General features: G+C 46.9%; 2 protein-coding genes across 2 annotated transcripts in view; both read right to left on the bottom strand.

The window, feature by feature from the left end:
* TIMM44 (translocase of inner mitochondrial membrane 44) overlaps positions 1-9263 on the bottom strand; it is a 16239-nt gene extending 6976 nt beyond the window's left edge. Inside the window, exons 1-7 of the mRNA XM_045850563.1 lie at positions 9111-9263; positions 7381-7482; positions 4772-4942; positions 3701-3781; positions 2824-2952; positions 916-1055; positions 535-620 (exon numbers count right to left, since the gene is read on the bottom strand). Of these exons, the coding sequence (XP_045706519.1) occupies positions 535-620; positions 916-1055; positions 2824-2952; positions 3701-3781; positions 4772-4942; positions 7381-7482; positions 9111-9155 (754 nt within the window). The 5' untranslated portion in view covers positions 9156-9263. The remainder of the gene's footprint in view (positions 1-534; positions 621-915; positions 1056-2823; positions 2953-3700; positions 3782-4771; positions 4943-7380; positions 7483-9110) is intronic.
* A 20431-nt stretch (positions 9264-29694) lies between these two features.
* Positions 29695-63860, bottom strand: ELAVL1 (ELAV like RNA binding protein 1). The gene is made up of 6 exons (XM_045850514.1): positions 63682-63860; positions 50336-50523; positions 41393-41496; positions 39621-39774; positions 34070-34295; positions 29695-31204 (listed from the first exon to the last, which is right to left on the bottom strand). The coding sequence occupies exons 2-6, from the start codon at positions 50505-50507 to the stop codon at positions 30880-30882; spliced, it is 981 nt and encodes a 326-aa protein (XP_045706470.1). The 5' UTR covers positions 50508-50523; positions 63682-63860; the 3' UTR covers positions 29695-30879.
* Positions 63861-71563: the final 7703 nt, after the last annotated feature.

Below are 71563 nucleotides of genomic sequence, written 5' to 3'. Positions count from 1 at the left end.
ACTGCTCCAGACAGAGGCTGGGTGAGTGAGAGGACCTCTCTGAGCCGGCTTCCTCAGCTAGGTACGGAGTCAGAGGCCAACTGGCCTCAGGGGCTGCAGAGGCTGCTCAACTGTGAGCCTCAGGGAATGTGCAAACTAGGAAACTCAGGCCTCTAGGTGGTACAGACCTACCCTCTGTCAGCATTTGGGAGGGTCCCCACCCCAGCAAGAGCAGAGAACTCCAGGGCCCGAGCAGGCTCTAGCTCTACAAGCACCAATTCCTGTCCTCCCGTCCTCCCTGATGAGAGAGCATCTCTTGGAATGCATAGCCACTGCACCTGGCCACCCTGCTGTGGCCACCAGCCCTGAGAGCAATGTGCCCACCCACTGGCCACTCACTGGGTAACCATGCAGAAATGAGTGGTCCTCTCTGATCCCAGTCTCCTCCTCTGTAAAACGGGGGTCTGGCTTGTGCCCAGAGCCCTGGGAGTGCTCAGTAAGTGTCCCCTGTCACGGCCTTGCTGCGAGCCAAGTGTCGGCAATGTTAACACTCACGGTTGAACACCACGTTGTTGTCCCTGAAGTCCTTCCACTGCTGATACCACTTAGAGTCCTTGTGCAACACGACCCCCAGGGCCTCCCTGGGGAAGATGGGGTGGCCAGTGAGCAGCAGCTGGGGAGCCACTGGGTCTAGGCCCACTACTACAGGGAGGGGACAGCAGGATGGCCCAAGCTCAGGGGCTGAGGTGACCCTGCCCTTGTCTCTCAGCTTCCTGCCTTCTCTATTGCCCTTCCCACCACCTATTCTCCCCCAAATTGTCTCAGGAGAGCCAGGGAACCTGAAGCAGGAAACAAACTCGATAACTGACTTGGGTGGGACTTTTGGCAGCCTGAAAGGGAGGCAGTGAAGAGATCCCCACTCGGCCTGGTACCTACTCATTGGGCTCAAACACTTTCTCTTCCTTGAACTTCTCTCCAGCAAACTCCTTCCTTTTCCTGAGCCGTTCAGGCCTGCGGTAGGGTCCAGTCTGGCCCAGCACACTTTCGTCAATCTCCTTTTTCACTGACTCCACCCCCTGGAGGAGAATAAAGCTAAGGGTGGGTACTAGGGACCTTCATGATACCCCCAGACAGTATCAGCTGATGCAACTGTGCCTGGAGTTGGGGGGTGCCTGCTGTGAACCCCAACCTTGGGCCTGATAGTACTCTGAGGCCTTGCCTTCCCCAAGTCTTTTGGTCACCTGTCCCAGAGCACTCACCTGGCCTGGTGCAGGGCAACAGCAGGCCTGGCCCTCTAGGGAGGTCCCAGTCCTGCCTGACTTCCACACCCCACCCCAATCCAGGAGCAGCAGACATACCTCCCCAGCCCCCAAGTGACCCTCAGATTCAAGACCAACACCTCGCTCTCCCTGGAAACCCAAGGTATTCTAAGTTCTACCAATGCCTCACACTCCCATTAGAGTGGACTGAGTCTGTAGGCCGCCCTTCCTAAATCTCTGGAACCCATCCCTGCATCCCCCCAACCCCCCCACCAAGGGCAGCCACATTAGGGCCTCCCAAGACACTCTCAGGCCTCCTCTGTGCCATTGCCAGAGCCCAGACGGATGGCTGTGACTCTCCTACACCCAGTACAGGCACTCCTAATTTTACTGCAGTCACAGACACTGCTTTTTTTTACAACTTCAAGGTGAGACCCTCTGCCAGCAAAAATATTACAACTTGCTGAGGGCTGAGGATGGACAGCATTTTTTGTTAGCAGAAAACTATTTTTGGTTTGTTTAGATTTAGAGAGAAGGGAAGGGAGAAAAAGACAAGGAGAGATATACAGATGGTTGCTTCTCACAAGCCCTCGGCTAAGGCTGGGGACCTGGCCTGCAACCCAGGCAACTGCCCTGACTAGGAATTGAACCAGCAACCTTTAGGTTCACAGGCCAGTGCTTAACCCACTGATCTGCAACCTCCAGGGCTCAAGCATTTTAAATTATGGTATGTACACTGTGTTTTAGACACAATACTATTGCATGCTTACAGACTACAGCACAGTGCAACGTAACTTTTATATGACCTGGGAAACCACAACAGTTCAGTGGCTGGCTTTACTGTGGTTCTCGTTTTAGTGCAATGGTCTGGAGCTGAGCCTGTAGTATCTCTAAGCTCTGCCTGTATCCTTTCTTTGGCTCCTTGTCACTTTTGGAAGGAAACCAGAGGTCCACTGAGCAGCCTGTAGGGCCATGCCAACGGTCCCTCCTTTGCGCCTCAGCCTCCCTCTGACCCCTGCGGTCATCCCAGCTGTGCCAGGCTGGGGGGCGTACCCCAGGCTGATAGTGCTTGCAGGACCTGCTCCCTCTGCCTGTAGCCCCTTCCCTTGTGTGCTCCTGTCACATGTCACTCAGGAACTGCCTGTCCCCTTTCCTGTCCTAAAACCCTTTGAGAGCAGGAACTTGGATTTTTATTCCTGTGGCTCCCACGGACAGTAGAGGGCCTGCCGTGTGCTAAGGTCCAACAAGTGTTACTGGGATGAGTTCAGGACCTTGAGTCACCCTCGGCACGATGGACCTCTGGGCTATGGGCCTAAGATCAGGGTGTTGGCAGCTAAGAGTGGGCAAAAGGCTCTCAGCATATTAACCTGTAGCCCCCTAGGGGCTGTGACTTGCCCAAGGCCACCCAACCAGGAGGGAGCAGGACCTTGCCCCTTGGGTGGACCCTTCTCACAGCCCCACTGCACCCCCTCAGTGCAGCCAGTGCTCTCTAGGATTGAACTCCAAGGGGGGAACTCTGCTCTGAGCTTCAGAGAGGGCCAGAGCCCAGAGTGTCCTCAGCCACAGGCCCCAGCATCTAACTCACCTGGGAGAGGGCTCTGAAGGCCCCACCCTTGGACACGGACTCGGCTGACTGCTTGGCGGTCTTGGCTGCCTCCTCCATACCCTCCTTGATTTTCCGGCCAAGGTCGCTTTTACTGACTTCATCCAGACTCTACTGAGACAGAAAAGGGTGAGGGTGTCAGCACAGGCTCTCTCAGGGACTCACAGGAGCTTCCCCGGAACTAAGGCCAGTCCTTGGCTTCCAAAGGGTGGGTGGGAACCAGCACTCTGAACTCATCTGGCTCCTGAGGCCCCAAGGCTCAGGCACACATGTTCAAGAACACTGCCTACAATTTCTGGGGTGCTGGACCCTGGTCAACTGGCCTTGCCCACAATGGGAAGGAGCTTGGAGTCTTCACAGGATGCCACAGGGGCAGTAGCCCAGGAGCAGGTGTAAGAAAGGTGAGGTGTGCCCAGACTCTGCGAAGACCTGCCCCTCTTCTCCTGCCCACAAGAACAACAGAAGCAACAAGAAGAAAAGCTCTCACACCATCCAGGGGGTCTCACTTCCATATCTGCCCTCTCCTCAGGGAGAGCCGTTCTCACCCCTTCTATTTTTAGGTAAGTGGCAAAAACCTTCATTTTATCCCAGTGTCCTGGCTGGTGGACGCCCACTTCTATCTTAAGGAGTAAACTGCCCTGCAGGTGGGCAAGTCTGACTTCCCCTCCTTTTTCAGGGGTTGAGTATTTGAACTCTGGAAGCTTCCAAGCCAGGCTGGCTCTTCCCTTGTTAGCCACCCTGCCCTGAGCTCATGTCTGCTCATCCAGGGCTGCCAGCACCAATGTCCTCCTCAGAGGTGAGGCACAGATGGGCCCTGGGAGCTATTGCCAGAAAACTGAGGGGACCCAGAGGCCATTACCTCCTTCACAGTGCCGGTGATTGCTCCCAACTTCTTCTTGATTGCTTCACTCGTCCGCACAGTTTCGGATTCAATGGTTTTCTATAGTAAAGGATGTTGGTTCCTTTTGTTACCACACAGTAGTTACCAGACAGCCAAAGGGCCAAAGAAGCATTTTCTCAGCAGCTCCTTCCTCCTCAAACTACCCCCATGCTGCCTCCCTCTTCCCCATCCCAAGAGCCCCTTACTGCCCCACTGCCTGGCCTGTGGGTCTCCGCAGCTAAGGATGACCAAGACTCCTGAGCAAAGGCACCCTGGCCCAGGATTTCTCTGGTCGGCAGGGGGTGGTCTTGCCTACCAGCTTCTCAGCACTCTCCTGCCTCACCCTGCCCTCCACCCGGTCACCAGCTGCTGTGACGTCTCCCACACCCTAGCCACTTCACCCAACCTCAGCATGCTCTATCCCCAAAGGACCCCCAGCCCACCCCCTCCTTAATGAAAATGAAGGGTGATGTTCCATTGGGTGGAATCCCCTCACAAGTGGTTACAGCCATGTGAGAGACTTGGGGACACTCAGAGGGAACAGGGCATGAACTCAGCCCAGGAGGGGAGCCAAGAGAACACCAAAGGACCTGGCCAGTGCGTGTGCCCCCATGCACAGTGGTGGGTGCTTGGCAGCTACTTGATAAGAGGTGGCAGTGGCAGTTAGTAACTATAGTAGTGCCCATTTGGCCCAGGGGACCATGACTAGGAGGCTTTCAGGAGCAGCTCACCTCGAACCCAGTACTCAAGGGGTCACAGGGGCCAGTGGGGACTCAGATTCTGACTGCAGGCAGAGTGGGCTCTGAGGCCCTATGTTTCTCATAGGTTCCCAGAGGCCAGCACAGATGGGGCACAGAGGGTGCCACCCTGTCACACAGCCGAACTGGAGAGCTGGGCCCAGGTAGCTATCTTCCGTGAGTGACCTCACCTCCTCACAAGCCACTGACCCCCTTTGCACCAGCCCTGAGTTCCGTACTGTCTGGGACCAGGAAGATCCCAGCTCTGAAGGCAAGTGTCCCAGCAAGGGAGACTTGAAGCAAAGGGACTCACATATTTCCTTCTGGCTTCCTGGAGCGCATCCGACTCTTCCAACTTCCGGGCCTCGTCTCGGAATTTTTTTATGCTTTCTTTCATTTCTTTGTTTTTGGCTAATTCTTGCTTGATATTATCTAACAAGCCTGAGAGAAAGCCTTTTCTGTTTCCAGAAGAATAGGATTTGGACTGAAAAGATGTAAAAGCAATAAAGAATTTTTAATTTTCTCGTTTCCACAGGTTTAACCATGAAAACAAATTGAAAAGGCAATGGGCAGTAAACTGTGAGGCATCCAGACAACAATGTATATATTATTCAGCAATAAAAAGAAATGAGCTACCAACCCATGGTAAGACATGGAGGAACCTTAAAAACACGTCACTAAGTGAAAGGGGCCAGTCTGATTTCAGACTGAAAAAGGCCAAACTATGAAATTCTGAAAAAGGCCAAACTATGGAGGCAGTAAAATGATCAGTGGTTGCCAGAGGTTGGGATCTGGGAAAAAGAGGCAGACCCACAGGACTACTGGGGCAATGGAACTACTCTGTATAATATTATACTGGTGGATACACATCATTGTATTTGTAAAACTCACAGAATGCACAACTCACAGACTCACAGAGAGTGAGCCTAATGTGTGCTCTATGGACTTTAGTTAATAATGCATCCATACTGGCTCATCAGTTTCAACGAACATCCTACTCTAATGCAAGACATGAGTAATAGGCAAACTGTGTACTGATGGGGAGAGGAGGTATATGGCAACTCTGTACTTTCTGCTCAATTTTTCTGTAAATCTAAAACTTGAAAACGAAGTCTATTAAAAACATAACAAAATGCCAGGCTCCTTTTCCAACAGAGGAAACATGCAACAAGAACCAGGTGTTCTTGGAATCAGCCTGGAATCATCATGAGGATTCCAACATGCTCACCCAAGGCCAAAGTCAACACTAAAGGGGCCCTTGCCCCAGGACTGGAGTTGAAAGGACTCTGTGGCCCCTCATCCCAAAGAAGCTGTCACAGGGTCCTGCTCCCCAGGCTTTTGGGGCCAGGTAACTTCTTCTTTGGGAGCCATTACCAAGTCTCCAATTGGGACTTACATGTCACTCAGGGGCCTGGGGACTGGTCCAAACCTCCCTGTCTCAGTCCACAGGATCACAATCACCAAGAGCTCAAGCTCAGAGTTCCCCTCCACCAGAAAACCCAACACACCCAGGGGCCAGAGACCAGAGGCCAGGGAGGCCAGAAGAGACCCTGCTCCAGGCACAAGTACCAGTGCCATACACTGCTCAAGACATGGGCTTCAGCCAGGTAGCTCAGTTAGTTAGAGCATCGCCCCAATATACCAAGGCTGCAGAGGTTGCAGGTTTCATTCCCCAGTTAGTACACATCATAAATAAGTTGAACAACGAATCAGTATTTCTTTCTCTTTATCTCTCTCGCTCCCCTTTCTTTCTCTAAAATCAATTAAAAAAAAAAAAAATAAACAAACCAAAAGAAAACCAGACACAGGCTTCGGGGTCAGCCAGGGCCTATTTTAGATCCCTGCTTTGGCACCTATGTAACTAAGAGCAAGAGAGTACGTCAAGAGTGACCATGAGAGTCAAGTCACAGTGAAGTAGCTGTGTGCGTTCGGCTGTTCCCGTCACTCCCCACACTGTGCTGGGCATGCTGCCATGATTGCGGGCCCACTTTACCAGTTACAAGAGCTGCTGCCTCCCCACCCATCAAGCCCCAAGGAAAGTTTCAACAGGCCCAGGGTCTACTCCACAAGAGGGGCATCCAGGCCTGCTGCTAGCAGGCTGCCCTCTTTTCTAGATGCACCCTGGCCAGACTTTCTCTCCAGGGGACTCCGAGCTCTAAGACTATTAGAGATCATGCCACCTTGCAACAGGCCTGCCACTCATTCAGGTGCTACAAACTATAGGTGGGTGAGTGGTACTGGACACTGGATAATTAAGGGGATGGGCCACAGAGCCTATCCCATGCATGGGTAAGCCCCAGGAGAGGATCTGGAAGATGAAGCCTGAATGAGACAGGCAGGCCCAAGTCCTAGCTGCCTGCACAGACACAGCTGAGATGAGGCTGGAAAGGGAGCGTGGGCCCCCAGCTGCAGACTGGGGAAGGGTAGCAGGTGGTGGGCTTTCCTCTTGTGGTGGTGAGGCACCCACAGAAGCGTGGTTAAAGACAGATAATGGAGAGGGCAAAAGCTCTAGAAAAATGCTACCTGTCTGAAACAACATAAAGGCTGGGAAGAGGCAGCCTGGGAAGCTGAACCCCAGGCTATGTTGGGTCACTCTGCTTAAGCACTTACAGGGCAGTCACCTAGAAAAGGGAACAGCCTTGTTCCGTGAAGGACCCACTGGTGGAAGACACAGGGGATGCCTGACAACGTGCTACTCTATGAGGTAAGGTTCCTACCCTGAACCATGCCCAGTACTTCTGGGGATACAGAGAAGACCAGGCACACCAGGCTCTGTAAGTGCAAAGGCCTTGGACATGGAATGCCTGCCAATCAGATGCTATTTGCAGCATGGGCAACATCCTGGAGCCCTCTCCTGTCAGCTGGTTCTAATTTTTCAGGCTTCCCCCTTCTGTCTGTTTGCTCATGTCCTGAGTTACTCACCAGGGGCAGCTCTCCATCTGGCCGGCGTATCTGATAGGTACCACGGGGTAGTGGCACAAGGTTGTGGCTGGATAGAAACTGGACTCCACTGACAAGGCATCTCTAATTGGGGGAGAAATGAGAAAGATCCATTCAAATAAGAGGGTGACTAGGCAGTAAGTAGACCACACTAAAAAACAGGAGTCACCTGATACTCATTTGCCAATTTTTACCATATGCCTATAGCTTGCTGAATACTCTACAATTTTCCCAAATTCTGAGAAGCCAGTGAAATCTGGTGGAAAGAGAAAACAATGGATCCCCACCTCCAGGGCCCATATCTTCCCTCCTGCCTCTGAACAGGGGGCAACAGATGGGTCCCAGGAAATGCAACCTATGGTGGAACAAGGATAAATCCCCAATTTAATTCCTTAGTCTGAAAACTATTGAGGCAGGCTGAGCCTCAATACAGGTGGCAAGCAGTCTTTTTTCACAAGCCCACCCCAGTTCTGCTGGCCTTGTAAGACCAGAGACCTGAGCAATGAGAGGCAAACACTGGTAACTCATTGTACCAGGCACAACCCTGGAATAAACCTACCATGTCCTCGTCCAGGGTCAGGATGCAAGCAGGGCAACTTGGGCAAAGATGCTGCTAACTTCATGTGTAAGGCATTTCTTCCCTTACCAAATAATTAAGCTCCGTGACAGAGGGCCTGTGCTGGTCCTGTTCAATGCTGCATGTTAGCACCCAGCACGGAGCCAGGCACGTGGATGGTCAATGACCTGATAGAACCAGCCTTCCAATTCCACATTCCTTGGGCCTTTCTTCTCCCTGTTTCACACCCTAGGCAACATCCCAAACTTAAACAGATGCCACGATCTTCTATATCTGTTCTAGAGTCATTGCTTGGGAGTTTAAATAACTTGTATGACTTCTCTATGCGCCTACACTCATGGATCCTAGAGCCACTGACTTCGGCAGTCTGAAACAGAAGATGATGGCTCTCTAACTTGGGACAAAAATCCCCTAACAGACTAAACCTGAAGATGGTTCCTTCAAACACATGCAAATTCAATCTCTCAACGCTGACTAAAGGCAACAGTCAAGAAAAAAATCAGCCCAGGGTCAAAGACAACTTCTTTCTCAGCACTCAGATGCCAATGAATTATTTTCCTTCCTCCAGACTTCCTCTGGAGCCACAAAGACCTCGGCTTTGGATGGGGGGTCTGCCACCCCACTAGCTCCGAGACTGTGGGCTGGTTGATTAACCTGGCTGATAAGCAACAACATAAAGTACTATTTTTAAGTGAATTTTACACACCTAACCCCCATCGCAAATCTGAGACAGTTCTTAACTAAGGCAAGAGTTACCTCCCACGGGCGGATAGGAGAGGCAATACAGGAAATGCTCTCGGTAGAAGACCTGGCATATAAACGTAAGCCATAACTGTCACGGATTTTGTCTTCTCCTTGCTACTTTTTCTCCACAAGGCGTCAACCCCGTGAGATCTGACCAGGAGGCGAGGGGTAGCGATCCGCTCCAGCCCAGCCGCGCGCAAAGCCACCCCAGCCGGTCACGCTCGGAGCCCACGTTCAGGCCTCACTCTGAGCCCCCTGTCCCAGATCGCCGAGACCAGGGAAGGGCCGACAGGGCCAAAGACCTGAGAAGAAAGAGAGCCTAGAGGTTGTGGGCCACGAGCTCCCTAAGGCGAGCCTCCTTCCCCACCTCCGCCCCCACGGATCCGCTCACCGTCGGGCAGCAGCACCAGCCTCTCCTCAGCGCCGCCACCGCCATATTGGAGGATCCCTTGTGACCTTCCTCCCGCGCGGCTTGATGGCGTCATCCATTCCGTCTGCCAGGAACGCTAGAGGCCTGAGAAGAGCTGGAGGCCCTGGGGGGCAGGGTTGAGAGGAGAAAAGCTCTCAGATTGGGTAGAACTCCCAATGAAGGCGGGCCTGGAGAGAGATCTCCAATAGGGCTACGCTTAATGGAAGCGAAGAATTCCTGGAGAGCTAGGCGTCTGATAGTACAGGATTTGGAGAGAGCTGGGCCTGTAACTGGATGTGATCCGAAGGGCGGGAACTCCTGTGAGGCAGAGATCTATGATTGGATAAGACTACTAAGGGGCGGAGCCTGAGGGCTCATAGTTTGTAAGAGCGGTGATTTCCCCACAGAACAGGCAGGGTTCCCGCAGCGGGGAGAGCTGGTAGACCGAACGACCCACCCACCACAAGAACGGATTCAGTCGGCTGACAGTGATTGCCAGACGGGTAATTCACTCATGAATCACTCCTCCAAGAACATGAGTGAATGAGCCCACTTTAGTATACAGTACTTTGGGAAAGCTCCTGATGGTTTTGGTCCAAACAAGAAGGGGAAGGTGAGACCAGGCTGGTGTGGGTCATTCCTCCCTCCATCGGTTCAGTGTGAAGTGACAAACCTTGCACTAAAGAAGTTTGGGCCTGTGTCCCATCAGCACCCAGCTACTACTTGGAGGAGTTAATGTATGTTGCGTTTGCCCTACTGAAGCCTTTTGCATTATTAAATTGTGGTAAGGGACTTGAAAGTAAGTGAACAGACAGACACTCCTCTGCGTTCGCTGTCCCTCCGGAGCTCCTCCCGTGGTGGGAGCAAGGGGTGCAAACTCCACTCTGGCTTTGAAATGTCTTCATTCCAAGAGGAGCAAACTAGCTGACAAGGTCTGGGCTTCTTAGTTGTAGTTGGGACCATGGAGCTGGACAAGGGCACCCACGGAGAATGTGTCAAACTGGGTCAAAGGTATCAAAGGGTCAAAGGTAAGGTGGAGGAAGAAGAGCCCTTAAAGGAGACAGGGCAGGACTTGTCAACAGGTAGGAAGAAAACCTAGAGGGCCTTGGAGAAGGTAGGTGGGATAAACAGTGCTGAATGCTGAGATAACTCAGGCAAGGCAGGCCAGGCAGAGCTGTATCCACCATCCTTATATTTTACAATATGGAGGTCCTTGGTGGGGTGAGCAAGAGGGTTTTGTTGAAAAGTGCTGTGGAAGCCAGGTTTCAGTGGTTGAGTTTTTTGTTTTTGTTTTTGTTTTTACAGGGATATGCTGTACTGGTTGGTGAGAAACAACTGTCAATTTTTTAGAAATTTTGAAGCCAGTTGCTAAACACAGCCATTATTTAAAAATTGATTGTATAAACTTATGATCAAATGAATTATATTAAAACAAAGGTAATAAATACTCAAAACTCAACACTTCCTAATTATCTTACTACATGTTACTATATATACTGCTGAGGTTGTTTACATATATCACATCTGTAGGCTGGAAACACTGTATGATGTTACGCTGCTGCATGCACTGCTTACCAATTCTGTGTCTAATGGTGCCACATTAGTAGTTTGAAATTGGCCATGGTGGGAGTATTTACACCACAGAAGTTGACAGAGCTTTTTGGTTTGTTTTGAGGGCCAGTTATTAAACATTTAATCAGCACATGGAATGTGCATACACTCATTCCAGGGATCTTTGCTGTGAGTAGTATGTAAAATGGTAACAGCTTGAGAAACATATGTGGAGTGAGAGTGGTTTGTTTTTCCCACCTCTTTATTTTGAAAAATTTAAAAGCTAAAAAGTTGCAAGAATAGTATAATAAACATTCATATACCTTTCACCTAGCCACACGTGTTTTTAGCATTCTGTATTGTACATCTATATATATACAAATATATTTATACAAATATACACGGACAACTTCCAATTTTGATAGTTCAACTTACGATTTTTGACTTTATAATGGTACAAATGGGATACACATATTTCAAATTTTGAATTTGGATCTTGTCCTGGGCTAGCAATATGCAGTCAGATACTCTCCCATGCTAGCCAGCAGCAGGAATAGGATTTTGCCCAACCAGAGGCTAATGTAAGTGTCCTGAGCATGGTCACCGTGGGCTGGGCTGAGCTGTGACATTAGGTAGGTGTGGTGTATTAAGTGCATTTTCGACCTAAGACATTTTTAATTTATTATGGATTTATCAGGACATAACCCCACTGTAAATTGAGGAACAAAAAACATTTGTTTGTTTTGCTAAACCATTGGAAAAGAATTGCAGACTTCCAGCCAAGATGGAGGCATAGGTAAACACACTGTGCCTTCTGGCACAACCAAAAGAAGGACAACAACAAATTTAAAAACCAAAAACAACCAGAACCGACAGAAAATCAAACTGTATGGAAGTCCAACAACAAAGGAGTTAAAGGCCAAGCACTCGCCCAGACGGGTAGAAGGGGCGGAGACTGGCAGTCGGGCGGAGAGGACTTGAGGCAAGGTGGCAGCTGGCAGAGTGGGCAGTCCCACACTCTTGTGCGGATAAACTGGGAAGAGCAACTGGGGAGCAAGATAGACCACGCAACCCAGGGCTCCAGCACTGGGAAATAAAGCCTCAAAAAGCCTCTGACTGAAAACACTTGCGGGGGGTACAGCAGTGGGAGAAACTCCCAGCCTCACAGGAGAGTTTGCAGGAGTCCTAGAATATACACAAACCCACCTACCTAGGAATCATCACCAGAAGGACCCAATTTGACTGTGAGTAGCGGGGAAAGTGACTGAAAACTGGTAGAGAGCAGAGCAAGTGGCATTGTTCCCTCTCAGACCCCTCCCCCACCCACAGTGTCACAGCACAGCCACACAGGTTGCTCCACCCTGGTGAACACCTAAGGCTCCGCCCCTAACTATGTGATAGTTGCACGGAGACAAAAAAAAAAAAATGGCCCAAATGAAAGAAAAGATCCAAGCCCCAGAAAAAATACAACTAAGCAATGAAGTGATAGCCAACCTATCAGATGCACAGTTCAAAACACTAGCACTCAGGATGCTCACAGAATAGTTTGAATATGGTCTCAAATTAGAGGAAAAAATGAAGGCTGAAGGCTATGAAAAGTGAAATAAGGGAAAATGTACAAGGAACCAACAGTGATGGGAAGGAAACTAGGATTCAAATCAGCGGTGTGGACTGGAAGAAAGAAAGAAACATCCAACTAGAAAGAATGAAGAAACTAGAATTTAAAAAAATATGAGGAGAGGCTTAGGACTTCTTTAAATGTTCCCAAATCCAGATCATAGGGGTATCAGAAGGAGAAGAGGAAGAGCAAGAAATTGAAGACTTACTTGAAAAGATAATGGAGAACTTCCCCAATCTGGCAAAGAAAATAGACTTCCAGGAAGTCCAGGAAGCTCAGAGAATTCCAAAGAAGTTGGATCCAAGGAAGAACACACCAAGGCACATCATAATTACATTAGCCAAAATCAAAGATAAGGAGAGAACCTTAAAAGCAGCAAGAGGAAAGGAGAGTTACCTACAAAGGAGTTCCCTTTAGACTATCAGCTGATTTCTCACAAGAAACCTTGCAGGCAAGAAGGGGCTGGAAAGAAGTATTCCAAGTCATGAAAGGCAAGGACCTACATCCGAGATTACTTTATCCAGCAAAGCTATCATTTAGAATGAAAGGGCAGATAAAGTGCTTCTCAGATAAGGTCAAGTTAAAGGAGTTCATCATCACCCAGCCCTTATTATATGAAATGTTAAAGGGACTTATCTAAGAAATTGAAGAAGATAAAAACTATACAGTAAAATGACAACAAATTCGCAGCTATTAACAACCAAACTTCAAAAAAAAAAAAAAAAGCAAACAACTAGAACAGGAACAGAATCACAGGAATGAAGATTACATGGATTATCAGTGGAGAGGGGGTCAGGGAGATGGGGGGAAGATACAGGGAATATGTAGCATAAATGGTAGGTAGAAAATAGACAGGGGGAGGTTAAGAATTGTATAGGAAATGTAGAAGCCAAAGAACTTGTATGTACAAACCATGGACATGAACTAAAGGGGGATAATGCAGGTGGGAGGGGGTATGCAGGGTGGAGGGGAATAAAAGGGGGGAATGGGACAACTGTAATAGCATAATGAGTGAAATATATTAAAAGAAAAAAATCACGTTTCCGAGAAAAAAAATTGCAGACATCATGATGCTTCCCCTTCAATATTTAAGCATGTATCCCCTAAAGGCATCCTCTACAAGACCACGATGCCAGTCTCACCCCAAGGCAGTTATTATCGTGGAGTAAATCATTCAAATTAAATCAGATAAAACTATGCTATCCTTTCCCCAATTTTCTCTTTACAGCTTTGTAAACCAAAATCTATAGAGTTCAATCAAATTTCATTTATATACATTTGGTTGCCACGTCTCTTTCAGTGTCCTTTAATCTAGAAAAATCTCCTTAATTTGGGAGGGAGGATGGGGAGGGAATCTTGCATGACTGATGATTTTGAAATCCTGTTGTCTTATAAAAATGTCCCACATTGTGAAGCTGACTGATTTGGACAGCATGATTAGTTTCACATTTTGCCAGAGTGATATTCACAATGTTCCACAAGTGATATTCAACAGGTATAAAGTTTCAGGCATTAAAGATGAATCAGTTCTAGAACTCTGTTGTGTAACATAATGCCTGTAGTTGACAACACTATTATACACTTAAAATTTTGTTAAGAGGGTAGATCTTATGTTAGGCGTTCTTTACTCTCCCCCCACCCAAGGTCCCCCTAAAACTCCCAAGAAACAAAGGAATGGGAAGAAACTTTGGAGGTGATAGATATGTTTATTACTTTGATTATGGCATATGTCCAAACTCATCAAACTGTATACATTAAAATGTATTCATTAAATACATTATGCATACATACGTATTAAATGCATGTTTTGTGTATCAATTATACCTCAAAAAACCTCACATAGTGGAAGAGGCTAGGGATCTCTGTGGGGTACTTTTTTAAAAAAGCTTTTATTCATTTACTTTTAGAGAGAGGGGGAGGGAGAGAGAAAGAGAGGGAGAGAAACATCGATGTGCAAGGGAAACATCCATCAGTTGCCTCTCATGCCTCCAACTGGGGACCTGGCCCCCAACCCAGGAATGTGCCCTAACTGGGAATTGAACAGGCGACCTTTAGGTTTGCAGGAGGGCACCCAACCCAATGAGCCACACCAGCCAGGGCTTTGAGGCGCTTTTATAAGAAGCATCCAGAAATGGTTTGTAATGGTTTAAAATGAGTATGTATGTTCCCATCCTTTCTGTATGTCAGGAATCTGGGTGCCATGCAAGCTGGTCCTCTGGTTCAGGGTGTCCTACAAGTTTGCAGTTATGGTGTCGGGTGGGGCCATAATTTTCTCAAGTCCCAGCTGGGGGAAGTTCTGCTCCAAGATCAGTCACATAGCTATTGGCAGATTCAGTTCCTTGTCAGCTGCTTGCTGAAGGGCCTCAGTTTCTCACTGACTGTTGTGGTCATCCTTAGTTCTTTGCCACATGAGCATACAGCAGCTTCCAACATGGCAGCTGGCTTCCATCGAGTGTGCAAGAGGGGGCCAGCAAGACAGAGTCAGAGTCTTCTGTGACCTAATCTTGGATGTGACAACCCTTCACGATTGTCATATTTTGTTAGTTAAAATGGGCTCACTAGGTCCTGCCTACTCTCAGGGAGACAGGATCAGACAAGAGCATGAATATAGGAGGGCTGTCCCCCAACCCACACTATTCATATACCCTGGGGCTTGCGAGACTTGGGACCCAGGGATAACTCCAACTTTTCTCGTTATACTTGTGCCATAAAGAATGTGGGACCTGGACAACTTTTTGTGCTAGAAGTTTCTTTCTTGGCCTATATGTGTTATCATTTTTTTGTTATTGCTCCTTAAAAATTTAAGGAGGAGCCTCACATTGCCCATGATTAGTCACATCAGCAGCATGTAATCCTGACAAAGTGTGATGTGATGAGAAGGGCCCTTCACCTGTGGCATCTTCCTCCCCAAACCCATCACCCCTTCTAAATGTGAAGAAAGCCTCAGGCAGGTCCCAGCTGCCAGGGACTCTGTATAATTCCTGACCAGTCCTCCTCCTGGGTGTCAGGGTCATCAAAAACAAAGAATGCCTGAGAGGTTGTCTCAGCCAAGAGGAGCCAAAGGAGACATGATGTCAATGTGTCGTGGGAAGTTCTGGGGCAAAGAAAGGACACTAGGGAAATTTTTAGGAAATCTAAATAAATTACAGACTTCAGTTCATGATAATGTAACTGTATTGGTTTGTTGATTGTAACAAAATCCCATACTAATCTGTTACAATTAGGGTATATGTAAACTCTGTACCACCTTTGCAATTTTTCTGTAAATCTAACTTCTAAAATAAAATGCTCATTTTTTAAAGAGGTCTACTTATTATTTGTAAGGTGTAAATTTTAGCATATAAATTATCTTACTAATTATAACATTTACATCCTCTGTCATGACTTTTTATGAATAGATGGATACGTTTAATGTATTCATCTTACTAAACAGTAGTGGAGACTCAATATAGGCATTAATGTAAAAAAATTTAGTGACCACTCTTTTTTTAATATAAAAATTTATTTTTAGGACAATTTTAGGTTCACAGCAAAATTGAATATAAAGAGACTTCCAACATGCCCCCTGCCCCCTCAGTCTGCCGCACTGTCAACATGGCCCCAGAGTGGTGCATTTGTTATAATGGGTGAACCTACATTGACATGTCATCACCCAAGTCCAAGCCTACATAAGGGTCACCCTTGGTGTTGCACTATTCTATGGGGTTCAACTACTGTTTAATGACATAACAATTATATAGAGTAGTTTCACCGCTTTAAAAATCCTGTGTTCTGCCTATTCATCCCTCTCTACCACCCAATCCCTGGCGACCAGTGATCTTTTCACTGTCTCCAGTTTTGCCTTTTCCAGAATGTCATAGAATTGGAATCCTAAAGTATGCAGCCTTTTCAGATTGGCTTCTTTCACTTAGTTACATGCATTTAAGTTTCTTGTATATCTTTTCATGGCTGATAGCTCATTTACTTTTAGTGCTAAATAGTATTCCATTGTTTGGATGTTTCAAAGTTTATTCCCATTGACTTGTTGGGGAACATCTTGGTTGCTTTCAAATTTTGGTAACTATGAATAAAGTTGCTATAAGCATCCACATGTAGGTTTTTGTATAAGTTTTCATTTCACTTGGGTAAGTACCATGGAGCACACTTGCTGGATCAATTATTTCTTTTTTATACAATCAGAGTGCCATAGGATAATATTCGATTCTCACTGTTTATGTTTCTGTCAATTTCATCTATTTCTAACATTTTTTTATTTGTTTCTTAAATTTTATGAAGCCTGTGGGGTTTAATAAGGCCAGGTGTCTAATTCTATTGTAATATTTATCATTATATAAACAGATTCTTCTTTTTGACCAAAATATTTTTTTAAGATTTTATTTATTTATTTTTAGAGAGGGAAGGGAGAGAGAAAGAGAGAGAGAGAGAGAGAGAAACATCAATGTGTGGTTGCTGGGGGTCATGGCCTGCAACCCAGGCATATGCCCTCACTGGGAATCAAACCTGCGACACTTTGGTTCGCAGCCCACGCTCAATCCACTGAGCTACGCCAGCCAGGGCCAAAATATTTTTCTAGTATTAATATTTCTAACCAAATAATCTTAACAATAATGTTACCATAAAACCATCAGTTGGAGCACCAGGGAGTCTCCCCCATTGGCCAAGATGGTGTCAGAGGGAGGTTCTTACACTGAGTGCACAAAAAACGAGCGAGATAACTGGATAGGAAAAAGCCCATCGCCCACTCCAAGTACCAGACTGGAGGTGGGACCAGGGGAAGGCAGGCGCATGTGCCATAGAAGTCAGAATGGTACAGGGGGAGGTGCTGGACCAGAAAGGCCTGTCAGTCTGCTTGGGAGGTGGACCCACCTAAAGCATGTGAAAGTTTGAGAAGTTGACTGGTCATTTTGAGAAAGCACCTGGTACTTTGCACACCCAAGCTAACATAACCCCAAGGGAATAAAGCAGCTCTCTTGCTTGTGACCTGCACTCACTTGGTGCACTTTCCTGTTCTCTCCATGCCATGTGGCCTTAGCATCCATGTGGCCCATGGCTTCCAGGAGGGAAGCTCACTCTCTCGCCCACCTGGTGATGCTTTCACCCATGTGTTCATGTGCTTTCTTGCCTGGGAGCACACGACCATGTGGCTCCAGTAGCCATATGGCTCATGGCTGTGCAGGTTCCACACACAGGCTCCAGGGGGAGCCTGAAGTGAACGACAGCTGGGAACAAGCTAAGCCACCTGGATGGGGACTAAGACCACTTAGTAGCCACCTGTGGGCTCCAAAGGACTGTACTTTAAAATAGAGCAGGAGCTCTGGACACGGGCTTCTGTCTTGGTCTTGCTGAGGATGGATGGACTCTTTTTCATGACAGAAAGAGGAGATGGTCTCTGAGAGTCCACCATTCTCCCAGCTCACTCAGCACCTGAATAAAACCTCATTCCTTTTGCACCAACATCTGCCTCACAAGATTGGCTTTTGTGGTGGCAGGCAGCTGAACCTCCATTTTTGTTGAGTTACAATAATAGCTACAACTTATTGAGCTTTTACTAGGCCAGGCAGTGTACCAAGTGCCTGTTTAGCTAGGCCCCTTGTGGCTAAAGAGGACCTGAATGAAGGAAATGGGCATCTAACCATGTAGCTAGGCCTCATGGGCAGAGCTGGATGGTCCCTCTGGCCTCATGGAGACTGATCAGGACACAGCCACATCCTTAGCAGAAGTCTGTTGACTCCAGCCTAAGGCTGTTCCTGCTCCTCTTCTCTCAAGTTCTGTGTGGAAGCCCTAACCCCCAGCACCTCAGAATGTGACTGTATTTGGAGATAGGATGTTTAAAGAGATAATCAAGCTAAAATGAGTTCATTAGGGTGGGCCCTAATCCAATATGACTGGTGTCTTTATAAGAAGAGGAGATGAGGACACAGACATGCACAGAGGGCAGACCATGTGAGGACATGGGGAAGATGGCCATCCAAAGCCAAGGAGAGAGGCCTCGGGAGAAACCAACCCTGCCAACACCTTGATCTTGGACTCTCAGCCTTCAGACCTGTGAAAGAATCCATGTCCATAGTGTAAGCTGCCCCATCTTTGGGAGTTTGTTAGGGCAGCCCCTGCACACTCACAGAACAGGCCCTCTGCAGCTCCACTTGGGTTGAGAGGCCCTGCCCAATCCTAGCTTTTGTTGCCCACAGGCCTTGCCATCTGTCTGCCTTCTGTGTGGCTTCCTTCCCACTCTGGTCCCTCTTCCCCCAGGCTGTCTCTCCTCTGTCTCCTGCTCTCCTTCTGGAGGTATAATAATAGTGCTGCACCTCCTCTGTTCTGGAAGCAGTGTCTCATTTAGTTCCATCCCACAGCCCTTCGAGGTGGGTGCTATTATTAGTCTGCTCATACAGACAGGCACCCAAAGATGGCAGAGGGGAAGGAAGTTGCTCACAGCCATACCACTAGTGTCAGAGAGCCTTGGCCAGGTCACAGCACAGGCTCTGGTTGCAGGCTGTGTGCAGGCAGGGTGGCATGGAAGCTGAGGCCGTGCATATGGCAGCCACTGAATCCTGCTTAAATCTGAGAAGTCAGCAGCATTAGTCCCCATTTCCTATGCAAGGTGGTGAGGGCCTCCAGGGGCTAAGCCACTCAAGTGCTACAATAGGGGAAATCAAAGGCATCTGAGAAGCTTTAAGGGCAGCTGGACTCTGCAAGGCTTTGTTCACAAAGGGAGTGCTTCAGTAGGGCCTTAGGGAAAATGTTCCAGGGCTAAGCTGCTCACAAGTCTCTTTGGACAATCTGCCCCTTCAAGGAGCCAGGCTGCAACAGAATGAAATGCCTCTTCCCTCTGATGCCTGTGGGCCCAGTGCTCTTGCTGCAGACACACTCCTCAAACAAAAGGAATGCTGCTGGAGGCTCTGCAGCCCCCTTGTCAGCACAGAGGTGGAGAAATACGTGCAGAGTAATAATTATTTCTCGAAGATTCACAGGACTCTGTAACTAGACGCAAATCACAGTGAGGGGCGGGGGTGGGGGGGGTCAATAGACCAACCCAACTGGGAACAATGGGGTTGAGAAATTTCATACTCTCCCTTGTATCCCTTTTGAAACCTAAGCACCCCCCCTTGCCTCATCCCTTCTCCCTTCCCTCAACAATGAAGATGCTTAGACTCCAGACTCTCTTAATATCAATTTGACAATTAGTCCTCCCGTCTTCTTGAGCTAGGCCTTCTTGATCAACAAAACTTCCCTTGTCCCAGACTTTGTTCTCTTGTGTATTGACCATTCTATTAAAGCATCAGGCACACATACCCTGGGCCCATAACAAGACCTAACCTCCTAGCAGCTCTGAATTATCTACCTAACCACAATACTTTGAGAACCCTTGTAAATGTTTCAATTTCTTTTAAAATTAGAAAGAAAAACATATAATTTAGCCTAAACTATATTCATCTCTAGGCCAACTCAGCTGTAAAATATAATTTTTATTTTTTTTAAATGGAGAAGGGGACTCATGAAGGCAGAAGTGCCTGGCGCCCATGGAAGTCACCGTGGGGTGTGCTTTTAACATGTTTCTTGGGCCTTTTCATGCTAGGGTCTGTCTCCTCAGCCTTGGGTATCATTATCAACTCCTCTTCTGTTACCATGTCCTGGGAAGGGAAGCTGGGGTTGAGAAAAAGAGAAAAAAAAACCACAGTGGGACCAAAAGATATTTGCACACCTTTGTTCACAGTAGCATTATTCATAATAGCCAAATGGTGGCAACAACATGAGTCATCAACAAATGATGGATAAGCAAAATGTGGCCTGTCCTTACAATGGAACATTATTAATCTACAATAAGGAATGAAGCTGTTATACATGCTACATCATGGATGAACCCTAAAATATTTTCTAAGTGAAATAAACCAACAATATTTTCCCCTATCTTTTAAAAATTGGTTTTATAGAGGAAGGGAGAAAGAGAGAAACATCAATTTGTTGTTCCACTTATTTAAGCATTCATTGGTTGATTCTTGCATGTGCTCTCACTGGGGATTGAACCGCAACCACAGTGTAGGGGGATGACGCTCTAACCAACTGAGCAACCTGATCAGAGCTTACCCAATAATTTCTCAAATGCACAGAGGTCTATGGGCAGAGAGCCATTCCCAGAGAGCTCTTGGCATTCAGGTGGGCTTAATAGACAGATCTCATGGCCTCTCCCCCAGCTTAAACTACCTTATGCTGTAGATTGGTAGGTTTACTTGAATGGCAGAGTATTTCTGGAGGATCACACACAGGCAGTGCTAGGAAGGAGAGCTGGGTGGCTAGAAAACCTGATAGAGGGGAAGTCTGGCTCGTGTGAATCATTCCACAGGCTCTGGGGCACAGGTCCTGTCCCTGGCTATCTGGCCCCTGGCCCCAGGGTGATGGGCAAAGGGGTGGGGACTTCAAGTGTGACAGCCTGATGGCAGAGGTGGTTGGGAGAGGCAGCTTGGATTGGCCAGCCTGCACATAGAAGGCCTGCTCCTTGGCAAGTCTCTATGTACTGGACACCCTTGGGAGGGTGGCCCCCTCCAGGGCCAGTAAGATCCCAAGATATCAAAGCCTCAGAATACAGAAAATAAAAGACCTGATTAACATGCAAAGAGAAGGAGCAGCCCAGCCAAGTATCCAACAGCCTGGAGCAGGACTGGGGGCTGGAAGTCACCATCCTAGTGGGAAATGGCAGATCTAAGATATGCCATTTTGGGGAGCCCCCCACCCTCCCATGACTTCAGCCTTTGAACATTGTCTGGGAGGTGCTGAGGAAACTGTCAGGACCCAGCCAGGGCTCTGCCTGTGGCGTGCCCTCCTGGCCTCTGGCACACTCAGTCACTGATGGACATCTGTCCTTCCCACAAGACCAGTGCTTCTCCAATGGTCTGTAGCAAGGGAGCAAATTTTGGGTTTTGCCTCTTTAAAAATTTCTAATCTTTTGAGAAACAATATGTGGTTCCCTGTACACCTAGTGACTTCAACAACATCCTAATTGGTTGAGAACTGGGGCAAGGAGATTAGTCAACTGAGGATGTAGAGACAAGGTCAAATCACTTTACATCCTTCTAAACACCTCTGCTGAAAGTCTGTGCCTCTCTTAATGTGGAAGACCGTGAGCAGGGCAGCAATGTAAGCACAGGGATGGTGTCGTTTTGGCTGGTCTTTGTGCTCTCAGAGCCATCACACAGGAGACTGTAAAGAGGGTTGAATTGTGTCCTCATAAATGTATATGTTACAGTCCTAACCCCCAGAGCCTCAGAATGAGAGCTGCTTGAGGAATAGGTTTGTTGCAGATGTAATTAGTTAAGATAAAGTCACACTGGAGTGGAGAGAGCCCCAAACCCAATCTGACTGTAGTGTTCTTATGAAAAGGGGAAATTGGGACATAGAAGAAAGATGCCACCTGAAGATGAAGGCAGAGGTCTGGGTGAGACTACCAGAACTGTGAGATGCCAAATTCCCACGCTAGCAAACAAATAGACATATCTTTGGGTAACATCTGTTGAGAGTCCACAACCTGCTCAGCAGGCCAAAACACTAAAGGAGGATGGCCCAAGGGCTCAGCACCCATGAACAGGACAACTGGTCTACTGTGCACATTAGATGCTTGGCAGGGAGCCCCTAAAAAGATTTTTGGTTTTTTAATTGAGGTGAAATTCATGTAACAGAAAATTCATCATTTTAAAGTAAAGAATTCAGTGGCCTATCATATATTCACAATGATGTGCAACTACCACCCCGTCTAGTCCCATATGTCTTCATCTCTCTCAAAGAAATTTCTGTATCCATTAAGCAGTTGCTCCCTATTCTCTCCCACCACCTCCAGCCTCTGGCAAGGTCTAATCTACTTTTACACAAGTGGAATCACACTGTGTGGCCTTTTAAGTGTGGCTTCCTTCACTGAGCATCATGTTCTCTAGTTTTATGCACATTGTAGAGTGTGAGAGAGCTTCACTCCTTCTCATGGGTGAGTAATATTCCAGTGTTCCAATGGAATGACTGGCCTAAAATGTTTTACACAGTGAATATGTGTGGACTGAATAAGAGAATGGTTGGAAGGATAGAGAGAGAGGATGAGTGGACTGTGGGAACAGAGAACAAGTGGCCCAGGCCCTGCAGCCCTCTGTCAAGGCCAGGAGTCCGGTGGGGAGTCTGCAGTTAGTCACAGGAGTGTGGAGAAGGAGGGACATGGGGCGTGTGATGCGGCAGGGTGGGAGTAATGGGTGAGGAAAGCAAGCTTTGTCCGAGAGCGAGGGAGAGGAGCGTGGGGCTGCTGGCAGGGAATACGCAGGTAGCAGATAGCCACTAGGGGGCAGATAAGGTGCTATGTAGTGAAAAGGCAGATCTAGGAAGCTGGGAGCAGTTCTGGATATATGGCCCAAAGGGAACTGACTCCCTTGGAACCTGCAGGGGCTTAGGACCAGGGCTGACTTGCTCCCCTCTCCAGGTCAACTGAGGCAGAACTCCCCCTGCAGGTTTGGGAAGGCAACACTCAGACCCTGGCAGGATGGAAGGCAGGATTCTGCCGTTGCAAAACCATCGCCAGCCATCTTGCTTCTCTTTATTCCAGGTGCCCCTGGCCAGCGAATTCATTGTAGATTTTCACACACATAGACCTGGACCAGACCTGCACAGTGCTGTAAATATCAGCTGTGGGGAGCAGGTTTCTCTCCACCCAAGCATCAAGGGCAGGGAGTCTTAGCTGCACTGGGAAGTTTCCGGCTGCATGCAGCAGCTGGTATAAAAAACAGCCAACTAGGGCAATGTTGGCCCCTGGGGTGACCACCTAGGCAAGGGACTCATGCAGACACACAAGGTCCTGGCTTACTTTTATGGTCTGCCATTGCTATGTTGAAATTCTTATTAATTTTTTAAATAACTTGATTCTTAATTGTGATAAAATACATATAACATACAATTTACCATTGTAACTGTTTTTAACTGTACAGCTCAGTGGAATTAAGTACATTCACATTGTTGTGCAACGATCCCCACTGTCCATCTCCATAACTTTATCTTTCTAAACTGACAATGTCCCCATGAAACACTAGCTCCCCCTGCTTCTCCCCCAGCCCCTGGCTCCCACCATCTACTTTGTCTCTATGGGTCTGACTCCTCTAGGACCTTCTGTGAGTGGAATCACACAGTATTGTGATTATAGTCACCATTTATTCTTTTGTAGCTGCTTATTTCACTGAGCATAATGTCTTCAAGATTCATCCATGTTGTAGTGTGGGTCAGAATTTCCTTCCTTTTTAAGGCTGGATAATAACCCATTGTATGAATGGACCACAGTTTATCTAAAACTTAATTTTGAACAAAGGGCCTCACATTTTAATTTTGAAAATGGGACCCACAAATTATGTAGTGGCCCGGTCACACTAAATTGAGCAGGGTATGTATGTCCTACCTGCCTGCTTGGAGGATATCCAGGAGTGACTTGGACAGTTGTGGCCTCCTCCTTCCCTGGTCCCTCTCCACCATCATCCTTGACATGCTGCCCACACATCCCAGTGTGACTGTCGGATTTCTAAGAATGTAACTTGCGTGACAAAGAGAAGCGGGGACAGGGGGGGCAAAGGGGGACTCAAAGGGCCTGAGAAAGGGGTAGGAGAGGAAAGGTGATGCTTTATACACATTGTATCTTTAAATTAAAAATGTTTAAGGCTGCATCTTCATATACAATTTCAAACTGAAGGGTTTAAAAATAACTTGCAGCCCTGGCCAGGTGACTCAATTAGTTGGAGCATCATCAGTACACCAAATTTGTGGGTTCAATCTCCAGTCAGGAACAAATGAGAGGCAACCAATAGATGTTTCTCTCTTACACCAATACTTCTCTCTCTCTCACTCCTCTTCTTCTAGATTTAAAATCAGTTTAAAAAAACCCCATATCCTAGGGTAAGGATTAAAAAATAAAAAAATGAGAATAACTTGTGAAACACTGCATTTTTATTTTTTTCTTCAGTCACAAAAGCAGATGAGTGGAATGTTTTAGGATTAAAAAATTATGCTCCAAAAAGAGAAAATCAGAAAACCTATTTACAAAGCATAGTAAAGGTTTGCATTTGTTTTTCTCTGAGTCTGAGCCCCATATGCTTCCACAACCAACCATCTTCTTCCAGATTTCACCTTCACTCTTTGTGCAGTGCTCAGACCTTGCTACCTCCCTCATTTCAGATTCCCGTATTTATTCACTTTTCATCTTTACCTTGAAACAGGGCTGCTTGTTTACCTTGAACGCAGCTGCACTGTGGTCAATTTGCTCATCACTCCCACCCTGGCCTTCTCCATCAGAACATACACCATTGCCAGACGCCCTGTAAAAACCCTTTAACATGTCATTGCCCCCTCCTGGCCCCAGCCCAGCAGGTGGAATTTAAGCAGAAAGAATGAGGAAAGGGACAAGGCCACTTTCAGCAGGAGCAATAGTCCTGGAGGAAATGTTCCCCTTCACCCTTGGCATGACCCTGGCATTCAAGGACCACCCCCCACCTCTCCTTCCTCAGCCCTGCCTGTTGGGGAGATCTTCGAACCTTGGAGAGACACCCTGGCCGCAGCCCCCTCCCCACAGAAAGGCCTGCACATCTTATAGATTGTGCTAAGAAATTATTAAAGTTAAACCAAAAAACCCCAAAGACATAGGGATGGAGGGGTTAGGCCCTCAGGGCCTCCAACATGAAAACATCCTGTTCCAGGCAATCAGTCCAGTAGCAAGAGCTTGCCACTTGGCCCAGGACTTGGCTTCTCTGGGCTTGAAACTCTGGGTGAGGGGACTCAGAAGTCGTCCCCAGCACTGCAGGGGAGATGGGGCAGCAAGGCTTTGTTAAAACCACATCCACTTGAAGCACCCTCTTAAACCTCTTGCTTCTCAAAGTGGGCCTCTGGAGTATGGGCCCCACCTGGGGCTAATTAGGAATGCAGAGTCTCAGGCTTACCCCAGACATACTGAAGATGAATCTGCTTTTACACAGCCCCCCTCCTCCCGCCCCGGGGGAAGGACAATGCACTGCATGCAGAGAAGCCCTGCTCTTTTACCCATCGGGAAGGGCTGGCACCCAGGTCCCTTCTCCTCAGTGCAAAAGTGAAATGACATCTGGGACTCCTTATACCCAAGGAGATGCCCAGAAACCTCAGGTGCCCCAGCTGGAGGCCCTGAGCTGGCCTGTGGGTCTGAGCATGCAAGACACCCTGAAGCACCTCCTGCTGGAGTGTGCTACTTCTCCCCCAGGTGGGACGGGCCTGCCCTCTATGACAGGCACAGACTGGACATTCTGAGACTTCCCTAGAAGTCATAGACTGTTTAGCCTGATTTGGAGAAAGGGAGATAAATAGAAGCTACAGCAGACACACACACACACACACACACACACACACACACACACACACACACACACACGCGTGCGCACGTGCGAAAACCCTGAGACTTTAGAAGAGGCCCATGTACAGGTTCCAGTGGAGCCCATAGCCTGTGGGGCAGTGTGGGGGCTTGGTACTCTCTGCAGACCCCAACCTTGCTTCTGGATGCTTCTTGGATTCAGAGCAGCACCTACTTGATCTATTTTCCTTTTCAAAGAATCCTGTGGGATGGGTGTTACGGATCCCATTTCAGATGGGACGGGGACAAGGCTTGGACAGTGTCTTGCCCCCAGTGCCCACTGGGGAGGGGGCAGAGCCAGGATTCAAACCTAACTCTGTTGTATTCCATCCTGCCTCCGGGTCAGAATTTGCTTTCCCATCACCAAAGGAGATTAGTGTCAGAAGACAACTCAGAATGGCCACAGGGCTTAGGTGTGAGGAGAAGGACAGGAAACTCCCAGAGACAACACAGGAGACCCAAGAACATTTGAACATGGAGAAGAGGGGCCTGTGAGTCTCAGGGGAGGTGGAAAAACCTGAACAGAGGCAGAGGTCCATGGGAGAGCTGGTCAAAGAGCAAGTCACAGTGCCTTCCCCATGGCACCTTCAGCTGGGCTGTCCGAGGATCCCTCTCTCCTTGCATGGGCTAAGGCCATGCCTGGCACACAGGGAGACCTTGGCAGATGGTAGCCCAAGCTTACCTAGGAGGAAGGCACCCACAGCCTCGTCTGGCGCTCCACCGGCGATGGATGCTGACACGGTGCACACCATCACCCTACACCATCACATCTCAACGACCCCACTTCATTTATTACCAAAATATTGCAGAATTCCAGTCATAGTCACATACAGGGCTTAACACAAACCTGATACCTGTGGAGAGAACTAAGTATTCGAACAATCGAATGTTTGGAACTGTTAACACCCCAAACCATTATCACTCTGTACTCCAAAAATAAGCTCTGAGAGCTTTGGAAACTGAATTAAAATGTCTACACAGCTATGAACAATTGTTTAATAAAACTTTTTTCATGTTTCCATTACATGTAAATATATCAATTTGGCATCTCTATAAAAACTCTGAAAATGGTGCAAAAGTTTCATTCTCTTCGAGAAAGCTATTAACAAAAAATATTCACACTTCACTAAAATTTTGAAAAATGGTCTTCTTTCAAAGCTTCTTTATTAATCTGAAATCTTCTGAATTATCAAAATCTAGGTTTGCTTTTTCCTCTTAAAACACTAAAGAACATTTATGCACAAGGATAAAAAGGCAAATGGGGAGATGGAAAACTGAGAAGGGCTTTCCCCCCCTGAAAATTAAAAAGAAAGCTAGTTACATAAGCACCCTCACAATAACACAGTGGGCTTCGTTTTATTGTTGACTTTGGACAGCAGTGTCACACTTTATTGAAAACAAACCCATGTAAAAACAAAGTTAAAATGAAAAATGGTATCTGAAAAATAAATTACTTTATATAAAACAAATCAGTAACTTAAAACACCAATGTACAAAATGTCTACCCACCTACTGTACACAACACGGGGATCAGCCAGTGGAGCCCCCGCCCCCAGAGTGAGCCGCTGTGAACAGAACATTGCCTGTGAAGAGGTGGTCCTGACCGACGGACAACCCTTCTCTCCAGTGGGAGGGTTCAGTGCAGCCCTCTCCAAGCCACTGCTCGGACCACTGGTTAGCCAAAGGTAGGTCCTAGCAGTGACATACAAGTATTTTCTTTTAAAAAAATGACTAAGCAGAAAACTGAACTATGTTACCAAAAGGTTGTGGAAAAGTAGCCACTACAATCATTAGAGGTCAGAGGCAAATCAAAAGGTTTAGAACCTTCAATCCCATGGAAGACCTGGGATTCAGGCTCTACTGCTACTGTAAAGGGTCCATTCTCAAGGCCACGCACCACAAAGCACTGGTGACTTCCATTGGTGGCTGGCCTGGGGATCTGATGAATGGGAGGGAGGGAGGTGCCTTAGGTCCTGGGAAGATGGGAGGAAGTTCAGGTGCAGGGCTGGGGTGGGGGGTGAGCAGCTTATTCTTATTCTTTTTTCATCCAACCTAGGAAGGCTGCAAAAAGCAGAGGGAAAAAATCAGGCTGAATCAGATGTGAAACAGAACAGCTGGGTAATGCTAGCTTTAATTTTCAAGCTCAATAGCGGCCTCAGGTCAAAGGCCCTCGTTTGGAGGCCAACCAGAATAAAGTACTGCCAATCACTGTCACAGGGTCCCTGTACTTGTCTGACCCAGCAGGGCCCTCTCGGCTGCCTGCGCCTTGAGGCTGGTTTCCAGCACTGACACCAAGTGTGCACTCTCAAAGGTTAAGGTAGCTCTTTGACAAGGGAAAGACTCGCCTGAATAAAGAATGCAGAGCCCACCCAGCACCATCTGCTAATGAGAGGCACAGCCAGTGCAGGAATCACAGCCTAGCATGTTACACTGAAAGCTAAAGGAGGGCAGAGCCAAGGGTGAAAAATGGGCAACTCCACTGGAATCAGGTTCATAAGTTCAGAGCTACTTAGTCTATGACTGTTAGGGGGAGTTACACAGGCCAAGAGAATTCAATCAAAGCCTCTGGTATTTATAACCAAACTTCTGATAAATTAACTTTATCTACTCTGAATTCTTTTTCTTCCAAGTCCCAAATACAAGCATTCATTTTGTGAAATACAAATATGATTGATCTACATAAAACTAACTTTTTTAAATTTTTTTTTTTTGTTTGTTCAGACTGTGACTTTTACAAATGGCTCTTCCTTTTGCAGACAAGCCTGGTTAAGACCCAAGGAACTTTATGGACACAGCCAGCATCTGGTACCCAGATGGGGATGACAGTTGCTTTTCAGGAGAAACATGTCAAAAACAGAATCCTGCCACAGACCTGCACATCCAAACTCCCAAAGAAACACAATGGGGTTTTTAGCTAGAAGGCTGTGCAGAGAGTGATGGGGTAACCACATAATGTAATTCAACTGACCTGAGAAACTTCAGGCAGCTTTCAAAGGCTCACATGCACTTTCACATCTCCTCCTCATCCAAGCCGGCATCAGAACCATCAATATGGTTCAAATAAAAGGGAGGGTGGAAAGAAGTCGAGGTCCTGGCTGCAGGTCCAGCGTCATATCAGAAAATGAACCGAGTGAGGGCTGACAGGAATGTGTGTCGATGAGGAGGTTTGAGAGTCAGTTTTGGAAGTGGGACTCTGACCTCTGAGAGGGTGGCTGGCTCAGGGCCGCACAGCCTGAAAGGCACACTTTCCCAGAAAAACATCCCACTCCCAGGGTGAAGAGCACTCTGGGGCAACACAGCAGAACCCTCCTTGAGTTGGGTTCTAGGAGGAAGCATGCCAGCTACCTTTGACTCAGGACCTGGGAAATTATGTTGGAGGGAGGCTACCCTCCATGGCACAGGCCAACTTATGAGACGAGGCCCCAAGGTATGAACTTGGCCTTTGGTGGGGAAACAACATGGCAACTTCTTATATGTGGGAGAATAATGCAAGCAGCTGGCAGCCCCTCAAAAATGTATGAGGGTAACAGGGCAGGGATAAGCAGCCTTAAATTTACCAAGGGCTTCTCAGAACACTGATCTGCCCCCCCCAATAAATAAATAAATAGACAGACAAATAGATAAATAATGCTGCATTCCATGATCTCGATAACTAAAAAACAGCCTATCATTATGTATTTTAGTCTCATGTCAAGTTAAAAACTGCTGGTACTAAATTATCTTGTTTTTTATTCTCCCTGTACACTAGTTATTTATAAAAATCAGATCGTGCTCTGAGGAGTTGCCTGGAGAGCGGCCCTGGCTGCTTCTCGGGCCCTCTCTTGCACTCTCCCAGCTGGCTCCCCATTTTAAAAAACACCACCTGTGACTGCACAGTCCAACATCACAGATTTGTAACTGCTTTGTCTTGAGGCAAGTTTTTGTTTCTTAAGATCTTATACATCCTCCCTGAATGCTAAGCTGTCTGTACCTCACCTAGCCAAAAAGAAAGAAAAGGTAAAATAAAAAACAAAACAAAATTTGAGCAAAACAAAATCAAATTTAATGGTCTTAAATGCAAAAGCAAAAACAAAAAACACAAAAAAGCAAAAGAAAATTAACAGAACAGAACAACCCAAAATGTCAAAGCAATTATGAAGAGAACTTTGAGGGTTAATCTTTAAAACTACAAATCAAAAGGTTTTTTTTGTTAATAGATAATTGGCAAGAAGTACTTTTCTGCTGAGTGTTCATATGAAAGCAAAGTTTCAAAACAAAATCCAACTAAAACAGAAAAGGCTAGCACTCACAAGAAGGGATGCGAGAAATACAATGCTCAAATGTTTGTGTTATTAAAAATAGAGCTATCTTATGCATCCGAGCTATGTTAAATGCTCTTGGAAACTGGAGAAATGGCTGTGAACGACAATATCTGATGTGTGGGGTGCAGTGCATGCAATGTGTGGGCAGGGACTCAGGGTGTCAGAGCAGCAACACATCTTCTGGCATGCCTGGGCTTAGATCTGACTCAGGAATATATGGAGTTTCCCTGAAACTCTTTGGTCCATTCCCACTGATGCCTGGGCTTAGGAAACACTGTGTCCTCCTCTGGAGGGTCTGGCCTGGCATTTGGCCCCCCTCCCCAGTGGTAGTCCACAACAGATAGGCCCAAGGCCAATGCCAGGACCAGTTGGCAGAGCCCGGGGCTGAGTGAAGAGGGGGTGGCAATGGGACCTGCTTGGGGAAGCAATTTCGTGTCAACCAAAGCAGAAATCGCTTAAAATGTTGAAGCAGTTGAGAACGTACACTCAGCATCTGTCTAACATCTTTAGATTAAAAATGAAAACTAAAAGGTTCTTTTTTTGTTTTTAACCAGTTTGTGGAGACACCGAATGAAATGGGTGTTAGACAGTCTCAGGATTAAAGCATGCTTCAGTTTCACCACATCCCGAGGGACTGGGGAGTCAACGCAGGCTACTTAGATGTCTGTTTAATATATATTTTAAAGGAAATAACTTAAGAAACTTAAAGTTGGTCTACCACTGTGGGATTTCAAACATTTGAACATGTCGGTTGCATCTCAGAGTATAAAAACCTTTTTCATTTCTCATTTAGACTAAGACAAACACTTGTGAAAATTGGCGCAAAATGAGTTGTACACTAACAAAAAAGTTTCAACTTCTTCACTCTGAATTATCTATTCCGTACAAAAAAGCATGAGTGAGTTATTTGTGGGACTTGTTGGTTTTGAAGGAAACCTGTAATATTTTGTCCCCCAGGCGGTAGCCGTTCAGGCTTGCTATGGCCATCGCGGCTTCTTCATAGTTTGTCATGGTCACAAAACCAAAGCCTTTGCACTTGTTGGTGTTGAAGTCGCGAATCACTTTCACATTGGTGACGGCGCCAAAGGGGCCAAACATCTGCCAGAGGATTCCCTCATCAGCATCTTGACCAAGGTTGTAGATGAAGATGCACCAGCCCGAAGACGCGTTGCCTGGGACATTGACACCAGAAAGCCCACTCATGTGATCTACACCCATAGGGGAGAACCTAGCAAACAGAGAGCACAGCATTCAGGTCAAGGTCAGTGTGGGCCAATGTGCCAACACCACTGGGGGAGCAGGCAGGAAGCCACAGGACTGGCTCAGGCCCTTCCCTCTCTCCTCAGCCAGGAGTGGAATACCAAGGCTGGCACACCCCACCAGGCACCAACAAGGTTTCTTCTTTGTAACTGAGAGGAATTCAGTGGGGTGGCTGAGGGAGTCCGTTGATTCTGAGGAGGGACACTTGTTGCACCTGGAAGGTCAGAGACTCAACCAATTTCACTCAGAGTGATGGCCTGTTTCACTCAGTGGCTGACCAGCTGCTCCCTCCACCCCTCCGACTGTGTGTGTGGCAGGGGGTTCCTATTAGTCATTTCCATGCTTCCCACATTCCAAATGATGGAAGATTCTCCACACCCGCTGAGGGGCTCTTAACACCCTCAGATTGCCCTGGAGAAAACACTTCCCTCATACTCCATGTACATGTGCTGGGGAGGCCTGCATCTTTTTCTTTTTCCAAATTTTGTACCTTCCCTGGTCATGACCTGCCATCTCCAAGGGCTCACAGCCGAGTGGTGCCTGGTCACACATGCCACTGTGGAGGACCACTGCTGGCACAGGGAAACTCCTTGCTAAAGCTCTGGGCACTTTCTGTGGCTGGTTCCTAACAGCCCAGAAGGGCCAGGGGCCAAACTGCAGGGTCAATGAACTGTACCAAGAATGTATTCAAAGTGACACGTTTAGTTATATCAAACTAAACCTTCTACCAACGTGTGGCTATTGCAACAATGATTAAGGCAGACGACAAAATTGTTATTGAAGCTATGTGGCCCTCTAGATGGTTCACAAATTAAAAAGTCATAGTCTCAAGTCAATTTAAGATCTGAAAGTATAGCATCTGTGAAGCCACAGAAGCAAATGGAGCAGTACTCCCCGCTCCAAAACAAAGTGGGGCTTCCAGCTGTGGGGCTTATCTAGGGGAGAGTGGGCCCTTTTGAGGGCCATTAAACAGATTCACCTTCTGAACAGACGTGACCCTAGGCAGGGCGAGCAGCCCTCGAGGTACAACCGAACCAAGGGTTGTATTCAACACAGGTACTGAAGATTCCAGACACATTGTTTGCCATAGTTTTGACTTGACGAGAATAATTTTAAACAGCCACACCAGAATGTCTGAATTGATTCAATAACTCCAGTAGCTTGTCGGTGATCCCGAGTCTGTCTGGGATGACAGTGAGACCCCAATAGCACTGAAAAATGGGGGCGGGAAAAAGGCACCCAGCCAATCCTCAATGAGAACTGGAGTTTCCCACTTTTAAAAGGACCCCCTTTCCTCTAAGTTTTGTAGGGTCCCAAATACAGACCCGACTTACATAGTTAACCTCTTTATGTAGCTATTATATTGCCAACAATTTGATGCAATATTTTACTGCCTTTTATTGACATGATTCTCATTCTTATGAACCACTGTTAATTAGTTTTTCTTCTGCTAACTGGAGCTGATTTTTTTCATCCTGAGACTAATTTCTCTGATGGCGCAAAAGGATGGCTGACCTTCCTTATCTGGGGTTTCTCCTCAATGTGGAAAGAACAGAGGTACTCTCTCCTCTTCTAGGTTTCTCTCTCACTTATTCTTATCTTAGTCTGCCTTCTGTGGTGAGTCTTTCCTCCCCTCTCCTTCCCTCCACCCCATCATGTCCTCTGTTTCTTTCTGCTCTGCTCCTCTGGCTGTCATGCCCCCTTGCCTGCCTGGCCAGCAGCCTAGCTCCTCTGGCCTCCCCTTTCTTTTATACTCCTTGTTGCTGTGACCAAGCCTCCCTCTCTTCCTCCAGCTGCCCCTGGTTTTCCAGTTACCTTGCCCGACAGGCAGTGAGGTGGGCTGTACTATCTGACTTCCACACTGGCTCTACCTCCAGATTTGCTTCTGTCTAAAGACACTCACCCTGGAGAGCTGGCTCTGGAACCTGAGGTAGCTGAGACTCTGGCTTAAGGGCTGTGAAAATGACACCTCGCTAAATGGCATCTGTAGAAATGGGCAGGGCTCTGTCCAAACTCACTGCTTAAAACAAAGATGGGAAATCTGTCATGTTGCAGAGAAAAATCCTTAACATACCTGAGTAAGTCCAGATGCCACTTCTTGAGGGCCTGACAAAAACCAAACGGCCACTAAGTAGAGATGGCTGTGATTGCTGAGGGCTAACACACCTGATCCTGGAGGCCAGGTTACTGACTTGAACTGTCCCTGTTCCACTAGGTCCTGGCAACTGGAATAATTTTTAGTATAGAAAGACTAAGGAATGTGGGGAAAATGTTCAGCTTTTGGAGCTGAACAGTTCAGCTGTGATGGAGCTTTTAAACAGAGGGCATATAGTGTGTAGACACCACAATAGGTAGGTGGATAAGCAAGGGCTGCCTTAGGGCTGATGATCAAATTGTCTAAAAACTCTCTAAAAATTCTGGAAGAACAGCTCTCGCTTGGCATACCTAAGGCTGCATCTTTTTCTCACGGAGGTAGAATGATCTTTTACCCTCACAGCTCCACCCCTGTGCCACTAGAAACCACATGCTGGAATGCTGTCACCCGCTCTCCCAGCAGCTGCTGGGAGCGGGCACCATCCTGTAAATTCCAATCAAAGACAACACTCAGTTGAAAAGATGTGGCTTTTGTACAGATACCTTTATGATGGAGAACGGGACTTGGAGACACAAAATGATTCTGAGTGCAGCCCTCTGATGAGATCAGTCAGGCACACCCAGTGCTTCCCAATGCATGCAGCCACCCAGCCGTTGGGGCTCTAACAGCTTTCAAAGCACTCGGGCCATGGTGGCAAGAGGCTGGTAGGTAGCTGAGAGCACTGTCCTCCTGACCCACCTGAATCTCTGTGCCTGGTGATGCACGGGGCCTCCAAACCGTCTAGCTGGCGAGTGGTACAGCTGGGAGAGCAGGGCCATGTTTTTGTTCTGGTTGGGGTTGGCCGCAAACTTCACTGTAATGGGCTCGGAAGAACCTGGGGGTTTATGACCATTGAAACTGGTAATTGCCTCTTCTGCTTCCGAACGTTTGTCAAACCGGATAAACGCAACCCCTCTGGACAAACCTTTTTAACAAATCAACAAAAATGGAGTTAGGGTGAAAAATGCAAGGATTTTTTAAAAACTGAAAAGCAAAAATCAAGTCAGTCAGTCTACTGTGGTTCAAAATGGATGCCTGGTTAATGAGATAAACAAAAATTAAACCTAAATATGGAAACAAATGAACAAATTAAAAAAATGACAATAAAAGATTAAGATTCCAGACTTTCTTCTGAGTTTCTTGGTGCCAAAAGATACTTTGATGACAGACATCCCAAAGAGACAGTCACATTAGAAGCAACCACACCCCCAACCCCATCACTATTTCAACACCAGGTGCCCACTACAGTGTGGGAGCCTGGAAGGGCTGGGTCTGAGGAACTCTGCCTGGACTCTGGGCCCTGCCTTGCCTGCCCTGTCCTGCCAGCATGCCCAAGAAGCCGCAGTGCCTCTGAAGGCCTGTTGTGAAGTTGTGAACAAAGAGCAACCTGGCCTCATAGCCCGGACAGGACTTCACAGCCTGCTGCCCTTCCAGTGGCCCAACAGAATCCCTGGCTATGTGGTGCCCAGCTTGCCCATCCCCTTCATCCTTGAAGGGCATGGGGTCCCAGGAACCAAGCCTCATCCGAAAAGATCTTTCCTGCCATCACCTCCCTCATCACTGTGTGGTCCTGGGACCTCCTGGACCCTGAACTGCCCTCAGAATGAAGTGAGGCCACTTACTCTTTCCTCCTAAACTACATAGGCACACATAGGAGTGCCACAGCCCTCACAGGCCCCCAGCAGGTTAAGAGTCACTGCCTTAGGCCCACTCCATACCTGGTCCTATTCCTACATGGGATGGGCCCAGGCCCCCCTGGTGTGGCTTTCATCTGCCTCAGGAGGCACCCTCCCTGGCTGCCTAGGTTGAAGCACTGTAGGTAAACCCTGAGTCCCTCGGCACAGCAGGAATGCGCCCAGGCTGCCTGAGGTCCAAAGCCCAAATGCTAAGAGCAGTGTCTGGACAGCTGGCATGAATGCAAGACTGGAACAAATCAGTGGGAGAGGGCTCAGCTGCCTGCACCTCCCTGTCCACCTGTATTCTGGGTCTGGGGGGACAATGAGCAGATCTTGGTCCTTGGAGAACTCAAGGAAGGAGGTGGAGCTGGGGTGAGGGAATCTGGAGCCACAGAAGAACCTGGCTCCTTCTCCTGAGAAGGAATGGGGATCAAGTGTGAAGGTTCAAGTGTAGTGGAGAGATGACAGTGAGGGCCAGTCTGAGGGTGATGTCACTGGGCTGGAGTTATGGGTGTCACTGGTGGGGTGGCTGTGGTTGACAGCCCTATCCTAGACACTCATCATGCCTGCTAGTCACAGGCTGTCATAAGCCACATTTTCTTCTCTAGACAAAGGCTTTCCGCACGTGGTGAATGAAACTGATGAAACCAGGAAAGCCCTGGCTGGTGAGGCTCAGTAGGTTGGGCACTGTCCTGCAAACCAAAAGGTCGCAGGTTTGAATCACGGTCAGGGCACATGCCTGGGTTGTGGGTTTGGTCCCCAGTTGGGTCACATGCAAGAGGCAACCACACATTGATGTTTCCCTCTTTCTCCTTCCCTCCCCTCCCCTTTTATTGACTCTCTAGAACCAATAAAAAAATAAAGTAAAACAAAAAACCCCACTCTAGCACCTCTCCTCACTATTTCCCACAGTGTCCCACCAACTGCCTCCATGACGGGTACTGGGCATGGGGCATGGGTCTCCTCGACTGGTCTGGAGACCACGGAGGGCCATAGAGAGACTCAGGAACATTCGGTGGGGTGCTGAGATGACAAAAACCATTGCAAGACATGGTTGACCCCACGTTTGAGCCTGACTTGGATGTGGTACCGTGAGCCCTACTGAACCACATAGTGAACAGTCAGGGACCCTGGCACCAGGATTTCTTCATTGACAACCGCAACACGCAGTGGACAGCCCATGCTAGTTAGTATGTGTCCTAAGGCACACACTAATGCTCTCACTGGGAAGCTTCCCCGACCCCCAGCACAGAGCCCGGGGGGCCATCCAGCAGCTCCCAGTGGCCTCTAGGCTGCTCCCAGCAGTGGCTCCATAGCTCCTTAAACGTAGCTTTCACACTCACACAGGCAGACACTCACTGAGTTAGTGAGGTCAGACCAGGCAACTCACATGCGTGCTCCAGGAAATTCTAGAACTTGAGTTTATTTTTCAATTTCAATAAAAAAAAAAACACACCTAAAAATGCTCTTTGTATTTGTTCTTGAAGGGCATGAAAAACATTTTAGACAGATGGAAACCTGAACAAAATCTACCTGTAGGCAAAAGATGCTGAAAGCAGGAGCTGGCTGGCTCCTATAGGGAGACAGCTTCATTCTATTTATAAAGACCTCAAGGCCAAACAGAGAGAAAGTGTGTGTGCAAGTGGGACTTTCCTGTTGCGTTTTGTCAAATGGCTTTCAAATGAAAACTTACAGAGTGAAATGGACAAAACCTGAGAAAGAGAAAGAAAATGCTATTTTAAAAATATAAAAATAAAAACAAAGAAAAAAGAGAAAATGTTAACGCAAAAGGATGTTAATTCACATATTCACATATATAAAAGGATGTTAATTCTGAAGATAGCTTTGTGTGTTTTTTTCCTTCTAGTGTTTTTTTAAACTTTACTTATTCATCTTTAGAGGGAGGGAGAAAGAAAGGGAGAGAAACATCGATGAGAAAGAAGCATCAATAGGTTGCCTCTCACATGTGCCCCAACTGGGACCAAATCCAAAACCCAAGCACATGCCCTGATCTGGAATCGCTTTGTGGGACGAGGTCCAACCAACTGATCCACACAGGTCAGAACCCTCTAGTGTTTTTTGGAATTAAGAGTGGAAACCAATAAATGGTACAATCTCCAGATGAGTAAACTATAAAGTTCACAATTAAAATTGATGAAGAAACAAAGAAATTTAAAAAAATTAAGTTGTCAGTTCAGGTTGTAAGGTTTCTTAAGAGAGCTTCCCCAGTTCTTCAATACTAAAAAGCATTGTCATATGAAGGCAAACCTGCCCACCACAGTCCTCTGCCCCAGCCCACTTTGGGCTCCATGGGGTACCAACAGAGCAGCTCTGGGTGGGTGGCCTCTTCTAGAGCAGAGGGAAAAGGGGAGCCTACAGCCCTAGGGGGCTCACCTTTCTATTTTCCAATTCCACCCCCAGGTCAGGAAGCAGGGCTGGGGGAGGGATCCCCTCATCTCTCCCTTCCCAACCCTCTTCTCTTTTGAGGATTCCATGACAGAGAAAGGTGTGGGGTGGGGACTCCTGTCCTTTCATTGAAGGCAGAGGCTGGCAGGGAGGCCTAAGGGAGAGAGAATGTGCAGGACACCACCCTGAGGTCACTGCTGAGCCTGGAGTGCAGCTCTGGGCACCCCTAACACTCTAGGAGACAGAAGTCTTACAGGGGGAAAGGAGGCAAAATCCCCAGCAAATGGCTGAGGGAGCTGTCTACAGAAGGGACACAAAAACTAGGTGGCCGGGGGAAGTCTCCTCAAAGTGGCTGGACTCCAGCTCTACAGAGCAGGGCTGTGCTTGGCAGAGCTGGACAGAGATGCACAGAGGCAAAGCTGGGATTGTGTGAGCTAAAGAAACAGGGCTGTGGAGGCAGAAGGTGGGCCCCAGGCAGACGCTTCTACACAGGTGGGGCTGGGAATCCATACATGTACTGACCAGCTGACCGCATCGTTCCCTCTCAAAGGGGGCTTCAGGAACCAAAGGAAACTCATCTGGTGCAGGCCATGGGGGTTCATCCCAAATAAACAGGGTCCTCACCTGACACCCACCCTCTACCTTAGAGCAAAGGGGTAGAATAAAGGAGGCAATATGAGTGGGGTAGGGCCCATATCCCTATGCCCTAAACTGCTGTTGTAGCAGGCATCTGTCAGACTCGGGGAATACCCAGAGCTCCTATGAAATGCCCATGGCCTGAGTCTGTGGACCATATGCCATAAGCCACTTTTCCTCAGGCCCCTTAGGGACTCAAGCTGCCCACTCCTCTCACAGCCAGGCCTCAAGAGGCACCAATCTCAGCTCCCACAACCGGGGCTGAAGAAAGAACAGCAGGCAAGGCTGCCCGCCCTGAAGCACACAGCATAGAGGGAACGTGGAAAACCATGTGTGCTCCCGCTCCCTTCCTCTCCAGAGTCTGCTCTGCAAAGGGGAGCTCACCTCAGAGCTATGACTTCCTGTGACCTAACTACCCATTATTATTATTATTATTATTATTTTTAAAGCCTCACCCGAGAATATGTTTATTAATTTTTTAGAGCAAGAGGAAGGGGGAAGGGGAGAAAGAGACGAGAGAAACATCGATGTGAGAGAAAAACATTGTTCAGTTCCCTCCTGTGTGTGCTCAACTGAGGATGGAAGCTGCACCCTGCTGGTGTGCAAGACAGTGCTCTAAACCACCCAAGGCACCTGGCCAGGGCCCAACATTAGTTTTAATACCACAGACAAGGGTGTGGTGAATACTCTGTGTCGGAGGAACATAAAAATCAACCACAGACAAGTCTATCAGCTTCACTGGGCTCTGTGGGCAAGAAGCTTCCTTTCTAGTTTGTTGGAATATTCCCACTCCTAGTGGGAACACAAGTGAGGAGTCCTAAAGTGGACATGGCCCAAACTCACTGCTCCCCAGACAGAGGTTCACATAGGAATTGGCAAGGGATGTTCCAATCCCAGTTCTTTGGCCAGCAGGGCATGCGGACCACACGGTCAGTGCCGGAACTCAGATTCCTGCCTACCTGCCCACCAGGGCTGCTTCCAAGGGTGTGTGTGGAGCTTCAGCTCAGCTGTGCCTGACTGCTTCATGCAAAACCCAGAGCCCAAGCAGCTAATGGCCTGAACTGAGATGACCTGAGCAGGGCTGGGATAATCAACAAGAGGAATTCGGTACCTTTGAGTTCTGCGGGTGGGGCATCTAAATGAGAAACAGTTGCTCTGGTAGCTTCAGGGCAGTAAAAAGAACTGGACCATGAGGTAAGACTGTCACATCACACACTAAGTGCCTGTAGTAAAAACAGCAGCAAAGCCTGAACCCCCGTCACAGACCAGACCAGGACATTTGGGTATCTAAGGGAAAGTGTGTCTTGGTGCCAGAATGTCTTGGTGTTTTCACCATAAAATGTCAGCTTGACGTGGGGACTCTTTCATGCCTCTTTCTCATAAAACAAAGGCCAATGTCATTTCACTTCAATTCTGTCTTCATTGGTAGAACCACTAACAACATTAAATTCAAACATGACCTGTTTTCCCTAGAAAACCCAGCCCCTGCCCTAGAGGAAAACCTCACCACGCATCCCAGGCCACAGCTGTACCTGTCGTCTGGTCCACCAGGACCCGGGAGTTGATGATTCGCCCGAACCGAGAGAACATGTCCTCCACATCCTTCTGGGTCATGTTCCTGGGGAGCCCGCTGATGTATAAGTTGGCATCTTTGATGACCTCTGAGCTTGGGCGAGCATACGACACCTTGAAGACAAAACCGCTTCCTGGGGTTAGGGTAGGGAAGTGGCCAAAGCACCAAAGGAGGGAGTTAAATTCTGGAGTGAAAAAAAGCCAGCCTATGGTGGGAAAGCACACAGACACCCGCCACCCATGGTAGTGCCTGCTGGGCACTGCCTGCGGGCCAGGCGGTGGTGAGGCAGCAGTTGGTGGCGTTTTCTTACCTGACCCTCACATCTCATGAGAACGTTATTCCTATTTTGCAAAAAGAATAACTGTGGGCCCACAACTGGTTGATGTCAGGGCAGGGACCCAACCCTGCCATCCGTTCTCCTACTGAGGTCTTATGCTTCTCTGGATGAGCTGGGCTGGAAACAAGACCTGCCCAAGGAGAGCCTCAGGGGTAGTGGGCAAGAGCTGGGTGCTGCTGGGAGTGGGACATGCACCTGCCAAGAGGCAAGCTCACTACAGGAGTCCAGATGGGGCCCTCGAGTGCAAGGGGAATCCCAAGTTCCACACTCAACTCTTCAATATTACATGACTCTAGGCCTCTGGGTTTATACTTTCCAAACTTGAAGAAAGTGTACAAGGAACTTTTGTAGTGGCTTAGATGAAATGGTATGTGTGTGCACTAAAGGTGGCGAGGGGAGCCTCCAGGGGCTGATGGGAAGAAAAGGTCTTTGGTGTTTTTTTTCAAAGAAAAGGTCTTTGAAGAAAAAGCAACAGCTTTGCAGACCCTGCAGGTCAGAAGGAGGGATGGATCCAAGGTCACACTTCTGCTGGGAAGGGGAAGCTGGGAGGAAGACCTTCTGCCCGCAAAGGGGCGATCTGGGGAAATGGGACTCAGTCACACCCAACACGGTCAGAACCAAGCGAGGAGGATGGGAGATGGGAGGGGAGGAAACAGAACCATGTGCTCCAGAAGGTGGGGACTCTGCAGAACTTTCTCTTTGAGAGTCACAAAACTGATGTGATGAGTGGTCTGAGTCCATAACATAAAAGCAAACATGACCTCTTGGTGTCACTGGGCAGAAGGAGGGCACAGACAACAGGTGTCTGCCACAATGGAGCTCAGGCCTGCCAGGAAGGGCAGGGGTGTGCCAGGAACACACACACATATCTGGCTCTGTGAGGGCACAGAATTTGCCTGGTTTGTTCGCTGTCTGGTATGTAGTAGGTACTCAATAAATGTGCTAAGTAACTGCTGAATGCAGTGGCTGTAATGGGGTAGAAAGGGCGATAATGCTGGGCCACTGCAGTGAGCCACGAGTGGGCAGGGCAGAGCAGAAGAATGGGGCTGCACAAGGATGGGAATGTTGCAGCCAGATGTGAAACACGCAGGGCAGGCCTGAGCCAGAAAGGGGGCTACCCCTGTGTGTGTGCCATTCACGGGGACCCTCCCTTTACTCGTGGGGCTGAGGAAGCTATGAGCCACAACAGAAGGCCTTGGACAGTCACCACTCAACACACATCTGACATGCAAAGCCACAATTCTGAGCAGACAAGGGGCTCCCCAGGGGCTCTGGAAGTGCCAGGGTTCCAAGGTGCTGATGGTGTCCTTGACAATAATGATGAGACAACAGGGGCTTGGCCCCGATGCCAGCCCAGGGCAGGAATGAATGGGGCAGCGCTGGCCACTGTTTACCTTAATGGTTTTGGACTGGAGCCGCAGGCCGTTCAGCGTATTTACTGCTCTCTCTGCATCCTTTGCAGTCACATAGTTCACAAAGCCATAGCCCAGGCTGTGCCCTGTGGGAGAACACGGGCACACTGGTAAATCAACTGAAAGCGTGAGCATGAACGAGAGGATGAACAGGGCTGTGCCCTCCCGTGTCTGGCAGGGTTCAAAAGAGCAAGGCCAGAGAAAAGACACAGAAAAAAAATGGGTGTTAAGAGCCAGGGCCTGCAGGAAGTGAGTTACAGTCTATATTAATGGTTTATTTGTTACACTTTTTTGGCAAACTTTTGAACATTTTTGAAAAAGAACAAATGTTACTTTTGTGATAAAAAGCTATTTAAAAAGAAACATTGTGCTACTGACTACATCATGGGGAACCAATCACCAAAGCAATGACAGTGACCAGTCCCATTGGTGATGACCACTCTGTGGGGTTCCGAGGTGGCCTGGGTCTGGGAAGGGTAGGAAGATGGTGACAAGTGGCAGAAAGGCAGACATTTCTCTACCACTTTCAGCCCCAGAGCAGGCAAAGCTTGCTGGGCCCTGGTGCTACCCAGCGTCAGTTCCACTTACTTTCCCAACCTTGCACCCCAGTCGGAAGCACAAGCAAAGGACAGCATGGAGGGTGGTGTGGCCCTACCGGGCAGCCCTGCACTGCCCTCACAGCCCTGGCCAAGTTGGCAGGCTCCCCTCAGCGGCCGTCTCCCTGTGATGGCACTGTCAGCTGAAATCTGGGGGAGTCACAGGGATGCAAAAACTGGAGTTCTCACCAAACAAATCCCAGGTTACAGGCAGCATGTCCCCATCCCTTTGTGAAACTTTTAGAAGTGGGAGTGACCCACTGAATACCCACAGGGGACTCGGCAAAGTTGGTGAGGGACTGTGGGTTCCCAGGAGGTCAGATAGGAGAAAAGGCTGAGGGTCAGAGGTGGAAGGACCCTTCACTGCAGGGGAGGAGCAGGAGGAGGCGCGGGTAACCACCAACATGACAACCGACCTGAGCACACGTCATGCTATGGGGCCCCCACTACACAGAGGGCACTGTCCTGGGCAGCAACAGACCTGTGTCTAAGACCAAGATCCACCCCTACTGAGCTTTGCTCCATTCCTCCAGTTGGCAGAGAGTTACAACTAGCAGGTAAACAATACAACCAGGCCTTGAGCCACAAAGAGGCTGAGCTCCTCATCACAGCTATGTAAGATAGCCCACAGTGCTGGGGGAACCCAGTGGACAGCCTAATTCAGTTTTGCCATTTAAAATAAAAACAACTTTTTTTTTTAGATTTAAAGAAAAATTACAAAGATAATACAGGGAGTTCCCATATACCCCATGCCCAATTTCCCATTAGTGACAAGTCATCCTAGAATGGATGGAATGCTTGTTACAAGTAATGAGCCAGCAGAAATACATTATTATTAATTTCAGTCTACACTTGATTTCAATTGCCTTAGTTTCCCCCTAATGTTCTTTTCTGCCCCAGGATGCCATCTAGGATCCCACATAACATTTGGCCCTCATGTCTCCTCAGGCTCCTCCTGAGAGGGACGGTTTCTCAGACCTCCCTTGCTTGTGATGACCTTGACAGTTCTGAGGGCTGCTCAGGGATGCCGTGGAATCACCCTCAACCTGGATTCATCATATGTTTTTTTCTAATAGTGGGTTTGGGGTGGTGGGTTTTGAGAGAGAAACCAGAGTGCAGTCCCCTTTTCACGACATCACATCAGGGGTGCAGGCTGAGTGACTTAAGATGATGTTGACCCTGATCCCCTGGCTGAAGCAGGTGGTTCAGCAGGTTTGTTCTCCACTATAAGGTCACCCCTGCCCCCATACTGCAAGCTTTGGAAGGAAGTCATGTAGCCCACACTCAGGAAGTGCTTTGTGGAATTCCCCTTTCCCTCCTTCAGGAAGGAATAGCTATATAAGTTATTTGCATGGCCATTTTCCTTTTTTAAAGAAACAAAAACAAAACCTGATGCTCCAGACCCATATTTTCAAAACTCCATGGGTCTCAAAGACTCAGCTCCTGAGCCCCAGACAGAGAGGACCCTGGAGAGCAGGTCTGTGGGGCTCCAGCCTATTCTGCAGGAGAGTCATACTTGTAGCTCAGAAAGCTACAGTTGGCTCCAGGTCAGGGACTTAGAGTCCTTGCAAACAGTCCAGACCACAAATGTAAGAGCTGAGATGGCAGAGGTCTGTGGTATGAATTCCCAACCAAACTTCAGCCCGGCCAGGAGTTTTACCCCCAAATGCCAGCTCTTCAAATCCAATCTGACTCCCTGGCACCGTGGCCAAACCAAGAAGCCTGCCTGTCCTCTCTGGACCAGCCCTGGACAGGCCCATCTGCCTCTCTGATCAGCACTACTTGCACATGGGTCTCTGTCTTTCTGCTCCTCCAACAAGGTCAAGTCTACCCTGGAGCACCTGCCTTCTTCCTACTGCTGCCTCAGGAGGCCTAAGCACTGCTGGGGAAATCAGGTACAAAGCAGGCTCACCCAGGCTCTGTCCCTGTCTTCAGCTGTGGCTGGCTCCTCTTAGCATATAAACATGGGCCTAGCCCCGTTCCAGTGGCTCTGGCTGGCTCCCCAAGGTGGTCAATGCTGACCGCCAGCACCTTCAGCAAAGCCATCCATGACAACTGGTTGCTGCCCCATGGACAGTTTCAGGAGAGAGCTTCCTGAGCTCTTAGCTTGAGGTGCTAGCTCCCCCAGGATATGACAACAGTGCCAGGTTTGCCTTCTCCCCAGCTGTCCTTCTTTAGGTTTGTTTTCTGCCCACTTCATTGAGATGGTCCCCAAGGTTCTGCCTATAGTCTTTATCTTCATCAGGGTATTCCTGGGTGAACCTCTCTGACTATCTGTATGCCTATATCTGCCAATGTTATGTAGGAAGTCACATACTCTCATAGGGCCACTGCCTGCCTTCCCCAGTCCTGCTCCTGTTCCAGTTCTCAACAAGTCTACCCATATTAACTGAGCGCCTAGTCGGTGTCACAGCCAAAACCAAGCTGGCTGGGGTGGAGGGATGGTTTGATGATGATCATAAAGGAGGAGTTTGTACCTTAGTGAAACTCACATCCCAGTGGGCAAGGAGGACAATAAACCAGCAAGGGAGGAAGAAGTAAAGCTACCACACAGGCACTATGGGGAGATTCTTTCTGTGGTGAGAGGCTGACAGGACGGGTCCTCAGTAAACAGGGTGGCCAGGAGCACCCTTAGAGGAGGTGATATCGGCAGCAATACCTTGGGATGGCAAGCATTTCAGACTGAAAAGCAAATGCTAAGTCTATGAGGTGAAGATGACAGGTGTGTTCCAGGAAATGGGAGAATGGACCAGAGGTGGCTGCTAGCTGGACAGCAGACAGTGGGTCACAGCAGGCAGGGCCCAGTGGAAAGAAAGTCTGTGAGCTTGAGAAGGTTTGAGATGAGGGTAGTGGGCACCAGGGAGGGGGCAGTGGGAGGAAGGCCAATGGAGAAGACTTGCAGATGGGCTGATGCAGGAGGGAGCTGCATGCCAGGGAGCAACTCCTCTGCCAGCACTCCTGGACTGGGCTGAGCCTTCTGGGGCCAGCCGGGGAGGGACCTCTGCATACACCTATCCCCAGGGCTGGCTCTGTCCCTTCAATCTGTTCTACCCTCTGTGGTGGGCAGCTGTGTGCAGCACGAGGAAAGGAGGGGGAGGAACAAAGGGGAGACCACAGTTTTCACCTAATTGACCAGGCTGTAGACCAGAGTGCTTAACATAGTGCTGAGCATCCACTTCTGCCCTTTCCTTTACCATAAACCAATTACTTTCATCTTTGGCAGACCATTACAATCACCAGGGAAGCTTCTAAAAAGTGACCATTGCCCAGGCAAATCCCAGACCAATGAAATTGAAATGGGGTGGAGTGAAGCAGGGGTGCAGGTGGTTTCACTAGCTCTGAAAACTCCCTGGGATCCCAACATGCCCAGGTGACGGCTGGTGCTGGAAGTGCAGGTGGGGAGCCCCAGAGAGCATTGTTCTCCACGGTTATACAGAGGAGTCCTGGGTGCCCCCAAGTTACTGTTTTTCTAATAGGGTCCACCAACCATGCAGGTAGTAACTCAGCTCCCTAGGGACTGGACATCAGGATAGAGAGCAGGGCAGGGCTACATAGTGACTGTGGATGGAAGAGGCAACACCAAATGCATGTCCCCAATGTGGGGGCTGAAGCCTGACTGACCAGAAATATTCTGAATCTTGAGGCCACCACATGAAACATTCTCAGCATCCTGGCCATCACTTTGTCCCTCATTCCTACTGTCACCAGGGCTTGGCCCATGGTTGCCAGTGAATAAGTATTTGTCGGGTGAATGAATGCCCATGCTGATATGTGTGTTCCCCTGCTGGGAGCGCCTTGTCTGGTTTCAGGAGCTGTAACCACCCCGCCCCCCCTTCCCCACTCCCCACCCCTCCGGCCCCGGCTAAGGCTGAGTGAGTGACCTTTGGACCATAAGCCACTAAGGAGACAAAGCTTATCTCCTTGGCAGGAGCACAGCTTCTGCTCCTTTTTCCATAACTGGCCCCCAATGCTTGATCAGTTAGCCAATGACGAGTAAGATTCCCCAAGGGGGGGAACGACCTAAGACAGGCATGATCATGTGGAGGCCCCAGGGAAGGACTTGCGGGGCTGCAGCAAAAGGGGGTGATGGACCCTCGGCCCTCAGCTTTGACAAAGCCTGAGTCCTCATCCTGTCTGCGAGAAGTCTCCTAATTTCTTGGCTATCTTGCCTCCACTGCCTGACTTAATCCTGAAACAATGACAGAGGGCGGTGCAGCCCTGTGCTGGAAAGGGTGGGCTCCTTGGGTAATCAGGCCTGAGAAAGAATTCATAAACTCCTGTGAAACCTGCTTTGCTAAGAATGCTCTTAATGAAATGATAAAGGCCCGGGCAGGAAATGAGTTTGTTTCTTAAGTTTTGTAGCCTTTTAGGTGATAGACCCTGACTCAGAATGAGCCTTAAGTTCTTTGTATGCTATCTATCATTTGATCCTTACTGCCTGACAATGATTAATAAGCTGTACCTGTATTCCTGTGCAAATTGATTCCAATAAAAACCAGTGAAGGCAAGGATCAGGGCGCTTTCCTTGGAGAGAGTGGCTAGGCCGCTCCGAGGCCCCCTCCCCTTGATAGAGTGGCCGTGCCATCCCTTTTCCTCCACAGGACTCGGTAGTCCATGTGAATTTCTCTTGTGTCTCATCCACCTACAACGCCGTGGACACTGCTGGCTGGTGTCTGCGTAACTCCCCCAGTTCCCAAACCCTTCCATTTATTCATTCTTTCAATAGACTGTGGCTACTTCCAGGACCACAGAGATAAAATAGGGCCCCTAATTCAAGAATTATATGGACCTAACAGACAAGAAAATTCCAACTTCAGTGCAGTGTGCAAACCCATGTAGCAGATCTGCCCAGTTGCTACGGGAACCCAGAAGAGAGGCATCTTAAGCTGACGGGAAGGCATCCTAAAGGAAATGGGACCCTAAACTCAGAGGTTTTAAAGCAGGAGAGTGAAAGTGACATGTGGACTGTTAAAAGAGATCGATCCCTTTGCTGTAGTGAGGCTGGTGTGAAGGGAACCGAGGTGGCCAGTCAAGAGGCAAGAGCACTAATGCAGGCAGAGGGCAATGCACTTTGGTCTAGGATGAAGGCAGGGGAGATGGAGGAAAAGAGATAGAAACACCCAGAAGGACAAATACCAGGGATACCTTTCAAAGGTCACGCTTAGCTTACTTACCAGAGCCACTGAGTGGACAGTGATACCATCCGTTAAGATGGGGACACTGAGAAACAAGCAGTTGGCTTGTGGAAAAGTCAAGGTCAGTTTGGAAAAGTGAATTTGAGGGTTCAGGGGTCTGAAGCTTGGAGAGAGAGGTGGCAAACTAAAGAGGGAGCTAAGCTTTGGGGCACATTTGTTCACCATAGCCTAGGCTTCAGAAGAAGAGGCCTGGGGGCAACCCTGAGGACCACTGAAATGAATGACCAGGAAGGGTCCGAGATAGAGGCAGAGTGAGGCCTCTGGGGCAGGTGAGAGCCAGGGTAAGAGGTTCACAGAAGCCAAGGAAAGAGGCTTCTAAGGAAGAGAAGATAGTCAATTTGTTGGCTCTGTGAACAGGAGGAGGAAGAGGAAGAAGAGGAGAAATAGGAGGAGAAGAACAGCTCAAGCAGCGGTTTTCAATCATGAGTGATTCTGCCCCCTAGGAAATACTTGGCAATGACTGGGCACAGCTTTTGGCTGTCACAACTCAGAAAGTGCCATTGGCATCTAGTGGGTAAAGATTGGTGATGCTGTTCAACATCCTGCAATGCATAGGATGGCCCCTCACAGGAATTATCCAGTCCCAAATATCAATAGTGCTCAAGCTGAGAAAACCTGAGCTACAGGAAGTTGGAAAATCTCACCAAATTTTTTTTAAAAGAGCCTTGACTAGTGTGACTCAGCGGGTTGGGCATCATCACACACATAAAAGGTTACCAGTTCAATTCCTGGTCAGGGTACATGCCGGGGTTGCCAGTCAGGTCCCCAGTTGCAAGAGGCAAACAATTGATGTTTCTCTCCCTCCCTTTCCTTCTCTCTAAAAATAAATAAACATCTTAAAAAAAAAGATTTTTTAAAAGAGAGCTGAGACTAGAGCATGCTGAATGCTGATGGGACAATCTTGAAAAGGTCCAGAGAAGTGGGTATGTGCCTAGCTCGAGGGTCCTGGGGTGCTGAAAAGGGAGAGAGTCCAGGACAGAGATGGAGATGGCTGCAGAGTAGAAGGCAGTCCTCAGGTGAGATGGAGAAATCCTGAGGGGGAACCAGGCTGACATGGTTGCTCTGGGTGATAGGGACAGCCCTCATGGTAAGCTGAGCTCAGATGAGATTTGATTTGACAGAGCCCCTGTCTCTCTCTGGTGTGGGCAGCCAGAGCCCGGCCAGGATAAAGCAGCTGGATGAAGGTATCTATGTCCTGGGTGTCCCCAGAGCGGTGTAATCAAAAGGCAGTGGGCAGGAAACGTAAGGCCACTGCCTCAGGACCAGGCAGTGAAGAAGTTTCATACACTGGTGGCAGGAGAAGAGTGAGAATGCAGTAATTTTTCCATAAGGCTACATTCACCCAATTTAACAACTGCTAGGAAGGTGCTGAGCTGAAATGCAAGCCCAGGCCCACCTATTCCAAGACTCATAGTACTACACTTATCTTGACCAAAGATAAGAAAAAGTTTATCTCTGAACTGAAAACTTTCAGGTGACAATTTTACTGCTCTCTCAAAACCAGTTTTCTACTTTTCCAGCCAACTGCACCAAATCTAGGTGTTCCTATTACCATAGTTCACATTCCTTTGAAAACCACAGCAAGTAAAGAGACAAAGAAGTCAGGCACCATGAGAATGCTTGCAAAATCAGACTGCAATATGGAGGAATACCAATGGGCTAAAATCCTCTTCCCCCAGAAAGTAAATGGAGAAAGGCATGACTTGCTAGAAGCACAGGAGAATTTCAAAACCCCTGTGAACAAAGACTCTTATTTCAGGATGGTTTCCTGGAACAGGAGAGAGTGAGTGGCTTCTAGCACATGTGTAATACTATTCAATTTTGTGTGTTATTTAAAGTTCCTATTTAGAAGACATCGATTACATCATAGACTATCAGAATTGGAAGGGTTCTTAAGAGACTCTTAACTTCCAAGCCCCCTCTGATAAAACAATCCCCTACAGGGGGTCAGCCAAACTCCACCAGTTGTCCCAGGGATGGGCCTTGTCCCACCTGTGACAAATGCTGGGAGTTGACAAGGAGTACAGGGGGTTCGATATCTTATTCTATATGTAAATTTGAGTGAGAGTATTATATTTCCATAATAAAAATATTCTTTTACTTTTAAATTGGTTTCAGTGTAGGGAATCACAGTCCCACAACCCAGGTGGCAGCCAGAGCCCTCCTGGGAGGACTGTTCATTCCTTAGCTCACCACAGCAGAGAAGAGGAAGAGGAGGCGAAGGGGAAAGAAAGTAGAAGTAGAGGAGGCAGAAAGGGAGGGAGGAGAAGAAGGGCAAGAGAGTAAGGTAGCGGGGAGGGATAGGGCTCCCTCAAACAGTATTTCTCCCTGGAAAATGTATTTCTGTGGAAATGTATTCTACCTGGTCTTTCCATGTTCTTCTCAAGAGTCCTTGAAACTGGGCTCTCAGAATGAGGGCCTTTCCAGGTGCTAGGCCTTCCACAAACCCTTATGAGGGAGGTAGCATCAGGAGGTAGGCAACCCCCCCACTATGGATGGGGACACTGAGGCTTAGTGGGTTACACTGTGAAGAGTAGAAAGAGGGGTTTTGAGCCTGCCTACCAAGCCCACACAGGCTCAGCCCCAGCCTGCTGAGTCATTGCACTACTCTCACCCCCACAAAGAGTTAAGCTCAGTGTGTTTCAGAAGTTTGAGTTGGTGGAATGATAGCAAATGGTGGAAGTGGCCCAAACCTAATGAGGGGCCACCCATGAGGGAACTCAGCCCTCTGCTGAGGGCCTGACCAGGTGTGGGAGCCGGGGAAGACAGGGATGGGCCTGCCTTGCCCATTTATATAGAGGACCACACCAGGCCAGGCTGTCCTCCTTTAGTCCCTTCCAGCTCTCAGAGCAGACTCAGTTTCTGGTGTCTCATTTTTCTGCCCCCACCCTCTCATCTTATTTTGGACATGCTCTCTGTCTGATGTTGACTTTTTCCTCTTTGGGGAACCTATATTCAATTTATATGATGGCAGTAGCAAAGTAGAGTCTGAGATAAAAATGAAAGTTTGCAAGCCTCAGTGTAAGACTGTAGCTCTTTTACACTGAGGAATACTGCAGTCACAGGTCAAGAAGACAGCGCTTAGCAGGACAGGCACAAGCACCTACTTTACAAAAACATCTTGGCTTCTTTACCTGCGACTTTATCCCGAATAAGTTTTGCAGATTCAACTTCGCCAATACTGCTAAACAGACTTCGCAACTCATCCTGGGTCATGTTCTGAGGGAGGTAGTTGACGATTAAATTCGTTCTCCCGATGTCATCCCTGCAGTCTTCAGCCATGTGGTCTTCATAACCATTAGACATTGTATTTTTTAAAAATCTGCAGGAGAAGAAAGTCAAGTAAATTCCTAATTCTCACATTGCAGAATGTGAGACAAAACTAATGACTGCATTAGCACTTGGCTTTCTCTTTAGCACTGCTTCAACCTAAGTCCACACAAAAACCTGCATGTGGATGTTTACCACAGCTTCATGTACAATTGCCCCCAAACTAGGAGCAACCATGATATTCTTCAGTAGGTGAATTTGAGAAACAAACACACAAGCAAGGGAGTATTATTCAGGGATAAAAAGAAATGAGCTATCAAGCCACAGAGACATGGAGAAACCTTAAATGCATTATCATTAAAAAAAAAAAAAAAAAAAAAGCTTGAAAGGCTTTATACTATACGGTCCCAACTATATGAAACTGTGGAAAGGGCAAAACTGTGGAGACAGTGAAAGGATGAGTGGTTGCTGGGAGTTGAGGAGGGGTGGGGGAGGAATGCACAGGTGAAACACAGGATTTTTAGGGCAGTGAAGCTATTCTGTGTGATACTATAATGGTGGATATATGTCTTTCTACCATGGAATGTAAAACACCAACAGTGAACCCTAAGTCACTGTAGGCTTCAGCTAATATGTACCAGTATTGGTTCATCAATTACAACAAAATACCACACTAATGTGAGATGTTAATAAGGGAAACTTTGTGCTGGCAGAGAGGTATATGGATAATCATTCTGTACTTTCTCCGCAATATTTCTGTAAATATTTCTGTAAAAGTACTCTAAAAAAATAAAGTATATCACCCTGGCCAACATGGCTCAGTTGGTTGAGCGTCATCCTGCAAAGTGAAATGTTGTTGGTTCAATTCCCAGTCAAGGTACATGCTTGGGCTGTGGGCCTGGTCCCCAGCTGGGGTATGTGAGAGGCAAATGATTGATGTTTCTCTCTCACATTGGTGTCTCTGTCCCTCTCTTTCTCTCTCCTTGCCATCTCCAAAAATAAATAAGATCTTAAACATAAATAATGTTTATTAAAACAAAACAACTCCAAATTCAGCCATTTCCACTTACTAAAGAGGGCTTCAAAGAACTATACAAGTAACTTTAGCACCATCATTCAAACTCCAGGGAAAGTGTTTGGGTTGTCTTTCTGGAACAGTCCAAAGACTTCCAATTGCTTTTTCTCATCTCCACATGCACTACTGATGAATGAAGCTGGATACTGAAGAGTTTGCAGTATCCAACCTGGACGCCTTATCTGTCCTCCAGCAGGCAGGCTGGCAATGGCCCTTTGTATCCCTTTCTTCCAAAACCCATTGAGATTAAGCCAAGAAGGAGGTTAGGATTTCTCTAGCAGTTAAGAGAAAGTTTATCTGGAGAGCTTGCAGGTTTTGGAAGCCTTTAGCAACCTGCAGAAGTCTCTACTTTTAGTGACAAATATCAGATCATGGAAATGGCTTTGGAGCAGAGTCCCTATCTGTGCAGCTGTGGGCACCAACACCCCTCTGAGAGCTCAATTCACTGGGCTTGCTTACAAACACAACCATGAGTTGCTAATCTAAGCTGTCCCACATCCATGCCTCTAAATACACAGGCACTCAACACTCCCATCCCCCACTCCCAGCCCAAAACACATCATCATTGAGAAAAGACCTCGCTCCCCACTAGCCTGGAAGTCTTGGAGGCAGCCCACCCCTTTGTCTAGATCCTAATGTCCAGCACTGCTTTTCTGTTTTCAAGAGCATTCAGCCTTCTTTAAAAATAGCCTTGCCACCTGCTGGTGTAGCTCAGTGGATTGAGCATGGGCTACAAACCCAAGAGTAGCTGGTTCAATTTCCAGTCAGGGAATAGGCCTGGGTTGTGGGTCAGGTCCCCATGGGGGCAACTTGAGAGGCAACCACATATTGATGTTTCTCTCCCTCTGTTTCTCCCTCCCTTCCCCTCTCTCTAAAAATAAATAAATAAAATCTTAAAAAAAAAAAAAGCTTTCCTAATAGTTACATAAAAACCCACACACATCTGCTCAAGGGTTTTCCCCCTACCTCCTGAATCAACACAGAGAGGAATTGGGTATGGTTTCCTGTCTAAAACTTGCTTTAGGCTGTATACCACATGCAACATTAGTCCAATCTCCCAACATTACTTTTACTTATTTGAAAATGTTCTGTTCTTCACTCTTTTTTAAAAAAGATTTTATTTATTTGTTTGTTTATTTATTTATTTTTAAGAGAGGGGAAGGGAGAGAGAAAGAGAGAGAATAACATCAATGTGTGGTTACCCCGCATGTGGCCCCCACTGGGGACCTGGTCTGCAACCTAGGCATGTGCTCTGACTGAGAATCGAACCTGCGATGCTTTGGTTCGCAGCCCGTGCTCAATCCACTGAGCTATGCCAGCCAGGGCTGTTCTCCACTCTTTATAAAATAGGTTAGCATCAAAAGATTGAAAAAAAAAAAAGGTCATTGGAAAGTTAGGCTTCAAAAGGTTAAAAACTTCTGTATGGCAAAAGGAATCAGAGACAGACAAGCAGCAGATTGGCAGAAAATACAGTTGACCTTAACACAGGACTGAAACTTGCAGGCTTTGGAATGCTTCAGTGGACCCATGTAGTTCAAACCGGTGTTGTTCACAGGTCAACTATATTTTTATAGGTGGATTTTCGACTGCACGGGAGATTAGCACCCCGATCCCCAAGTTGTTCAAGGGTCAAACTGCTACCTATTACAGTACTTAGACTAGTGGTTCTCACCCTAGGTGATTCTGTCCCTAGGGAACACTGGGCAATGAATCATGACTGGAGGGGCAGGAGCAGGGTAGGGGGTGTATGTGTCTGTGCCATTCCACAAGGCACAGGACAGCCCCTACCACCAAGAACTATCTAACTCTAAAATGTCAATACTGCCAAGGTTGAGAAAACTCCATTCAGAGCAGGCACAAATTAATAAGAAAAGAAGGACATATCACTAACGGAGAAGTGGGCAAAGGTATGAGCTGGGGAAACCATGGAAAGAAGCTCAAGTTCACAAATAATGAAGGAAATGTGAAATGAAAAGAGATGCTACTTTCTGCCTGTCAAATAGAATACATCCAGAGTAAAGATAAGGGGGAAATGCCCTTATATATCAGTGACACAAGTGTGACATGGTACCATCTTTTAAAGGGATAATTTGGTAGTGCCAGGATTTTTTATGTGAATGCTACTATAGGAATCTGTTCTACAAAAATAAACATGTACAGGAAACATACAAGAAACACAGGACCCCCTGGATGGTAAAAGTGAAATATTGACTATAAACTAAATATGCATTAATGGCGAATGGTTAGATAAATACCAATTTTCAGTAGAAAGCATGGGACCACCAACATTAATAGGTTTAATCATGAAAAACCCCACAAACCTGTTACATTGTCTATGGTCAGAAGACTTTGAGATCATTAGCTCAAAAGCAAACAAAAACATCTGCTGAAGCCTGAACCAAAGTGGAAGGGTAAACTCTGAGAAATTAAAATGCACTTTGCTCTAAATGGGATTCTAACCTTTTTTCTTCCTCTTTCTTTCCTTTTTTAAAAATATATTTTATTGATTATGCTTTTACAGTTGTCCCATTCCCCTCCTTTATTCCCCTCCACCCGGCACAGCCCTTCCCACCCACATTCCCCCCCTTTAGTTCATGTCCATGGGTCATACATATAAGTTCTTTGGCTTCTACATTTCCTATACTATTTTTAACCTTCCCCTGTCTATTTTCTACCTACCATTTATACTACTAATTCTCTGTACCTTTTCCCCCATCTCCCCCTCTCACCCCCCTGCTGATAACCATTTAAAAATGGCAAAAGATGTGAACAAACACTGCAACAAAGAAGATATATGGATGGCAAATAAATACATGAAAAGATGCTCAACATTGTTGCTTATTAGGGAAATGTAAATCAAAACCACTGAGATAGGAGAGACCACTCTCCATCTCTAATGAGAATCAAGATACCACTACCCATTTATAAAGGCTACAACAAAACAAAGCAAGCCACACCTGAAACTAATATAATATTTATTGTATGTCAACAAATATTGTTGTATGTTGTATGTTGTTGTATGTTGTATGTACACATACACACACAGGCAAGCAAACAACAAAACAGACAGTATCAAGTTCTGGTGAGGATGTGGAGAAACTAGCTCATACATTGCCAGCAAAAGGTAAAAATGTTAGTCACTTTGGAAAGCAGACTGGGAGTTTCTTATAGTTAAATGTTCACTTAACATATGAGCCAAAGCTATTCCTAGTCTTCATAAAAGAGAAATGAAAGCCAAGTTCATATAAAAACCTATATGCAAATGTATACAGCAGCCTTATTCACAATCACCAAAAGCTGGAACCCAAATGTCCTTTAAGCTCTTAGTGGATAAACTATAGCACACCATACAATGGCCTACTACACAGCAATAAGAAGGTATTACTGATTCACACAACTTGTATGCATCTCAAAAACATTTTGCAGAGTGGAAGAAACTAGACCCTGCATGATCCCATTCTGGAAAAGGCAAAACCAGAGGGCTAGAGCAGTGGCTACCAGAGGCAGGAAGCAGGGGAAGCACTGAGGAAACTTCATATTTTGCCATGTATCATGTGCACCCATGTTTTTGGTCCAAACTTTCAGGAAAAAAATCTTTTGGTTTAATTTTTTAATATGATTTAAAAACTTCAAGAAAACCAATGATCATATTCCAGGATATTATTTTACATACGGATGTCTCTATTGCTTTCTAGAATTATACTTTTATTTATTTTTTAAAGATTTTATTTATTTTTAACTTATTTATCTTATTTAATCTTATTTATTTTTAAAGTAAGAGTTTATTTATTTATTTATTTATTTAAAATTTATTTAAAAAATAACCTGGCTGGTGTAGCTCAGTGGATTGAGTGCAGGCTGGGAACCAAAGTGTCCCAGGTTCGATTCCCAGCCAGGGTACATTCCTGGGTTGCAGGCCATAACCCCCAGCAACCGCACATTGATGTTTCTCTCTCTCTCTCTCTCTCTCTCTCTCTTTCTCCCTCCCTTCCCTCTCTAAAAATAAATAAACAAAATCTTTAAAAAAATTATTTAAAAAATAAATAAGGGAGGGGAAGGGAGGGAGAAAGAGAGGGAGAGAAACATCAATGTGTGGTTGCCTCTTACGCACCCCCCACTGGGGATCCAGCTGCAACCCAGCCACATGCGGCTGAACTGGTGACCCTTTGATTCACAGGCTGGCACTCAACTACTGAGCCACACCCACAGTGGGCTAGAGTTACACTATTAACACATAACCTAAACAAAAGAATTAAAAACATATAATGTGCATCCCAATTTCCCCTGAAAAGAATTGGGAAAAATGTGCACATTATACATGGCAAAACATGGAAGTATTTTCAATCCATGGCTGGGAATCCATGTATGTGAAGGACCCACTTTAGTTACACAAGATTTGACTATGTGAGTGCTTGGAACTTCTGACCCCCTCACTGTTCAAGGGTCAATTGTATTTTTGTTTCTTGGGTGATGGAACTTTCCAAGATCTTGATCACAGTGGTAGTCACTTGACTCTGCTTTTGTCAAAACTCAAAGAACTCTACACCAAAGGGAGTGAATTAAAAAATAAAATTTCAAAGGTTTAAAAAGTTCATCTTCTGCTTTGCAGCCCTGCTTCCCAGAATGCTGGTTCCTCCTGATGCCCAGTCGGGGCTGAGCAGTGCCCCCACCCTCTCAGGCCCAGTTTTTGGTCAGCTGGTAAGGGAGAAACCAACACTCCAACAGCAGAGTTTCTTGGCACTTTGCAGCCATTCTACCCTGTTCTCTGCCTCCCTTCCTCTGGCCTGTTCCAAACCAGCTACTGTCCCCACAATCTCCAACCACCATAGGGCCTTCATTTCTACCTGACAATCAATGTCTTCCAAGTTATGGCCACCTCTGGCTGTCTCAGCTCAACTGGCCCTGTCTCTTCTTACTCAGTGTGTCTCTCTAGGAAGATGGTCCAGAAGAGCCTGGAGGACAAGTCAATACATTCAGCCCCTTAAAGCCAGCTCCTCCCTTCCATGGTGTAACCACCTACTGTGGCTCAGAGGTTACATTGCTTTATTTGTGGCCAGGCATCACACTGTTAATAAGTGGCAGGACCAGGCCTCAAGCTGTCACTACACAGCAAGGATGAAACACAAGGCCCATCATCATCTAGGGGCTGGTCTGCTGCTCCAGTCCTGATGCCCCTCACTAACTTCTCCTCCAGCATACCACAGACCTTCATGCCCCCATGCCCGTCACAGCTGCTCCCTTTGCAGGATTGCCCGCCTCTCCATCGTCTCCTCATTTATCTTTAAGAAGGCCACCAGGGCAAAAGGTTGCTCTTGTTCTCAGTGCCCACACACCATTGGTATAAACCTTTATCCCTGCATGAATCACTCTGACTGTATTTTTCCTCCCACATCAATGGTGAGAGCCTTGAGGGCCAGGGCCACTTCACTGTCACCTAAGGATCGCCAAGCAAACCCAGGATACCTAGTAAACTATAGGTGTATCATGCAGACACACACAGTAGCAGAGGGGGTACAGACACTGGGTCTCAAACTCATTCAAGACTCATGCGTCATGCTGGCTGCTGTGGCTCAGTGGATTGAGCATCAGCCTACAAACCCAAAGGTCACTGGTTCAATTCCTGGTCAGGGCACATGCCTGGGTTGTGGGCTAGGTCCCTAGTTGGTGGTGTGCAAGAGGTAGCTAGTTTCTCTCTTTCTCCCTTCCTCCCCTCTCTCTAAAAATAAATAAATAAAATCTTAAAAAAAAAAAAAAGGAATCGTGTGTATTTGGTGCATTCTTTTAAGCTAAAGAAGGACAACTGGAAATTGTCCTGACAGTTTATTAACAAACTCAGTATCTTTTTTAGGATCACCAATAAGTACTACCCCACCCCACAGAATCACTTAATTGCAGGAGTAAAAAGGGAAATTTTGAGCGTTATCAAAATGACTCCTGCTGATTTAAAAGAGATTCCAGTAAATGGATGCATCATGGAGAAGACCTGTTTGGATGACCTTAGGGTTTTCAGCCCCATCACACTATTTTAAACAATCCTGGTTGTTTGCAGGACATTGGTAATGTTCACATCAGTAGTACAGTGCACCTACTGAAAGGTAAGGGAGATGTGTATAGAAATGACATAAAACTATACATAGGTGGTATATACATAAAGCAGCAAGACTGGTTTCCACTGCACACCCCTTAGAATCTGTCTCGTTTTATTGTCACAGAGCAGACTTTTTAAACTACTTGAGCAAGAACAAAACTAGAACAATCAAATTTATCTTCAGGCTCAACCTTGACACTTCACACATATGTGGTGGGCTCAAGTATTCCAGATGTAAAAATCTGAGTTCTTCAGGGTAAAAGTCTTAGGAATGTAAGGTCTCTCAGGAAATACTCTGGTGCCAGAAAAAAGGCTGAATATAGCAACTGACCCAATTATGAGTGCTATGAGAGGTGAGGGCTCAAGTGGACAAAGTACATGCTTTCCTACTCACCCCTTCCCATAGCCTATGGAAAGGAGAGCCGTCTGCCTGGGGTGGCTCCAGCTAAGCCACAGCAATTCCACATCTGCCAAACTGAGACACCTGGGGAAGAAACGGATCAAGTGCAGCTCCAACCCTCAAGTTCAGACCATTACCAGGCCACCTCAGTACTGCAAAAGCCTCTTGAGAGTCCTTCTATCCTTGTCTCTTCCCTAGAAAAGCAATCTTCTAAGATCATCTCTCCCTTTTAAAAAAGATTTTATTTATTTTATTTTTTAGAGAGGAGACTGGGAGGGAGAAATAGAGGGAGGGAAACATCAATGTGTGGTTGCCTCTTGCACACCTCTGACCGGGGGCCTGGCCTTCAACCCAGGCATGTACCCTAGACTGGGAATCAAACTGGTGACCCCTTAATTTGCAGACTGGAACTCAACCACTGAGCCACACTAGCCAGGGCTAAGATCACCTCTTGATTGTGCCTAGAAACCCTTTATCACCAGCCCGGCATGATTTTCTAGATTTATCTCCAAGTTCACCTTCTGGCCCAAAGTGCTCCATGGGCCCAGAGATATGATGAGCTCCACAGCCCTGCTAAGAGTTCTAGCTTCTACTTGGCTGGTCAAACCCACTCCAGGACTCTTAAACAGAACTACAAAGCAACATGGTAAAGCAGGAAAATCCCACAGGCTTTGAAGCCTGGCAGATCTGAACTCTGATACTAACATAATACTAATCAGCTGCACTATTGTGGGCCCATCACTTCCTTTCCCAGAGCTCAGTTTCCGTATCTACAAAACGAAGATGTTACCACCTGCTTTGCAGCACCCATCAGTTCTGGGTAAACACCCACTTCACCACCTGCCTCCAGGTCCACAAAAGAATACTTCAACCCTTTTCCTTTGGGACCCTAGAAACAATCCAACCTTTGATGCCATTTCTAATGGGCATGGGTTCCAGGGAAGCCAGTGTGGTTCCACCAGCCAGGACTCACCATCACAACGTCCCAAAGCAAAAGATCTCATTCAGAGTTCCCTGCTCAGTCACACACATAACCTCAGACAAATCAGCTGGCCTCTTAATCTGTTCACCAGATATTCTTTCAGAAATTGCTGAAGTCCCGTCCCCTCACTCCTAATTTAGTAACAAAATAAAGGTGAATGTGTATGTCCCTGACCTACCTCCCTGTCTGCAGCTGCAAGCACCCTCATCTCCTCTCTTCTGGTCTTCAACCCCTCTTCAAACTTCCTCCTCCCCTGAATTACTTCACTTGGTTGCACACACACGTCCTCTAAGCCACTTCTCTCCATCCCTGTACCTAAGCAAACTCAGCATCTCCAAACCCAACTTGGTCTTTTCCCTCTAAATCATTCCTCTCCCTCTGTCTCCCTGTTTCTGTTCATGGTGACATCAGTTTTGCCATTGGGTTGTTCTGGACTATTCTCTTTCCTGTGACCCTTTCCTCTGGCATAAATGTCTATGACAGGCAGCTAGATCCACTCACTTCTGAGCTCCCTTCTAAACCTTCCTTCACCCAGCACAGATGGGAGTGCCAACCACATGCCAGGTACAGAGAGAGCAAGGCACATGACACAGAAGATAAAGAAGCAGTCCCCGTTCCAACCCTCAAGTTCAGGCCATTTACCAGACCACCTCTGTACTGCAAAAGCCTCTTGACCAGTCTGTCTACCCTTGTGTCTTCCCTAAAAAAGCAATCTTCCAAGATCACCTCTTGATTGTGCCTAGAAACCCTCTATCACTAGACCCCAGCATGTTTTTCTAGATTTATCTCCAAGTCCACCTTATGGCCCTTGGCCTGCCCAAACTGGTCCACTCAGCCTTCTGGTCCTCCTTATGCCCTCCTCTCTTATTCACTCAGGCCACTTGCTGCACCTGGAAACTCCTGCCAATACCTCTCTGATCACAGTGACCAGTCTGGACACCAGTGCTGTCATCAAAACCAAGCAATGAACAGCCATTTCTTTCCATACTCTCAGTGCTGTCATGAGCTCCAGCTTCGACCCTGTGTTGTTGGATCTCACACACCTGCGTCTTTTCTCCCCAGCTCAGGTTGAAGTGCCTTCAGGAGGCAATTTCTTTCACTTCTCCCTGTTCCCTGTGACAATGGACAAGTAGTTATGTTTCTTATTTTCAGGCTATAAAAATGCCATCATGAACTCACCCTATGCACATGGAGGCTTTAGGTTGAGTGGAGGTGGACAATGATCATATAAGCGAGTACCCCCAACATGGAGGGACACAGACGCTGCTTTCTGCCACCTTCCCACTCACTGTCTGTATACCTACACACACACACTCTATTTGAGTGATGCGCTTTCCAGTTTATACCCACATACTAAACTGCTCCTTCTCTCAACGTTTCTGTTTTCCCTAGTGACCAACCAATGTTCACCTACCGGCCATGCAGGCAGAGACCCAGAATCATTCATCTCTTGTTCATGTCCCACATCTAAATACCCACTGAGTCCTGTGTCTTTTAGCTCCTAACTGCATCTCAAACCCATCCCCTCTTGTTCCCTATCACTACAGTCCACAATCATATTCCTGATTTATCTAAAGAAACCACCTCCTAACTGGTTTACTAACCTTCATCATTACCCTCCTCCAACTCTTCCTCCTGTGTAGAGATCTGACCCCTTCACTTTGTGGGCTAAATCTACCTAATAGCCACCCTGGTTTGGCCTATCTGACAATGCCCACACCCTCTGCACACCAGCTACATGAGTTCTTTAGCCACTACTCACTTCATCTTTCTTGCCCCTGAATTACCAGACCCCATGTTGTTCCACAAACAAATCTAAATGTTTTCACCTCTGTATCTTTGCCAGTGCTGTTCCTGCATTCTGCAAAGACCCTCCCCAGGGTCTTTAGCTGGATTAACTCCTCCCAGCACACATGCTCACCTCCTTCAAGGAGCACTCTGTGATTTGTTAGTGTTCTGATTTTCAGTGCTTACACATCAACTACCTACAACCATCAATGCACTCACCAGAGTGGGTCAAAATGATTTACGCAGATGATATAATCACCGGTGCTTACCCAGAGCCTCACTCAGGACCTAGGACACAGCAGTGAAACAGGGAGAGTTGCTTAAAGGAGGGAAGCAAAACGGAATTCCCTTCCCAGGCTGGTTTTCTCTTCTTTCCCCGACCCAAAGCCTCAGGTCGACCTGGCTGTTTCACCACTGCCACCTAGAGGCGAAGAGAGCAACTGCACTTATATCACCTTTCAGCATTTAATTTGATTCAATAAATTGAATTATTCTGGTTTGACAGTCAGAGGCTTCAGATGGTGAATGAACTCTGGTATGGGCCACAGAGTGAGAGGGAGAGATCTCCAGGTGGAGGAGAACAGCAATTCAGGTAGTGGGGACAACAGGCAGAGAGAGGATTGGAGTTTGTACAGGTGAAATAAAAAAGGAAGGGTTAGAATGTGCAAGGTCCCAGCCAGTGTGGCTCAGTTGGTTGGAGCGTCATCCCGTAAGAGAAAGGTTGTGGGCTGGGTCCCTGGTCTGGGTGCATATAATCCCTGGTCTGGGCAAGTACAAGAGGCAACCAATTGATGCTTCTCACTTGCATCGATGTTTCTCTCTCCCTTCTTCTATCTCTAAAAGGCAATGGAAAAAAAAAATGTGTAAGACCTGGCCCAAACTTTAGCTTTTAAGCCACCTGAAGAGATTTTTAAAATTAAGTTGTTTTTTTGCTGCCCAGAGACTTTTAATCAGAAGTGACAGACAGTCAGATTTGTGTTTATGACAATTCTTGCTGGAAGAGTGGAGAAAGGATAAAAATGGGAGGTAGGGAATGACAGAAGCAACCAAGCAAGCATCAGGAAGATGCTATTTTCATTATTCTCCCCTTGCTGCCCTATGACTTTGGATTCAACACATCCAAACTGAAATTCTGCCCCCTCAAAACCAGTGTTTCAACATAAACACTATTTATGTCCACATTTTGAGATGTTCATGTATTTTGGCCTCTTTGTGGATGTTGAAGTTGCAGAGTTTTATAACAGATCCCAGCACAGGGCTCTGTACACCGAGATGCTCAATGACAACTGAATGGAATTCCTGTGTGGGTCTCCTGGACCCTTGTGATTATAAGAGCAGTAAAACTCTGTGATTAAGAGTAATAAGGACTCTGAGCCAGAGGACCTGAGTTCAAATCCTGCCTTGGCCACTTTACAGCGTGAGGCTGGTTATATCAAATGATCCATTCATGCCTCAAGTTTTTTTTTTGTCCCTAAAACAAACACTGTAACAGCACCTCCCTCAAGGGCTGGAGATGAATGTCTGTGAAGTGTCAAACATAAAATAAATTCTCACTAAAAACTGCCAATGCTTTATAATATCATTTATTCAGTGCCTGCTACTCACAGTCCATGCACAATGCTAGGGGCTTCCCACACCCTTAAATCTTTACAGCAATGTTCTTATCAATCCTATTTTACAGATAAGAAAACTAAGTCCCCCACAGATGAGTTTGTTGAAGGTCTTGGGAGCCTTAGATCTTAAGGTGTCAGAGATGGGGCTGGAGGAAACTTTAGTGGAGGATTATTTAGTCCAGTGGTCGTTCTTGCACGTGAGTGAATGCAAGAGTGTGTGTGTCTGTGAGAGAGACAGAGATTTTTGGCAATGTGAAGACTTTTCTGATCTTCACAAGGAATGGGGGAGGCAGGGACACTGCTGGCATCAAGTGGGTAGAGGTCAGGAATGCTATTCAACATTTGACAATGCCCAGGGCAGCTGAAACCAAGAATGACCAGACCCAAAATGTTAGCAGTGCCAAGGTGAGAACCTCTTCTCCAGAGTAATCATCCTCTCCATCTTCCCACTTCCGGAGCACTGGCCATCTGGATTCCACACAGACATTTTGGGTAAGGGGGCTCTATCCCTCCAGCGGCAGCGCAAGCAAAGTTCTTTCCCACCTGCTGGGCACCCAGTAGGTTTTAAACCCTGCACTTTTTAATGAGTCTAGGAGCAGAGGTCTCCAGAAGGAAAGGAAGAGTATCCATCCTCCATTGTTCAACTGCCTGCAGTTTGTCTTTTCAGCGCGCGCGCGCGCGCGCGCACACACACACACACAATTTTATAAATCCAAATGTCCCCCGCCCCCAAAACAGCTTTGTGAGAGATGGCGTTAAAAAATTATATATTTTTCTAGGACTCGCATATATACTGAAGGGTTTGCACACTTCTCAAAGGACCTCAGATCAACCGCGGTCTTCTGACAACGACCACAAAAGAATCTGCAGGATTTCCAGCGGACGGAGGCCCTGGGCTGTGACCTCTGCGCTTAAGGCGCGCACCCCACTACCTCGTCTCTGGCTTCGCTCTCCTGCCTCCGGATTCTCGGCTTCCTAAGACTACGCAGGCTCGGATCGTGGAGCTCGGTCGGCAGGCGCGTGCCCACGCCGTGTCCCCCTCGCCCGCTCCTCGCGGCGGCTGAGGAATCCGGCCCGGGCCTGTCGCTGGCGCCCTCACCGGCCAGCTCCCGCCCTCCCGCCCTGGCCGAGCGCATCCCCTCCAGGCCAGGCGCAGCCTGGGCCTCAGCCGGTGCAGGCCTGCGGACGCCCGCGGCCCGGGCAAGCGAGCTCTGGCCTGCCTGCGGCCTACCCAGTCCAGCACCACCAAAGGCCTCTGCCTCACCTGGACGCGGGCGGGCGGGCCCGGGGCTGCTCCGAGGCGGGCGAGCGGCGGCGGCGCGGTGCTAACGGCTCCGCTCGGCCTCGGTAGCCGTGGCGGCGGCAGCAGCTACTGCGACGGAGGCGGTGGCGGTGGCGGCGGCAGCTCCTCCTCGGCGCGCACGACCCGCTCCGGCCCCCGGCCCGGACACGCCCACCTGGGCACGTGCACCCATTGGCCAGCAATTGCCAAGATGCGCTTCTCATTGGCTGATGTGGCTGTCGCGGCTCCTTGCGCGCGGTGGAGGCGGGACTTCCGTTCGGCGCTGCCTGGGAAGGGCTCGAAGGCCGGCGAGATCCGAGCGGCCGGCGATGGCCGCGGAGGGGTCCAGGACGGGTTCGGCTCTCGGGGGCCGACTGAATTCGGTGATGTAAGAGCCACTCACGTTGTCGAGAGCGCGCTATGTGCCCGCCCAAGCCTGTCCTGCTGCCGCCGTCACCGCCGTGCAAGGTAGGAGCCATCGGCGCGCCTGGACTATGGGATCAGAACCTAGGTTCGAATCCCGGCCCCAACTTTTCTGCACTACAGGGGGTTTGACAGAGGCTGACCACCTCGTTCGGCCTCAGTATCCTTATCTGATGTGGCGAGGAGGCAAGATATAGGACGTGGTCAGCGTTCCAGCCGTGCTGACTCTTAGAGCTCTTGGGTTCCCAGAAGCTCAACCTAACACTCATTCATTAAAATGTTATTAAGCATCTGCCTGGTTGGTGTGGCTCAATGAATTGAGTGCTGGCCTGCGAACCAAAGGGTCACAGGTTCGATTCCCAGTTAGGGCACATGCGTGGGTTGTGGCCCAAGTCCCCAATAGGGGACAAGTGAAAGGCAACCACACAGTGATATTTCTTTCCCTCTCTTTCCCTGCCCCGTCCCCTCTCTCTAAAAATAAATAAATAAAACTTTTAAAAAATGTTATTAAGCATCTACTTTGTGCCAGACACTGCATGTTCAGTGAACAGACAAAAATAGCTGCCCTTATTACCGAACTCATGTTCTAGACCATTGCTGTCCTGTAAAAATAAATGTAAGTGAGCCACAAATGTTGGCTACCTGCATAATTTAAAATTTCGAGTAGGCACATTAAAGGAAAAAGTAAAAAGAAAAAGAAGGCTTTAATTTTAACAATGGGTTTTATTTAAACAATGCATGTTCAAAACGTTATTTTAACAAGTAATCAATATAAGGTTATGAGATCCTTCACATTTTTTTTCTTCACCCGTTTTTGAACACTCACAGCCCATCTGAAGTTGGATTGGCTACTGCACTGGATTGTGCAGTGCTAGACAGGGAGGCAGAAAAGAAATCAAAGGGATTCCATATCAGGTGGTGGAAAGTGGTAAAAAGAAAAGTAAATTGAGGAAAAGGCAGGGGGAATGTAGGAGTAGCAACTTGAAACACACTGGTCAGCAAGGTTGAAAAGATGGCATCTGCAGAGGGCTGGAAGGAGCTGAGAAGACTGAACAAAGAGTTATGCCATTCATTGTTGAGTGCAGTGTTGGTTCAATAGAACTTTCTGTGATGATGGGCATGTGTTTTATCTGCATTAATTTAGTAGCTACTAGCTCCATGTAGCTTTGGGGCACTTGACCTGTGACTATTGCCACTAAAGAACTGAATTTTCAATATATTTAATTTTTACTTAATTGAAATTTAAATAGTCACAATAGGGCCAGTGGCTTCTATAACAGATGACATAGATTTAGGAGAATGGTAGCAAGTGCTCTGAATTGAGCCTGTACCACGTGCTTAATGCTTGATGCAGGTTCTGCTATGTAATTTTTGAAATATTTCTATGAGAAGGCAGCAATGATCATTGTTACCATGAAGAATGAAGTCCTTCATTCACAGATGTATACTTTATTGTTATCATTAATAGGCTATTTTTAGGACAATTTTAGATTTACAAAAATATTGCAAAGAAGGTGCAGAGTTATCATTTTCCTCACATCAGTTTCCCCTATTATTGCATCTTTATTAGTATGATACATTTTTAAAAGATTTTATTTATTTTTAGAGAGAGGGGAAAGAAGGGAGAAAGAAACAGAAACATCAATGTGTGGCTGCCTCTCGCATGCCCTCTGCTGGGAATCCGGCCTGCAACCCCGGCATGTGCCCTGATGGTAATCAAACCAGTGACCCTTTGGTTCACAGACTGGCACTCAATCCACTGAGCCACACAAGCCAACGCTACTATGATACATTTGTTATAATTAATGAACCAATATTGATACGTTATTATTAACCAAAGTTCATATTTAATTTAATTTCCCTAATATACTTTTTCTCTTCCAGAATCCCATCCAAGATACCATATTACATTTGGTTGTCTGTACCACCTCCCATCTTTGTTTTTTTTTTTTAAATATAATTGACATATAACATTGGATTAGTTTTAGTTGTGCAACATAATAATTTTATATATGTATATATTGCAAGATAATCACCACAAAAAGTTTAATTAACATCAATCACCACAACTAGTTACAAAGTTTTTGTTCTTGTAATAAGAACTTTTAAGGTTTATTCCCTGACTTGTCCTGTCTCTTTAGGCCATTCTTGGCTGTGGCAAATTCTCAGACTTTCTGTGTTTTTGATGACCTTGGCAGGATTTTTCTTGAAGATTTTATTTATTCATTTTTAGAGAGAGGAAAATGGAGGGAGAAAAAGAGGGAGAGAGACTTCTGGTCAAGATAGAGGTATAGGTAAACATGGCTCACCTCCTTGCACAACCACAGCAAAAATTACAACTAGACCATAAAACAAATATCACCTAGAATCATCAGAAAATTGAGCTGTATGGAAGTCTGACAACCAAGGAATTGAAGAACTCACATTCATGCACACAGGTAGGAGGGGCAGAGATGCAGAAGGAGAGGTCCCACACCCACATGTGCTGAATAAAAATTGGAAGGGATACATTAGGAGCAAAGGATCCCAACCCCACACCAGCCCACCCAGCCCAGGGTTACAGTGCCAGGAAGATAAGTCCCTGTAACTTCTGGTTGTAAAATTGTGAGGGTTGGGGCAGTGGAAGTAACTGCAGGATTCTCAGGAGTCTCCTCTTAAAAGCAGCGGTCCCTAACCTTTTTGGAACCACGGACTGGTTTTGTGGAACACAATTTTTCCATAGACTGGGGTAGGGGTGATGTTTCAGGATGATTCAAGCACATTACATTCAAGCTGCCCCCTTCTGTGAGGCTGGTTCCTAACAGGCACTGACAGGTACCAGGTGGTAGCCTAGGGGCTGGGGACCCCTGTCTTAAAGCAACTACAGTGGACTTAAGACTTATGCAGATTCACTCCCTCTGGGCTCCAGGATTGGAGCAGCAGCTGGAAGGGCACCAGTGGCATATGGGGAGAAATTGAAGTGTCCGGCATCAGGGTGAATGCTGGGAGACAACTTCCCAGAGGCCAGGCAGTGGCATTGTCTCCTTTCTGAGCCCTCCCCCACAGAGCCCAGAAGGGCCACACCATACCAAGACTCCATCAGCCTGGTTCATATGGGTTGCCCTGCCCTGGAATTACCTATGGCTCCACCCCACCCCACTCATCTTACCTGTGCTATTTCTACAATATGCCACACTACTAAGACAGGGAGTCAAAGTAACTGTACCTAATACACAGAAACAAACATAGGATGGCTGCCAAATTGAGGACACAAAGATATATAGCCTAAATGAAAGTACGGAACAAAACTCCACAAAAAAAAATAAAATTAAGATAAACAACCTATCAGATGCAGAGTTCAAAACACTAGTTATTAGGATGCCTAAGGAACTCAATGGGTACTTCAACAGCATAGAAAAGACCCAGGCAAAAATGAAGTTTACACTAAGTGAAATTAAAAAAATGTACAGGAAACCAACAATGGTGTGGATGAAGCCTCAAATCAAATCAATGATTTGGAACATAAGAAAGAAATATTAAATCTCAACAACAAGAAGAAAAAAGAATTAAAAAAAAAAAAACAAGGATAGGTGAAGGAGCCTCTGGGACAACTTCAAATGTACCAATATTTGAGTGATAGGAGTGCCAGAAAGAGAAAAGAAAGAACAAGAAATTGAAAACTTATTTGAAAAAATAATGAAGGAAAACTTCCCTAATTTGGAGAAGGAAATAGACATACAAATCCAAGAAGCAGAGTCCCAAACAAGATGGACCAAAGAGGACCACACCAAGATACATAATTAAATGCCAAACATTAAAGATAAAGAGAATATTAAAAGCAGCAAGAGAAAAGCAGGAGTTTCCATAGGACTGTCAGCTGATTTCTCAAACCTTGCAGGCTAGAAGGGACTGAAAGAAGTATTCAAAATGAAGAGCAAGGATCTACAACTTAGATTATTCTATCCAGCAAAGCCATCATTTAGAATGGAAGGGCATATAATGTTCTTCCCAGACAAGGTAAAGCTAAAGGAGTTCATCATCACCAAACCATTATTACATGAAATGTTAAAGGAACTTATTTTTAAAAAAGGGTCAAAACTTTGAACATTAAAATGGCAATAAATTCACAACTATCAACGCCTGAATCTAGCTCCGACTGCTGGTCTCTCCTTGTGGCCGTGGTGTGAGAACAGAGAACTGCGGTGGCCAGAGTCATGGCAGGACAGGCATTTAAAGTTTCTGCCCTCTTTGACTGTATACTGGTTGAAAGGTGTGCTGCAGAAACTGTAACCAAAGGAGGCATTATGCTTTCAGAAAAATCTCAAGGAAAAGTATCGCAAGCAACTGTAGTAGCTGTTGGATTGGGCTCCAAAGGAAAGGGTGGAGAGATTCAACCAGTTCACTTGAAAGTTGGAGATAAAGTTCTTCTCCCAGAATATGGAGGAACCAGAGTAGTTCTAGATGACAAGGATTACTTCTTATTTAGAGATGGTGACATTCTTGGAAAGTATGTAGACTGAAATAAATCACTATTGAAATGGCATCATGTGCTGCAGTGCATTCCTTGGAAGTACTGAAATCTTCCATCATGTAAATAATTTCCATGTCTCTTTTATAATAAACTAATGATATCCAAAGTAATGACATCCAGTGTCTTTTTCCAAATAAAAATATATAAATAAATGGTAAAAAACCCACAATTGAATCTAAAAAACAAACTAAGCAAACAAGTGGAGCAGAAACAGAATTACAGATATGGAGGTCATTTGGAGGGCTATCAGCTGGGAGAGGGAAGGAGGGGAGTGGGGAAAAAGGTGCAGGGTTGGTAGGTACTGAATAGGCAAGGAGATATTAAGAACAGTATAGGAAATAGAGTAGCCAAAGACCTTATACACATGACCCATGGACATGGGCTAAAGTGGGGGAATGTGGGTGGGAGGGGGTTGCAGGGTGGAGGGGAGTGAAGGGGGAAATGGGACAACTGTAATACCATAATCAATAAAATATATATTTTAAAAATATTTACTTTTAGAGAGAGGGGAAGGGAGAGAGAAAGAAAGGGAAGGAGAGAGAAACATCAGTATGTGAGAGTTACATCAATTGATTGCCTCTCACACAACCCAAACTGGGGACCTGGCCCACAACCCAGACATGTGCCCTGACTGGGAATTGAACCAGTTATCATTCAGTTCTCAGGCCAGCACTCAATCCACTGAGCCACACCAGTGAGGGCAATAAAATACATTTTTTAAAAAAGTAAAGAGAGGAAAAGAGACAATGATGTGGGACAAAAACACTGGTCAGTTGCCTCTCACATGCCCTCAACCAGGGACCTGGCCTGAGACCCAGGCATGTACCCAAACCCGGCATCAAACTGGGACCTTTTGGTCCACGGGATGATGCCCATCCCACGAGCCAGCAAAACCAGTCAGGGCATGACCTTGGTTGTTCTGAGAACTGGTCAGACATTTTCTAGGACATTCCTCTTGGAATTTGTCTGATGTTTTACCCATGGTAAGACGGGATGGTGTGTTTAGGAAGGAAGATCACAGAGGTGAAGTGGTCGTCAATCACATCCCATCAAGGGTGCTGGCCATCAACATTGTCTATACCTATTGAAGTTAGCCTGGATCTCTTGCCAGCAGAGTATCTGTCAGATGTCCCCCACTGTAAACTCTCCCCACCCCCCAATTCCTTACTGTATACTTTGGAAGGAAGTTATTTTGTTCAGTCCACACTTGAAGAATGGAGAATCATATTCCCACTTTTTAAGGTTGGATACTTATGTAAATTATTTAGAATTACTCTGCATGGGAGAAATCTCAGAAAAGTGGTGCTGACTTTTGGCCAAGATGGAGGTGTAGGTAGATATGCCTTGCTTCCTCACACAATGAAGGACAACAACCAATTTAAAAAAAAAAATAGCCCTGCCTGATGTGGCTCAGTGGGTAAGTGCTGGCCTGTGAATCAAAGGATCACTGATTCCATTCCCAGTCTAGGGCACATGCCTGTGTTGTGGACCAGGTCTCCAGTAGTGTGTGTGCAAGAGACAAGCACACATTAATGTTTCCCTCTCTCTCTCCTTCCCCCTCTCTAAAAAATAAGTAAACTTTTTAAATATATATATTTTATTGATTATGTTATTACAGTTGTCCCATTTCCCCCTTCACTCCCCTCCACCCTGCAACCCCCTCCCACTTTATTCCCCCACTTTAGTTCATGTCCATGTGTCATAAGTTCTCTAGCTACTATATTTCCCATACTATTCTTACCCTCCCCCTGTCTATTTTCTATGTACCATCTATGCTACTTATTCTCTACCTTTTCCACCTCTCTCCTCCAATTGCCCTGTTTCTAACCCTCCCTGTGATCTTCATTTCTGTGGTTCTGTTCCTGTTCTAGTTGTTTGCTTAGCTTTTTGTTTTTGTTTTAGGTGTGGTTGTTAATGATTGTGAGTTTGCTGTCTTTTCACTGTACATGTTTTTTATCTTCTTTTTCTTAGATAAGTCCCTTTAATGTTTCATAGAATAAGGATTTGGTGGTGATGAACTCCTTAACTTGACCTTATTTGAGAAGCACTTTATCTGCCCTTCCATTCTAAATGAAAGTTTTGCTGGATAGAGCAATCTTGGATATAGGTCCTGGCCTTTCAAGACCTGGAATACTTCTTTTCAGCCCCTTCTTGCCTGAAAGATCTCTTTTTGAGAAATCAGCTAACAGTCTTAGGGCACTCTTTGTAGGTAACTGTCTCTTTTTCTCTTGCTGCTTTTAAGATTGTCTCCTTATCTGTGATCTTGGGTAATGTAATTATGATGTGCTTTGGTGTGTTCCTCCTTAAGTCCAACTTCTTTGGGACTCTCTGAGCTTCCTGGACTTCCTGGAAGTCTTTTCCTTTGCCAGAATGGGGAAGTTCTCCTTTATTATTTGTTCAAATAACTTTTCCACTTGTTGCTCCTCCTCTTCTTCTGGTACCCCTACAATTTGGATGTTGGAATGTTTACTAAAGATGTCCTGGAGGTTCCTAAGCCTCTCCTCATTTTTTTTGAATTTTTGTTTCTTCATTCTTTTCTGATTGCATATTTTTTTCTTCCTTCTGGTCCACTCCATTGATTTGAGTCCCAGTTTCCTTCCCATCACTATTGGTTCCCTGTACATTTTCCTTTATTGCACTTAGCGTAGCCTTCATTTTTTTCATCTAATTTGTGACCAAATTCAACCAATTTTGTGAGCATCCTGATCACCAGTGCTTTGAACTTTGCATCTGATAGGTTGGCTATCTGTTCGTCACTTAGTTGTATTTGTTTTGAAGCTTTGATCTGTTCTTTCATTTGGGCCATTTTTTTTTTTTTGCCTTGAACCGCCTGTTACGTAGTGAGGGGTAGAGCCTTAGGTGTCTACCAGGGCAGGGCAACCCAGTTGCTGGGTTGTGATGCTGTATGTGGGGCAGGGGTCCGAGAGGGAA

This window comes from Phyllostomus hastatus, unplaced genomic scaffold, assembly GCF_019186645.2.
Source record: "Phyllostomus hastatus isolate PE091 unplaced genomic scaffold, TTU_PhHast_1.1 phas_contig_81, whole genome shotgun sequence".
Taxonomy (NCBI): Eukaryota; Metazoa; Chordata; class Mammalia; order Chiroptera; family Phyllostomidae; genus Phyllostomus; species Phyllostomus hastatus.
Note: the sequence above shows the minus strand (reverse complement) of the source record. Positions and strands in the feature narration are given on the sequence as shown.

Excerpts from the sequence above, each read along its gene's own strand:
- ELAVL1 (XM_045850514.1), bottom strand. The coding sequence starts at position 50,507 with ATGTCTAATGGTTATGAAGACCACATGGCTGAAGACTGCAGGGATGAC. Across the intron at positions 41,497-50,335 it reads TATTCGGGATAAAGTCGCAG|GGCACAGCCTGGGCTATGGC; the intron begins GTAAAGAAGCCA and ends GTTCTCCCACAG. Across the intron at positions 39,775-41,392 it reads TCCAGTCCAAAACCATTAAG|GTGTCGTATGCTCGCCCAAG; the intron begins GTAAACAGTGGC and ends TTTGTCTTCAAG.